The sequence below is a fragment of the Phacochoerus africanus genome, chromosome 11, assembly GCF_016906955.1.
Source record: "Phacochoerus africanus isolate WHEZ1 chromosome 11, ROS_Pafr_v1, whole genome shotgun sequence".
In the NCBI taxonomy this organism is placed as follows: Eukaryota; Metazoa; Chordata; class Mammalia; order Artiodactyla; family Suidae; genus Phacochoerus; species Phacochoerus africanus.
This window is the reverse complement of record NC_062554.1, coordinates 121,926,512-121,995,274: the sequence shown is the minus strand read 5'-3', so window position 1 is coordinate 121,995,274 and position 68,763 is coordinate 121,926,512. Positions and strand designations below refer to the sequence as shown.

General features: G+C 48.5%; 2 protein-coding genes and 1 long non-coding RNA gene across 3 annotated transcripts in view; all 3 read right to left on the bottom strand.

Moving 5' to 3' along the window:
* Positions 1 to 19,820: 19,820 nt before the first annotated feature.
* On the bottom strand, positions 19,821 to 22,407 carry LOC125111842 (uncharacterized). The gene is made up of 4 exons (XR_007130952.1): positions 21,931 to 22,407; positions 20,876 to 21,170; positions 20,475 to 20,594; positions 19,821 to 20,080 (listed from the first exon to the last, which is right to left on the bottom strand). It is a non-coding gene; the product is annotated as an uncharacterized LOC125111842 (long non-coding RNA).
* Positions 22,408 to 36,730: 14,323 nt separating this feature from the next.
* Positions 36,731 to 38,904, bottom strand: IER5 (immediate early response 5). Its single transcript, XM_047752270.1, has one exon. It carries the CDS (start codon positions 38,665 to 38,667, stop codon positions 37,699 to 37,701), a length of 969 nt encoding a protein of 322 aa, XP_047608226.1. The 5' UTR covers positions 38,668 to 38,904; the 3' UTR covers positions 36,731 to 37,698.
* A 26,348-nt stretch (positions 38,905 to 65,252) lies between these two features.
* LOC125110743 (major histocompatibility complex class I-related gene protein) overlaps positions 65,253 to 68,763 on the bottom strand; it is a 15,510-nt gene continuing 11,999 nt past the window's right edge. The window contains 4 exon segments of the mRNA XM_047752269.1: positions 65,253 to 66,224; positions 67,419 to 67,523; positions 68,141 to 68,338; positions 68,341 to 68,415. Coding sequence (XP_047608225.1) covers positions 66,175 to 66,224; positions 67,419 to 67,523; positions 68,141 to 68,338; positions 68,341 to 68,415 — 428 coding nt within the window. The 3' untranslated portion in view covers positions 65,253 to 66,174.

Sequence of the window (68,763 nt, the reverse complement as noted above, 5' to 3'; positions counted from 1 at the left end):
ATAGACTGGCAGCTACAGCTCCAATTCGAACCCCTAGCCTGGGAACTTCTGTATGAGGTAGATGCAGGCGTAAAAATGAAAAAAAAAAAAAAAAAGAAGTCTCCACAGAACAGCCCCAACTTGCCTCCCTGGCCAGATCTCCTTCCAAACAACTCCCCCATCGCCCGCACGCTGCCCAAATCCCAAAATATACCCTGTGCTTCTACATCCGAATTTTCTCCATTTAGAAGACGTACCACCCTTCTAAAGGTCCAAGTCCTGTGCATTCTTTGGGGCCATTTCCAAAGCCTTCTCCACGAAGCCCCTCGTCGCTCTCCTTCCACTGCTGCCCGGCAGGCCCAGCGGTGGGCACTCAGCCTCTGCCATCCCCCCGCCACAGCTTGAACAGTGACTTTGCCCTGTACTAGCTGACTGATGGTAGGAGAGGCCCTTAGGCTCTCTGGGCCAGGCTTTGCCCCTTCACGATTGCTGTGAGGACAGTATAGCATAATTGTGACAGCACATCATAAGCACTCAATAAATAGCAATGGCTACAAAGTCCCCTCTGTTCTCTCTTCAAGGGGCTCAGCTGAGCCAGCGGGAGCCCGCCTGCAGACACACGTGAACAGGCATCTCCCAGCGAGCGCTGCTCCTTTCAGCTGTCCATCAGCTCATCTGCTGAACCTCCTGGCTGGGGCTATTCGAGCGACAGCCTCACCCTCCTCGAGGTACACCAGCCTCTCTGGCAGGGAGCCCTGCCCCCCTGCTCCTCACAGCCCCTCACCGAGCCCATCCGAGTGCAGCAGGGCCAGCTCCATGGCATGCTCCTTCACTTGGGGTACCCCCACCACCCCCAGAGCTGCAGCGTGCTTCCAGAGCCACCAACTGGTGATCATCAAGGGACCTTAAGGGGGAGGGGGGAAAAAAAAAACATTTCACATTGGTTGACGCTAAATGGACCTGTGTGCGCTCAGTGAATCGCACTTAGCTAAGACGCCCTCCCAGTGCCTTGGTCATGATTTAGCTCAGTGCAGATTTCCCGCTTCAAGGAAGGGAGCGGGGATCAGTCCCACTTTGCGGATGGGATGAGAAGACGGATGCTGACAAGGCCTTTTGCAGATGACAGGACAGGTTTCTGGGAGAGCATAGAGGGGAATGCATATCTCAGGGTCCAGGAGGGGCGGCGCTGCTTGGAAGAAGCCAAGCAGCTAGCTGAAGTCTGAGAGGGCTCCGGGAACCGAGTCTGATGGGCGAAGGATCAGGGGAGGGGTGCTTCCAACCCAAGGCCAGCAGAGAAAACAGACTCTTCTGTGTCTCCTTCACGGCTTCATGACGAAGGCAGAACAGGAGCCCCAAGAACACCAGAGAAACAAGGCAGCACACTCACCACTGTTATTTTCTGTGTCTGCTTTATTTATGCCCTGTTGCCTGGAGGCCTGCGTGGAGGAGGAGGGATATTCTGACAGGGGACAGTTCCCTCAAAGCTACTATAAATTCCCAAATGTGAGGTTCTTTAAAATCATTTCACTCAGGGCCCCCCTTGGATGACCCAAGTGCAGCACCTCGAAGCGCCTATCTGTCAACACAACTTTCATCCCCAACCCTAGGGATCAACCACCACACTCCCTTCCCAAAGTCTGCCGTTCGTGGCAGTTCTGACTGGGACCCAAGCCTCCCAGCTGCTGGGCAAGGCTGGGCTGGACCCCAGGCTGCTGTGACCGGAAACCCAGCCTCCTCTCTCAGCCACTCCCTCCCTGCACCTACAGCCCACGGGCTCTCACTTCCTCTTTCCCAGAACAGAAAGACAGCAACAGCGTCATGCATTGGATTTGGAGAGAGTCCGTGTACCTTTTTCTGCTCGTGGCCTCCATTCTTTTCTGCACACTTTCATTCCCGCCTCCTGACCGCTCAACACATCCCTCTACACAGCTTTGTTTCTCCTGCTCACCCCCTTTTAGCTTCCCTGCCAAGATCCCCGAGAGCACCCACTCCTTCTGCAATTTCCCTCCTCCCCCCCACCCCCTTTCAGGCCTCAGTCTCCCCGATCCCCTTCCCTGAGCCCAGCGAGCCCTTCACCTCCACGCTACTCCAGCTCCTCCGTCCCCAGTTCCGAAGAAAGCTGGCCAGAGAAAAGTCGCCTCCTCCCTCCCCCAGACACACAAAAGGGGACAGAGGCACCAGATGGCCTGGTGCTAGCGGATGGGCGCGGGGAGGCCGCTGCCCCGCGGAGGCCCCCGCTGGGCCTTCGAGCTCATCCAAGCTGCTGCCCAGCCCAGCCGCCCAGCTGGCAGAGGAGCAGGGCGCAGGGCCAGCCTCTTCAGCATGGGGCCAGCTCCCCCTGCCAGCTCCTCCTGCCCAAGCTGCCCCCAGGCCAGTCCGGGGAGGGGGGCGGGCTCACCAGCTGAAAAGCAGAGAGTGTCCCCATGTGTCCGAGCCTCAGCATCAGGGGCCAGGCCCCCATGGCCTGTGGGGACACTGGGCTTTCCCAGGAGGGAGCAAGAGTGCCTGGCCGTCTGCTCTTTCTATGGACCAGGCCGTGCCAAGGAGGGGCCGCAGCGATGGGCGGGCCACCGAGAAACGAAGTGTCCTCCATCTGCCCTCCCCAAAAAAAACGGTGTGGTGATGCAGCAAGCGGTGTTAATGGTTACCGTTTATTCAGTGGTTAGCTGAGCTGGGCATTAAGCTAAGTCGTTAACGTAATATCCTAAGTCCTCAGTAGTCCTGAGGGTAAGTATTTGGATTCCCATTTTACAGACAAGGAAACTGAGGTTCAGAGAAATCCAATGACTCATTCCAAGCATCAGAGCCGGAAAGCCAGGCAACACAGTTGCAAGTTTCTTTTCCAGGTAAGAGTAAGTGTTTCCAAGGCAACGTTCCAAAGGTGGGTGCCTACACCCTCTTCTTATTCCACTTGTCGCATGGAGGCCTTCGGGAAAGCCACATGGTGCAGGGTGGACATTCCCATCCTGGATAACCAAGACACGTGTCTGAGGGACTTTTTAAAAATCAAGATCCCTGGGAGTTCCTGTGGTGGCTCAGAGTATTAAGAATCCAATTAGCATCCATGAGGATGCAGGTGCAATCCCTGGCCTCGCTCAGGAGGTTAAGGATCCAGCCTTGCCATGAGCTATGGTGTAGGTCGCAGAGTCGGCTCAGATCCCGCATTGCTGTGGCTGTGGCATAGGCCAGTGGCTGCAGCTCCGACCCATTCCCTAGCCTGGGAACCTCCATATGCCGCGGGTGCAGCCCTGAAAAAGAAAAAAAACAACAAGCAATATCCTCTGGAGGTTCTGACATGCACCCAGCCTCTGCAGGAGACACTTGTACTGGAGCAGGAGCTGGGGATAAGCAGCCTCGATCATTACCAGTCATGTGACTTGGGGAAAAGGCACTTTCATCCCTCCCAGCCTCAGTTTCCTGGTCTAAAAACCATGGAGAGAGTGTTTACTGTCACCAACACCTCCTGAGTGTTGTTTGATGCCTGGCCCGGTGCCACACACACAGTAGGCGAACAGGTGATGTCAGCACCCTTTCACTTCCCTCTAGAAACCTGAGGTTCTAAAGTCCAGACCTCAGAAAACTCAAGAGAAAGGGGTGCGGCCCATGGATATTGCTCATGTTACGCTGACCTTTGATTCGTGCCTTAATAAAGGTCTGTGTCCCCTGCCTCCAGGGCAGCCAGCTCCCACAGGGCTATAGGCCTTCTTGACCACAAGCCAGCATGGGATAGGTGATTTCCAGGGGTGGGACCTCTGTTCTCAGAACGTCCATGGAAAGGGCTCCAAACTGACCCACTCCACCCATGAAAGGTCAAAACCCAACCCTACCGAGAGTTGCTGTCACAGTCGAGCAGCATCCCCGGGCCTTCCTTTCCTCACCCCCCAGAGCACATACATCCAGAGCCCCCCCTTACCAGCTGCCCCTTCAGGACAGTGACAGGCTCGCCCTCAGGTCCAAGTCCGCCTGCCCTGTGTGGCCACCATCAGCCCCTCAGGCCGCGCTCCCCCATGGCCCTGGGCCATCTCCCAGCCCCTGCCCCAAACCCACTTCCCCACTTTGAAAGGCAAAGATCCCCAAGCACTCCCTTCACCCATGACACAGAGTTAACTTTGATTTACCCTGAAGCTGGGCCTGCTCCCAGCAGCCTGGGTGAGAATCCCTTTATCCCTCTTAACAGAGGAGAGGTGGCTTCCTGGAAATGCCGGGAACATGGAGCTGCCTCTCTAGACTAGACTTAACCCCCGACGCAGCATCGCAAGCTACAGGGTGGAGCCCTGTCGCACAGGCGCCACAAGGGCCCGTTTGCCTTCTCCTCCTCCACCTGAGAGATGGGGGGGCAGCTGCCACTCTCCTCGCTGCAAGGAGGAGGGTCATCACACAAGCACCCCCAGCTGGTGGGTGGTGGGCTCTGGATTCACTTCCTGGACATTGGAGTCCCAGTTCAAGCTGCTTCTGCTCCTGTCTTGGCCGCCTACTACCATCTCTCTTGACTCTATTGATTTCTCCCCCTCTTTGCCGCCCGCAGCTGAAGCCAGCATCCCAGGTGACCTGGGTCATGATAACAGCCTCCCACTTGCTTACCACGTTCTCATGCTTGGTCCCTAAACTCTGTTTCCCACAACAGCCGGAGTAGAGTGGTCTTTTTCAGGAAGCAGTCATGTTTCCCCCACCACCACATTGTGAAATAAAATCTACCTCCTCTCTGTGGGGTATGAGGCCATGGGTGACCTCAGCCCTGCCTGCCTCTCCCCGCTCATCCACGCCTCCTGCCCCTCAGTCTCTGTGTTCCGGCCACGCTGGTTCTTCTCCATGTCTGGTGCTTTTTCCAGGCCTGGGGGCTGTGCACTTGCTGTTACCTCTCCTCTCCTCTTGTCACTCAGTATAGTATCCTAGTGTAGTCTCTTCCTAGCACTTTTAACTATTTGAAAGTATATTATTTACTTCATTTCATGGGATGTTTTGGGTTTGTTTTTGTTGGTGGCGTTTTGCTTTGTTTTTGTCTGTCTCTACTGCCCAATCCCTCCTCCACGATGTAAGCTTCGCCACATCCCTGTCACGGTTGCTTCTGCATCCCTCTGGCTAGAACTGCACCTGAACCATTGCAGGTACTGAGCGTGCCTCGGCTGGGTGAGTAGATGAGCTCTATGGAGGCTGCAGTGACAGGCAGGCTGGCAGAGGAGAGGGATCTGGGATGGTCTCTCTCTGCAGCATAGAGAAGCCCAGCAGAGCCTTGTGATCTGCCCCACGAGAAGCACATCTGGAACAGAAAGAAGGCAGACAACTATTTGGCAGAGCAGGGAGAACTCTTTGGCAACTGCGTAAAGAGAGGAGAATCAAAATGTTGGGTTTGTGCCGGTTGATGTGATTTGGGGGGGGGAGCCACTCAAGGGGGTTTCTGCAGTGGCTCAATGTGAGCAAACATGGAAAGTTCTAGAAAAGAGAGGAACTGGAAGAATGGAGAGAACTGAGGGCTGTGAACCAAGATGGAAGAGGCTCCCCACAGCTTGTGCTCACATGTGGGGGCTCACGTGACCTTCGGGGAGGCCCCCTCCAGAAGAGAAGAAAAAAGAAGAAGAAGGGGGGAGGGGAAGGAGGAGAAAGAGGAGGAGGAAGAAGAGGGGGAGGGGAGGAGAGGAAGGGGGGAGGGAGAGAAGGGAGGGGGGAGGGAGGGAGGAGGGAGGAGGAGGAAGATGAGGGGGAGCGAGGGGAAAGGAATAGTGGTAAACAAGGTAGCTCGGTGACCACAGAGTGGGAGTAGCCCGTTTCCAGATGACCTTTGCAGTGAAGATCACATGAGGACATCAGAGGATGCACCCTGACTTGAGAGCGGCCAGTGTAGACAAGGTGAGCAGCCAAGGGCAAGAAGCAGTGCAGCACTGCAGAGCCGTGCTCAAGTTTCCCCTCTTCCAGCTCCTCCAGCCGGAGCCAAGCTCTTCCTGCTCTGAAACTTGTGCTGCATGTACCCATCCTGCTACAGACTGTGTCCCTGGGGATACTTAGTGCCTTGGGATGAATATGGCACATCTCTCAGGAGCCTCAATTTTACCGGAGTATTTGGTAAGAGGCATTGTTTTGATTAAATGTATAGGGATTTTATCTTGTAATAGATACAAGATGTATATGAATTTTTTTTTTTTTTAATGGCTGCACCTGCAGCATATGGAAGTTCCTGGGCCAGGGACCAAATCCAAGCTGTAGCTGCCACCTACACTGCAGCCGTATTCTTATTCCACTGTGCCATGGTGGAAACTCCCTGTATATGAATTTTTAAGGTAAAATGGGGATCTTTCAGAAATGTCACACCTGTAGCCTTTATCAACAGCTCTCCCATTACTCCAAGGGATCACCAGGAAGGGGAGACCTGTGAGTGGTTAGATGCACAGGCTCTGGCACCAGACTGCCTGGGTTGACATCCAGGTTTTGCCTGGATGACCCTGAACAAGTTATTCAACCACTCTGTGCCTAATTTCCCCATCCATAGATTGGGCTGGTAGTGATGGCAACTAGCGCCCAGGTAAGCACTAGGGAAGAATCAGCTATTTCACTGCCCAGGACACTTGATTCCATGCCACCCTGAACTCTTCCCAACAAGAGCACTGGTAACATTGGGAGTGGGACAGTGATCTGGCTCTTGGGCATGACGTATGAAGTACAGGCACCAGCAACTTTCACCCCCAATACCAGCACCCCTGCGGAGAGGTGGGCGTGAAGGCTCTGGGGGGCTCTCACCTCAGGGCTCTGCCCCGTCCCACGTTTCCTTTCCCTGCAAGGAGCTTTATTTGCCATCACTTTCCTACCAGCTCCTGCCTATCCTCAGGGTCGGGGCTGAGACTAAAGTGAGGCGAAGTAGACGCTTAGGGCACAAAATATAAGGAGACTCTCACTCTCAGAGTCTCTTGGCTGCAAGTGCTCTTGGCTCATTTCAGGTGTCACCTCCTCCAAGAAGCCCTCCCTGATCCCCATCCATCCACGTCTTCCTGGATGTCCCTCGCTGCTCTCACCTCCATTCAAACTCCATTGCAACTGCCTGTTGACTGTCTGGCTCCCCAACGGGATATGACTCCAGAAGTTCAGGCACATGGCATCTCCCTTTCTCCTCTGGCAGAGCCTTACATTTGTCGCACACAAGGAAGTCACGTGATGATCATTTTGTGAATAACGGTTGAATCATTCTAGAGGAGACCCTGAAGCCTGGCACAGGTAAAGTCATTGTCTGGGTGGGGTAATGAGACTAGAAAAGAGAGGTGAGGAAGGAAGAGGGGAGAAGAGGAGAGCAGTGGGAACGCTGGGATGGCTTATGGCAGAAATACCCGCCATCTGAGGGACAGACACCCAAGAAAGGGAAAACGCTTCCTTCTCCTACCTGACAATCGTGGACCTCTGGGACTCACCCCATCATTCCTTCATTCACGCAGCAATCCTGCCCTGAGCACCAGGCACTACCCTGCTGGAGCAAAGAGACAGAGGTGGGAGGGCAGGCCCCTCCCTCGGGGCTCCCCAGACCCCACCCCCTCCCCCTCCTCAGCTCTGTGTCTGCTTCTGTCCCTGCTGATTGTGAAGCACTCGGGCCAGGCCCTACATGCCTGATGCTGCCATATGAATCACGGTGACCTCAGCCTTCAGGGCCGCCCGTGACAATCCAACTGGAAGAATGTGTGCTTTCAGGGAGCCACAGTGAGGTGTGATGGCCACACACAGGGAAAACCAAGAGATGAAGTTGTGGGGGCCTCAGGCATCACTGATCCCCATCCCCTCTCCCCTCTCTTGCAGCAGTCCTGATAGACCCCCAAATGCCAAAAGACAACCCCACACTGGAAAACCTGCCTCTCAACAGAAGAGGCCACAGGAGGCAGGGGAGGGAACAGAGCATTTGCCTGGACTTGAACCCCAGGTTTGGCAGGTGACTGCTGAGTGACTGTGGCTGTGCCATCTAGGCTGTCTCTGCACTAGTCCCAGCCCTGCTGATTAGGTGATGTGACATGTGCAAACATCCAGAACTGTCCACAGGAGGCTTCAACAAATGCTGATGCTGTTCCTTTGAATAATGAACTCTATGCTATATTCAGATAGCTTTATAAAATTTCTTTTTTTTTTTCTTTTTAGGGCCGCACCCATGGCATATGGAAGTTCCCAGGCTAGGGGTCAAATTGGAGCTGCAGCTGCTGGTCTATGCCACAGCCAAAGCAATGCAGGGTCTGAGCCAAGTCTGTGACCTACACCACAGCTCACAGCAATTGGGGATCCTTAACCCACTGAGCAAGGCCAGGGATACAACCTGCATCCTCATGATACTACTCAGATTCTTAACCCGCCGAGGGACAACGGGAAATCCCGAAAAGTTCTTTTTGTAAGGGGTATGTTGCAGTGTCTCCCCCACTTAAAGCATGATTTTCTAAGGCAGTTCATTTGTCAGATACCCACTACCGTGGTCAAATACCACATAGTGCCACTTCCAGTCAGCAGAGACCCAAGCTCCATTCTGGGGGCAAATAGCACAAGGAGGGGCCACCATCTCCTCCCGGGGTGCCTGGAAGCGCTAACTGAAAGGGGGGAAGCTCAGGTTAAGTCCAAAGATCTACACACATGGCAGTCGGGGCAGTGAGTGGAGCTGGCTGAGACAAAGGGCCATCCGGGAAGAAAGGTCAGCTTGAGAAAACGTGCGGGCAGGGGAGCACACGGCACATTGCGGGAACTGCAAACAGCTCTGGTGCCTGGGGACCTGGAGAGGAGACACGTCACCACAAGTCCAGTCCAAATGGACTTTTTATTCCAAACAGTGGGTTTGTGTTGATCCTGAAAGCGACTCAGCGGTACTCTCCAGCGGAAGGCTGGATGGGAAAGGGTGGGGAAGGCTCCAGGCAGAGGCTGCCGTGATGACCAGGCTGATGAATTACGAGAGCCTGGATCAGGACAGTGGTCCAGGAAGGGAAAAGAAGTGAAGTCAAGAGCTGCTTAGGAGTTCCCATTGTGGCGCAGCAGAAACGAATCTGACTAGGAACCATGAGGTTGCGGGTTCGATCCCTGGCCTTGCCCAGTGGGTTAAGGATCTGGCGTTGCCGTGAGCTGTGGTGTAGGTTGCAGACTCAGCTTGGATCCTGCATTACTGTGGCTGTGGTGCAGGCCAGCAGCTGCAGCTCCAATTGGACCCCTAGCCTGGGAACCTCCATATGGCGCAGGTATGGCCCTAAAAAGAAAAAAAAAAAAGAGAGAGAGCTGTTTAGGTGGTAAGGGAAACATATAGAAAGTAGGGCTGAGAGAAAGGGAGATATTCAGGACAACTTCCATAGTTCAGGCAGCTAGACCAGTGGCCACTGAACCAAGGAGGAGATAATAGTAAACTTGGTTGGGATAAAATGAGTTGGAAGTTCTTGCAGAACACGGATGTGGTGTCTCATAGGACGTGCAAGCGGCACTGGGCTCACCAAGTCTGATGAGGACTCTTAGGCCTCCAACATTCTATGTTCTCATCTGGAAAATGGGACTGACACCTACTCTCTAGATTTACTGAGAGAATGTTGGGTAAGATAGTCAAAGGAAAGCACCAAGCCCCCTAGCTGGCACACGGTGAGAATTCCATGAATATCTGTTGAACCCAAAGGTGATGTTGACCATCAATATTTCTTTGTTTGAATACTTTTTTTTTTTTTGTCTTTTCAGGGCCACACCCACGGCATATGGAGGTTCCCAGGCGAGGGGTCAAATCGGAGCTACAGCTGCTGGCCTACACCACAGCCACAGTAACGCAGGATCTGAGCGGTGTCTGAGACCTACACCACAGCTCACAGCAACACTGGACCCTTAACCCACTGAGCAAGGCCAGGGATCGAACCCACAACCCCATGGTTCCTAGTTGGATTCATTAACCACTGAGCCATGATGGGAACTCCTGTTTGAATACTTTTAACCACACTTGTTCATCGTGGTCATCTTGGGGAGGTTCTGGCTATGTGGAGAGGACCATGGTCAAGGTTGTCGGGAGACCAGCTGCTGAGAAGGGAGCTCTTGGCATCCACCTCCTCAGCTCCCACGCCAGAGATGAACCTCACCTCTTTCCCCCCTCCCCCTGCCCCTGCCCTGACGGGATTCCAGAGGAGAGGAGGTGATCCCTGACTCAGGCAAACAGACATGCAGAGGCCCTGAGGCACATCTTGCTGTGGGAAGATAAACAGGTTTTAATTACCTCCACCTTAAGACAAAGCTTCAACCTCTGGCTGCTGTAGGAAGCTCATCCCTGGGAAGCAAAAATGACTTCTAGTTGCAGTACGCATGTGACACCTCTCTGGCCAGACCGTGAGCTCCTTGAGGGGAGGTCCCTGTTTCCTCCTGGCACCCAGCACCGTGCCCATCTGAGTACAGGGTCACGGAAGGCTTGCTGAATTTTAATTCCTTTGCGATTCATTTCTGCATCTCAGCCAGGGGGTCCCACCAGGTAAGCAGATTTAGATGCACTCCTCAGAATTCAACAGGCAAATGTCATTGGTACTGGGTCAAGGTTAATGGAGTTGGGGACCAATAGTCCCTGCTGTTTCTTCCTCCTCCTTCTCAACTGTGCACCTGCCCCAGCCTATGATGCTGAGGGTTTTGGGAGTAGATTCCTAAGTCATGCCAGAGACGATGTATTGGGTCCTTTAACAGAGAAAATTCAGTTCACCAGCCCCCAAATTACATCATCGTTAGCAAGAATTCAAGGCAGCTCCAAAAGATTTCTCCTCCCCTGCGGTCTCAAACACTGGTCTCTGGACACCAGAATGGAGCAAAAGACATTTGGGCCTGCTCCCTAACACACTCCAGGGACCTTCCACTAAAAACAAGCCAAATGGCATGAACCCACCTTCCTTCCCTTCATCTTCTCTTCTCCTGGATCACCTCTTAGACCTCTCTGGCCAGTACCAGGCAACCACCCTAGAGCTGCTTCTCATCCCAACTAGTTACAGCAATAATGCATGTGAACTCAGCTCCAGGCCCTAAACAGGAGCTGTGGCATTTAGCAAAAGGGTGGCTCCCAGGCCGCCTCCCCCCCTCCCTTCCCCCCCCCCCGCCCCCATGGTCCCCTCATTCAGTGACCAACTTCTGACCCCACCAGGTAAGCAGTCAGTCATCCAAGGTCTCCACTTGGAGAACAATCGATGTAGATTCCAGAGATTTGGGAGGCCTGGGGAGACTTTCCGAAATGAGCTCCCCGCTTCCAGCACAGACTCCCGGTTGCCTAGCAACTGTAGGAAGAGCTCTGGGAAATCCGGAGCTTCCTCCACAGCCCCCTGCGCCAGGATGAGCTCCGTGTGGCCCACCTGGGAGGGAACGCGCTGCAGCTGATAATTATCAGCAGCAACATTCATAATCCCAGACCTGCTATTACTGTGTTTACCAAAGCGCAATTGCCACAGAAGCTCACACCACTGGCCTTTCCCAGGCCCTCACCCTTCCCGCCCTGTGCTGACTAAGGAAGGGAGTAGAAATAGCCTCTGGCTGTTCCCAGGAGTAGGAGCTACAGTCTCCAAGAGCCCCGGGGCACTCTGACACCGGTTCTGCCACTTATGCTACTCGCCAAAGCTGTGAGTGGCCCCAAAGAGGCAGGAGGGATGGGGGTGAGGCTCGGGACATGTGCACCCTTGGCCTGGGTGGGGACGGGGAGCGTCCAGGGCCAAGAGAACCAGAGGTGATGTTTGGAATGCAAGGGGGCCGGTCCTATTAAGGGGATGCTGGGCTCTCTTTTCCCTTTATGAAGCCAGTGGCCTGCTCCCTGCTCTCCTGTCTGCGTGGCCCCCTCAAGGGCAGGCTAAGGATGAGAAGAGATGTGGAGTTGAGCAGCTTAAGCCTCTCCCCACCCCCTTTCTGGTCTCTGTGTCTCCAGCTTTGTCAACTGTGATGGAGAAGAGTAGAAGAACATTCCATCCAATGTCAGGAAGCCAAAGAGGCAGGAGGGTGGACATCTATAAAGCCAGCCCACTTGCTTCTCTCTTGGGAACTCCCTTGTTTATGAGCTGCTGACCTTGGCTTTATGGGTGAAAAAAACCACCCAGGCTTCCAGCAAATTGTCTGAGCCTTCTACTCTGCCTTCTGTCTGCATCCTCCATACCCTGGGTCCAGAATCCAATGTCACGCTAACAATAACATTCTGATGTGGCCCATCTTTTTTCTTTTGTTTCCTTGAACTGCATGGAGCCCACCTGGAAATCCAGACCATGAAGACCAACTAATCAAAGTCATGGGCTGTAAGACTGTTAAATTTGGACATGACAGTCGCTATAATCTAATGTCCCCATTTTACAGATGAGGAAACTGAGGCCCAGAGAGACAAAGTGACTGATCCACAATCACGTGGCTGGTTAACGGCAAAATTGACACTAGAGCCCAAGCTTCCTGACAACTGGTCTTTCCAACACTCAAAACTTCCCCCTTAAATCTGTTTGTTCAGATCACAGAAACAGAGATTTTAAAAAAAAACAAAAACAAAAACAAAAAACCCTAGCATTGTAGGACTTGATTCTAAACACTCTGAACTTTTTCCAAACAACTTTACAAGGGTCTTTCTTAGTCTATCTTCAGAGCATTGTTTTCAGGTAAATGAAGTAAAAAATATTACCCTCACTGTCTAGGTTGGGAAACTGAGGCTTGAAAGAATGGCCCTAAGTTACAACAAAGATGTGGCTTTGGTGGTAACCAACCCGACTAGTATCCATGAGGACACAGGTTTGATCCCTGGCCCTGCTCAGTGGGTTAAGGATCGGGCATTGCCATGAGCTGCAGTGTAAGTCATCGACGTGGCTCAGATCCCGAATTGCTATGACTGTGGTGTAGGCTGGCAGCTATAGCTCTGATTCAACCCCTAGCCTGGGAACCTCCATATGTCACAGGTGTGGCACTAAAAAGCAAAAAAGAAAAGAACAGCTTCTAAAGTGGGAAGAAGTTCGTGCTTCCTGACTCCATCCAGTGCTCCTTCCACTATGCTCTCTGCCGCCATCAATTATGCATGGCCACCCAACTAACCAAACTTATCAAACGCTACCATCACAGGCACCCCTTCCAGAGACACACAGAACCACCTGGGCATTTCAACTCTGAGCTAACATGCTTCCTCACGTGAGTCACTGGCCCCTGAACACCATCCTCAAGGAGACGCTGCATCCCCTGGCTCCCCTCCCAGCCCCTCTCCCAGCTTCTCCAGGCCTTGGGGAAAGAGATCTTCCACCCCTCTGGTGGTTCCCACTCCCAGTGGGAGAAACACAGGGAGCAGTGCCCACATTCCTGGCTGCCTCTGGGGTTGTTGTCAGTGGGTAGAGGCCTCCAGCACCTTCCATGAGCTATATATAGGGTGTTCACCGGGAAGCCTGGCTTGGAGAGCAGTCAGCTGCTCCCACCTCAGCCTCCCTGCTCCAGATGGGGGTTTCTCTGCTCAGACTATTGCACACAGTGTGATCAGACAGTGATTCTCAAACTTCAGAGGACAACTGAATGTGGGGGGGGGGGGCTGATAAGCTCAGATCGCTGAGCCCCATCCCCAGGGTTTCTGATGCAGTAGGTCCAGGGAGAGCCTGGGAGTCTGCATGTCAAGTTCCCAAGTGACGCCAATGCCACGGGTCCAGAACCCACACTTTGAGAACCCCTGTCATAAAAGCCACAACTCATACCATCTGCGGTCAGCCACTCGGGTCTGGAGTGTGGAGAGGATTGGAGAGCGTGGAGGGGAGGGATGGGGCTGGGAAGGCACAGGACTGAGGACCAGCCACCCACCTTGGGATCCGCCACACACAGGTGGTGTACACAGGGGTGATGATTTAGATGCTCACACCGCCGTTAGTGTAGCAATTTGGGAATCAGAGCCTGGAGGTGAAATGCCCTGGCGATTTACTGACAATTTTCTCCTTGCTGTCTCTCTCTCTCTGTCTCCCTTCCACTCTTGGGTGTGGGGGACCACCGAGTGAGCTGAGCCGAGGCGTCTCTAAGCATACCCAACCATCTGACTGTAAGGTGGGGCACAGTACGGAGCCCAGAGAGCATGACTCACTGGCCAGGAGGGGGTGGGGGCCCAAAAGACAGGGACAGGGAGGAGGCAAGGACAGCACAGCCTCTGCGGCCACTGTCTTCTGCTGGCGATTGGCCCTCTCCCCTCCTGGGCTCCTCCAGAGGGCTCAGCCAGAGCCAGATAGCTGCCAGATTTCCAGAAGAGTGGGAATCTAGTCCCTGGGGAAGTGGAGGGGGTGGCTGTGGGAGAAGAGGCCACCCCTGTGGTAAGGGGGGCATCCAGACTTTCTGCCTGGCCCCAACCTCCCATCCCTCATTGGTCCCCTGGGGTCAGGAGACCTGGGAGGAGAGAGACAGTCCCTCTGCACACCAGTGGGTGTGGCTCTCAGGGCACAGGACTGCCAGGGAGGGTGGGAAGCAGATGCCCTATGGCTCAAAGAGGTAAGGACAAAAGGCCAAGAAAGCTGAGCCAGCACCTCCTGAGTCATTTCCCAAAGAGCTTCCCAGTCGCCAAGGGGCTTGATGTGACCAGGACCTGCCTTAACTGTAGGCTGAGGGGGCAGGTAGTGGATAAGTTAAGGGGCAGCATCCAGGCAGAGTTCCTGCCCCCGAGGAGTTTCCATTGTGGCTCAGCAGTAACGAACCCAACTAGTACCCATGAGGATGCAGGTTCAATCCCTGGCCCTGCTCAGTGGGTTAAGGATCCTGTGTTGCTGTGAGCTGTGGTGTAGGTCGCAGGCGTGGCTTGGATCTGGCACGGCTGTGGCTGTGGCATAGGCCGGCAGCCGTAGATCTGATTTGACCTCCAGCCTGGGAACTTCCATATGTCGTGGGTGCATCCTTAAAAAGACAAAAACAAAAAAATAAAAAATTGTCTTTTATCGGCTATAATAGGGCCAGTAATGAGTTTCCATTGCTTTGGAACTCAACGTATTTGGAGGGAAACATGGGGTGGAGGGCAGAGAGGAAGGCTGAAAAATGCTGGGATTCTTCTCTGCAGTCAAAAGCTGTCATCTGGGAGAGGGTGTAGGTGGACAGGTTGGCAAGTGGGGGACAGGGAAGTCACTATCCTGGCTGATGGCCTCTCACTTGTACCAGAAGAGCATCTCAGATGCACCACCTCTGGCCCTGTGAGCCACACGCTGGGCCCTTCCCTGCCTCCACACCCTGGCCTCTTCCCGCCTTCCACCTGTGGGGCCTGTTGCAAGACTCCCTTAACCCATGTTTACAGAATGCTCCAAAGAATGGCCCCATTGCCAAAGGCCTGAGTCACCCGGCCTCGTCACCCTTTGCTCCTCTGCTCTGGCCTTCCCACCAGAGCAGGGATCCCGCTCAGCAACATTTCTTCACAAGGCCTCACCCCTCAGGAGGCCAAGCAGGCTTCCCAGACCTGCCTTTTAACAAACACAGGCCAGGAGGACAAGAAAGGACGCTTTGCTGTGTGCCTGGTATATGCAGGGGCTAATGCAGACGCTTGCACATAGATGATCCGATATTATAAACCTTGTGGGTAGTTATGACACCCCTTTTTCAGCTTCTGTTTTCAGAGGCAACAGAAGCAGAGAGGTGAAGTGGTTGGACCCAAAGACAAAGCTGGTGAGCAGCAGAGCCACGAGCGGAACCTGGCTGTCTTCACCCGGGCTCCCCCCAAAGCAGAGCCAGACTACATATGAGTAGTATATTTGGGAAGTGACCCAGGGAGGCAAAAACAGGGCAGGAAGGAGTGCCAGTACAGTCACTAGTGACTATGAAGCTGTCCATAAAGGCTGACTGGCTGACCAGTCCTACGGGACCCTCGGAGGACACTTTGAAATGTATTTCAAAGTCATCCATGGGAAGAAAAGGGGAAAGCATGTATCAGCGGGCTGTGGCTCTCCACTGGCCAAGAGTTTTCCCACAGGGATTTACTCCTCTGTATTTCTGGGCTGCATATGCACAAGGCTGAGAACAGTTCCCAGAACTGGCCACAGCAGCAGAGGCTGGAATAAGACCCCAGACCCTGAAGGCTTGAACCGGTGCCTCAGGGCAATGCTCCGGTCCCCCACGAGTCCCACCACACCAGCCAAGACAGGCTGAGTAACTTACACGTGGCCACCAGGGCACTCAGGGGAAGAGCCAAAAGGTGAATCACAGTCCCTAACTCCCATGCATTCATTCAACAAATATTTATTGCAGGCCCACTATGTGCTGGACCCTGGGGCTTAGTAGTGAACAAGGAAGGCAAAATCCTTGCTCTTGTGGAGCTTTAATTCTAGCGAGGGAAGGGAGTCGTAGGCCATGAGCAATTAAACAAATACACAGGGCTAACTATGTGTATAGGCGCTGTGCTGAGTTCTGGGAATCCCCAGAATAAGTTTTCTTGTCAGTCAGGGAAACGGGGGAGCAAAGCCCCACCATCCAATATGGTAACAGCTGTGATTTGCGCAGCACGCCCTCCTCTGGGGCGGGGAGCATCAGGCAAAGCTCTCCAGAAAAGGTGAAACACACAAGCCCTCTGGAAGTCCAGTGGCCTCTGGCATTGGGGAAGGGAAGGGTGTGCTCCGGGGAGAGGGAACAGCATGGGCAGAAACAGAGAGGCGCGGGGGTACACAATGCCCTGGAAACCTGCAAATAGTTCAGTGTGACTTGATGGGGCTATACATGCCGGACAGGGTCAAAAGATGTGGCAGAAAAGGTGGGCAGGGGACGAACTGCAGAGACCGGAGTACCTAATACGGAAGCATTCGGGTTTAATTCAGAAAGTGAAGACAAACCTCGCTTAGGGCTCTCGGTCCAATTAGCTCTCAAACATCTCTGCCAAGAAGGGATATAAAACCAATCAGTCAACGTAGAAATAGGTCCCGGTGACCTTGGTGCCCCCGAGACCACTTAGCTCTCGACATTTGAAGAGGCGCAGGGGGCAGGGGGATCTCTCCTGGTCACTCTGTCCAGTGCGCCAGCCTCAAGGTCAGTTCCTCTGAGGCTGAAGAGTGCATCCTCTACCCCATCGCTTTCAGCTGCCAGCTCAGCTCTGCCCCTCCTCAGCCTTGCCCTCGGCAGGCAGAAATCCCAGGGCTGCCTCCCTGAGGTCTGTGACATTGAGGACTCTGAGCTCAGGCAAGGTGCCTCTGGCCCTCCTTGGGTTTGCATGAAATACTCACCAGGGCTTTCCAGCTGAACCCCACCACTGAAAGCTAAAACCAGAAAAGCAGCCAGCATCTGGCTGCCTCCTTTGAAGAGGCCCATCACATCCATCATCTGGGCAGGAGAAGAGCTTCCTGCAGCCCCCAACAGCATCCCACCATTTCCCCGCAGAGCGCTTGTCAAACTGAGCCCCTGGCTTCCGTTCATCCTTCAAAGCAAAGAGCCGTGCGATGATCTGAACGCAGACAAGAGCAAAACTCCCAGCAGCAGCCTTCCTGTTCTCAGATTCAGAGTAGAATGAAATTCCCTGCCAGCATCCTCCTACTCCAGAGAGGTTCTGAGATGACCCAGGCCACTGTTCCTAGAGTTCAGAGAAGGTCGAAGACCTTTCTTAAGCTTGCAGCCAGGACCTGGGGTCAGCTTCAGAGTCCTTCCACTCACAGGCATGGAGCCAAGACAGCAAAAGTGGCTCCTAACCCTCGCTCTGGTGTTTTGTTTTTGATTTTTTTTTCTCCTTTGACTTGTCCTTACCCTTAGCAAAATTCCCTTGTCCTAGATCCCTTTCCTTCAGGTTCCTGGTCCCTGCTCAGTGGCCCTCCTGGGCCTGCCAGCTCCTTACAGCAGGTGGTGACCCAGGGCGGCATCATTCCCACAGAGGCAGCATTGGCATTTCAGGGAGAACGGGAGATGATGCTTCAAACTAGACCAGTAGCCCAACAGAAGCTACAGGCTAGTAGGAGTTGAGGTTTAGGGGCATGAGACTGTCCCCTTGTCCCCCAGGAGGCCCTTCGAATCACACACCCGAGTCCTCCTGGAGCTGCAAGGCACGACCCCTTGAAGGACATTCTGGGCAGAAGATTCTGAGAGTACCCAGGGCTGGGGTAGGGGGAAGCTATTCAGGACATACAAAGGCAAGCCAGCAAAGCAGAAGCGTCCATCCGCAAGGATGCCAGGGACTCTGATTAAACTGATACTCCCCTGAACAGAGAAGCAAATCAGAAAAGCCCCTCTTCCCCCGCCCCCGCCCACATTCACTGCTGCAGAGCAGGGATTCCCCCCACCCCCACCCCACCCCTCTCCCTGGCTTACAGGTGCCCAGACTCTTCCTGAGGAGTCTGCTGATGGGGAGGGGGTGCGGGGTGCCTAGCACTGGCCAGGGAAGGAGTTCTAGGGGCTTAGCAGGATTCCTTTTGCCAAAGGTGGGAAAAGAAAGATGGGGCCCTGAGCTGGTGCCGGGCTGCCCAAGGGCTGGGGTAGCGACATCTCTCTCAGCAGCCACAGTAAAGCCCCCACCTGCTCCATTCCTAGCCTCCTGGTAAGAGCCAACGAAATAGATCTGTCTTCATCAATCCAGATCCTCTAACTGACACGGCTCATTTTTTAAAAAGACCGAGGGAGATGAAACCTCCTGGTCTCTCCTTGGATCTCAGTGACAGATTTTTCTGATTCACCTCATTACCTCCTCCTACAGGGGCCCATTCATTTCCACCTCATTTTCCTCCCAGTTCTCATTCCTGTCCCCATCCCAGCATATCCCGACGGCGGTGGGGACGGGGGTGGGGGTGGGGTCTCTATCTTCACCCAGCTTTCACCCTGCCAGACATGGCCTCACTCCCTCAGCACATCTCTCTGGATTCATACGGGTTGTCTTTTCTGCCCTCTCTCCTCCAGATCAAAAGCCCTGGAAATCTTTCAATCCGGTGTCTCAGGAAGAAACAAATCCCAGGGCAATGGCCTAAGAGGATGCTGACCCCTGGGCTTTGATTGAAAAGTAAAGGGAGACTCTCACTCTGGCCTGGAACCCTTCTGCCTCAGGTTGCTCTGAGTGGCAGTGGCCTTTGCAAAGATCTTGAACCCCGTTCTTCACATCTCTGGATCTGCCGTAGCATCTAGCCAAAGGACAAAGTACACACTCAACAGCTAATCAGTGAAGAGAATCCCTCTAAAGTTCACGCCATTCATTGCACACTGCCTAGGATCACTAATATATTTGAAAATGGCGGGCTCTTAGAATTAGAAGGGAACCACAGGGGTCATCAGTTCGCCCCTCACCCAGCCCAGGAACATGCACTGTAGGACTTCTGATGGGTGGTCATCTAGCCTAGACTCCCTGACCATATCTATGACCGTAAATACCTAAGGAAGCCCAGCCCTTGTCACAGTTGAGAGCTCTAGTTATGAGAAAATCCTTTCTACTGCTTACCAGAAAAATCCCCACTGCTGCATCCCACACCCCTCCACACATCTGTTTGCAGAACTTGTGTTATCTGCGAGAGTGTAAGTTCCCGGAGGCAGTGCCCAGGGCAGATTGGCTTGCGGATTGTTCTCTAGTTGAAGGTGGTTGCAAATTCTCTCTAGCTCACTGGGTAAGCGAGATCGAAGAAAAAGGAAGCCAAGCCCACACGACTCTGCCCATGCTCCTCCCAACTCCACCGAGCCGGGTCTCCACCCCTTCTTACTTTCCTCCATCAACAAGACAGCAATTTAACACCAAAAGAAACACAAAAACGATCCTCGGGTTGTTGGGCTCCCTTCCTGATCCTCAGCCCCATCCCAGGTCATCGAAATATTGCTGATAACATTTTCCTCCCAGAAGGATATGCTTACAGACAGAGCAAGGATGGGCTTTTCCAGACTGAGAAAAACAAAACCCTACTCCCTCTGTCCTCTGCTCAGTGTTCAGGGTACTGTAACTAATCCAGAAGACGTGAATACAAACAGAGGTTAACTTTAGATTTCAGACAAGCACTTCCAAAGCACATATAAACTGTTTTTAACTCGGAGGCGTTCAAAGAACAAGACACTGCCTTGTTAGAGCCACAAAACTGGCTGGCAGTTTTCTAAGCATTTGGATATTAAGTGAATGCAGATGCAAAGATACACTATGCAAATAATAGACCCATGATCAACCTCTTCGAGTTTACAAGGAAGCTGTCTCTGGTGTTGGACCACAAGCCTAGAATAGACCAAAGCACTTCCTTGACTGTGTTCCTGGGCAGGCAATTTGAGCCTTGGCCTGAAAAAGAGTGAAAGGAATATTAGAGAGCAATATTGATGAATATTTATTCCCCGGAAGACTGAGTTTTAAAGTTAGTGGTGAAAGGGACCAAGAAGAGGTAAAAATAGTGGTTGAGATGAGGTCATGTTAAGTGGCAGATCTTTATAAACTATAAAGCCCCATTCAATGTGAAGCATTACAGACTGTAAGCAGATTTCTGAGGGCAGAAGATCCTCAGAAAACATTAGATACATTTTTCTTACCTGAGGCCTAGTTCCACCCTTGGGTTGTTTATGGGGAAAAAGGCAAAATAAAAGCTGATTTTGTTGGACAGAAAAGAAACGAAAGGAAACGGACACACAAAACATGGACATGCTTAAAAAATCGGCAGCATACATTGAACTCTGCCCACCTCTCGAAAATATGTTCCCCAAAGTTTCCGCTGGTCCCCTTCAGACTCAAGGAGGCAGTTTCAGCAGGCATTCTGGGAGAGGGCAGCAAAAGTTTGCCGCTGGGATGGCCTTGGGCTTGACTTTGCAGAGGTAAAAAAGAAAGGCGTGAAAACAATGCAAAGCCCTCCCACCGGATTCCACCTTCTTCTGTTGGCCACTTCCTTCCTTCCTTCCTTCCCTCCTTTCCCTTCCCTTCCTGCGGGAGCTCCTCTGCCCCACCTTCCTTCCTGGGGAGGAGGACCTGCCCTTTCCTCTTCTAGGGCTGGTGCCAGAAGGATGAACAATGTGCTCTTGAGGGGGGTGGGGGCGTGGACAGGGGCGAGGGGAGTCTAGAGGTGGGGAGAGGCAGATGCTGTGTAACCTGAAGCACAGAGTGGACAAGCAGAGATGACGTTAGCGATGTTTCCTCTGCGGGGGGCATGTCGAGGGTCTTTGGCCAGTTCCCAGAAGTTTCCTTTACTCAAGCTTAACCATCGAAGAAACAGGTAATGGTGGCAGCGGAAGCAGACCTCCTCTTACACGCCCACCACCGCGCCACCGACGGTAGCCAAGTAAAGCGGTGTCTCGGTGGAAGAAAAAAGGGTGATGTGAACGAAATACAAAGGGGACTCGATCCAGGTAGCCATTGGCGACTTCCCCTCTGCTATCCCAGTCTCCTGAGAGAAAAAGGCAGAGATGTTAAGGGGGTTTCGGGAAGTCTTGAAAAGGCTGAGGACAGAAAGTAGGTTGTGTTAGGCAGGGGAGCCAGCGGACAATACAAAAGGTAGGGCAGAGCAGTCGCCCTCACAACAAAAGCATTAAGCTGGCAAAGGAGATGACAGAGTGGGGGAGGGGCAAGGTCTAACGGAGTCGGTTTTGAAGGCAAATCTCTGGAGTGAAGGCCAAGCTTAAGGTGGCAAACACAAAACAGAAGGCGCTCCAGGAGACAGCTGTGAGGGCTGGGACGAGCGAGATGAAGACGAGAGTATGAAATCAAAGGGTCGGTCGAGCGAAGGAGGGCGCCAGGGAAACACGGCCGGGAGGGCCCCGCTTTGTCTGGCGAGGGCGGCGGATGGGGCAGCACGTGCAGCCGGGAGCACCCGGGGCCGCCGGGCTCCCAGCCCAAGAGCGCCCGGGAGGAGGCCTGACGCGCTGGGGGCGGGCCCTCCGATTACCCGGGCCTCTTGCCCACGGGCCCCGCGCTACAAAAGGGGCGCATCGTCAAGTTCCAGGCTGCAGCAGATTGCCGCTGTCCTGCAATACCCTAGCACCCTGGCACCGCGCCACTGGCACCACCCGGGGGTTGGAAATAGCTGCGCGGTTCCCATGGAGACTAGCTGCGACTCCAGCCCCGCCCCGCCCCGCCCCGCCCGCGGCGCAGGTCCGCCGGCGGGTGCCAAGGCTGCCTCCCTCCCACCTGGGCGCCCCTCTGGTAACCTTGGCAACGGCGGCCGCTGCGCGCGGTGGGGAGGTGGGGGCGACTCCCAGCGCTGCCGGGCGGGGCCGGTCTCTAGTCTGCGGCGCGCTCCGCCCCGACCCCAGCGCCGGCCTCAGTCCCAGGCCCCGACCCGCCCCATTGCGGCCCGGCCAGCTCTCGGGCGGGGCCACCAACGGGCCCGGCAGCAGGCGCCAGGGGAGCTGGCGCAGGAAGCTTGCCCTCCCCGTCGCCGGCCCGCCCGGAAAGGCGGGAGCAGGGGAGGAAGCTCCGCGGCGGTGGAGGCTGCAGGAGCGCCGCGCTGGCCGTGTTGTCTCCTCAGAGCCTCCCCCGGCCGCGCCTGACCTCCGGCCCCTCAAAATCCTCCCCAGATCTCCCCACCCTGCCCTTTCTCTGGGGATGGGAGGAGACCTTGGCGGAGAGTCCCGGGCCTGCGCAGTCAGGTGCAAGGGGTGCCTAGAAAATAAAGCCTTCTCCTACCCGAGGGTCGGGGGTGGGGGGGGTTGGGGGGGTAAGAAACCCGGAAGTGTGGGCTGGTGGGGGAATCGCCCTTCGGCGACCGAGTCTTGTGATCTGGAAGCCCCTCCCCAAGTTCACTGCACTCTGAAAAGTCCCTGTTGCTCCTTGATGAGATTGCAGGCCCGACTCCCAGGAAGATTTCCATCGTGCGTGACCCTCGCCCGTTTTGTTTGTTGGCGAGGTGTGCAGGGAGTATTGCAGGTCCCCAAAAGAGTGTCTCCAGCTTCCAGGGTGATGGGGACAGAATTGAAGACTTTGGGAGTTCCCTAGTGGCTCAGTGAATTAAGGATCCGGCGTTGTCATTGCTGTGGCTTGGGTCACTGCTGTGACACAGATCGGATAGATCTCTGGCCTTAAAGAATTGAGAATGGAGGAGTTCTCGTCGTGGCGCAGTGGTTAACGAATCCGACTGGGAACCATGAGGTTGCGGGTTCGGTCCCTGCCCTTGCTCAGTGGGTTAACGATCCGGCGTTGCCGTGAGCTGTGGTGTAGGTTGCAGACGCGGCTCGGATCCCGAGTTGCTGTGGCTCTGGCGTAGGTGGGTGGCTGCAGCTCCGATTCAACCCCTAGCCTGGGAACCTCCATATGCCGCAGGAGCGGCCCAAGAAATAGCAAAAAGACAAAAAAAAAAAAAGAATTGAGAATGGAGACTTTGATCCACCAAATAGGGGAAGGAAGAGGTGGAGGAAGGAATGGGGCAGACCAGACTGTTCCATTTACACCATCCCTCTTCAGAGGCAGCGTCTACCCCCGACTTTGGGAAGGTGAGCTAGGGCAGCGCAGAGCCCCGGGAATTTAGTTCAAAACAGAAAAGGTTTTGAATTAAATTAATGTTTAGTGAAGGAATATGATTAAAACTAGACAGTGCCTTCAGTTGTCCTGGGTGGCCAGGGCATCTCCAGGAAATACACAAAGTATTCAGGTCCTTTGAAATTTGGTCCCAAATCAAAAGACCATAATAAAATAATAACCTGCTTTTGTAAAGGCCTTTCCTCTAAGAATGTTGGCTCATTCCACATTTATTTCCCACTTCAAATTCCATAAAATTGCAGAGCAGAAGAAAGGAGTTATATGGGGCAAATGAGTTTCACTTATCCATGATTAGAGTGGAGGAGCATCAAGAGTTCCCTTCCTAGTTCTTAGAACCCTGTGTTTTTTTTGACGTGGTATGGTGGACTTACCTTGGTATGGTCAAGAGTTTGGGGATGTGCAATCAGAGGGCGTGAGACTTGCTGGGCCATTTAGGCCTAAGTTTCCTCATCTGAGAAATGATTATTGTGAAAATGAGGTAATGTATGAACTATTCCTCATAAGCTGTAGGATTTGCCACACACATGCTTTAGTTCCTGGGACATCTATTAGCTGATACACAAGTCATTATTCATAGACTCTAGCTGCAAAATGCTTTCCTAAGAGTTTATTGGTTATTTCTCCAGATGTCATAGTTTGATACAGACAACCTTTTCCCAGTGTCCTCTGAATGGGAGAAGAAATGGGAGTTGTTTTTTCAGAGCCACTCCTGTATCCTTGGTTCAGTTTCACATTAAAATACCAGATGACTTCCTTTTTTACTTCTTAGCCTATAGGACAGCTTCAACCACTACACACTCCAAGTCTAGGCACCAGAAACCCAAGCCCAGAAGAGCTGCCCCAGTAAGAGACAGGGAGTTATAAAAGAATAAATGTTAACACAGGACCAGAGGAGACAATCTGACAACCCAGAGAATAAGACAGAAGGTGCTTTGGACTCAGGAGGGTGCCAGATCTGCAAGTTGGAGGGCATGGAGGCAGGTCTGAAGGGCTCTATGTGCTGCTGAATATCCTTTAGTATTACTGTAGAGTGAATTGTCCATCTCCCCCCCAAACCACCAGCACATTCATATGTTGAAGCTCTGATTCCCAATGTGACTGCATCTGGAGTACCATCTTTAGGATGTAATTAAAATTGAGTTCATAGGCATTGTGGCTTTATAAGAGGGGAAAGAATCTCTCCACTACCACCACCAGGTGTGCGTACAATGAGAAGGCAGTCATTTGCAAGCCCTCACTAGAACCCAACTATGCTGGCACGCTGATCTCCATGCTCCAACACTATGAGAAAATAAATTCCTGTTGTTTAAGTCACCCCGTCTGTGGCATTTTGTTATGGCAGCCCGAGCAGACTAAGACAAATATGTCTTGCTTGGAGCTGAACACCCTTCCTACCACCTCCACCACCTGGCGTTTGGTTCAGCACTTCCACAGTTGTCTCATTTTTAATTCACTGTGTGAGTTGGAATTGGCAGGACTTATTTTTAAATGAAGAAGCTAAAACTCAGGATGATGTGACTTGCTGAGAGTCAGATAGTGAATGGGCCAAACCAGTGCTTGAGTCTCCCCAGACAACATCTAGTCAACTAAGGCTATGCACTTACCATGTGCTGGCTTCTGATCTAGATTAAGGCAGTAGAAAGATGAATGGGATTTAGAGTTGAGGAGGGCACAGTCTGGTCAGGAAGAGAAATACGTGAATGAATAATTTCAGCAAGGAGAAGTATCTACCAGGATAACAGGCCGAGCAGGTCTGTGGGGAAAGCGTTCCAGGCAGAGGAATCCTCGGAAAAGATGGCTTTTGCAGCGGGGGGGGGGGGGGGGGACCATCAGTACTGCTGAGAGCAGAGCATGGTGGAGGGAAGGAAGGGGTAGAGACACTCCACATGCCTTTGGAGATACATCTCCTTCTCCTCCTGCCCAAAGACTCCCAATTGCCTCCCCAGGGTCCTGGCCAAAGGGGAGAACTGAACTTGAACAGAGAGCAAGGCAGTCCTTAAGGGACCTAATATCTCTAAGCAGAAGCAACAATAAACTCTTCAATGAGGTTCATATTGACAGTCTATAGTAAAATAGCTTTGATCCTTTGAGCTGGGGTCTCCTAAGGGTTAGTTGATTACAGCCCTAATCATTTGCGAATAAGCAATAATGTGCTTTAATGAGGAGACAGTATGAATTGCATACCTATGGCTTTTACTAGCAAGGTGTCAATGTTTATACCCAGCTGCTGGTGTCCAGAGGCAGGAAGCTTTATTAGTACGGGATCATCCCTCACAACAGAAATGCAGCAAAGGACCTTGGCTAATGAAGGGACTAACACCTATCTGTTCCACTTGGGGAGCATTCGTCCAAGTTCTTACTAGTTACAGTCCGATACGAGGATTCACTTATCTTCTGCTTTATGAGTACAAGTTGCATACCTGTGTTTATCACATCTTTAATCCACTCTTTCAGGGATTTATTAAATCACAGCACTCAAATGCCCTCTCTGGGGGAGAGACTGTAGGTGGGGGAAGAAATGAATCCAGAAGGGCTACTTGCACTCCCAGCCCCTCTCCCAGGGAAACCCAGTTCCTCAGGTCTGCTCACCTCCCCAGGGTGCTCATTCTGCACACCAGGCCAACAGCCAATTTAAAGGCTAGTTCTGGGATTTCAACATCACTCTGCCTGGGACCAAATGAAGACTATCACCTCTGCCTCACTGGAGACCTCATTAGAACTTGAACTCTGGTCTTTGTTCCTTCCCAGCGGGTTCAATACAATGGAGAAGGTAAGGGGAGAAGGGGGGTCGGTAAACCCACAACTCCCAGAGCAGCAAGAGTCCGACAGCCTCTGAGAACTAGAAGTGAGTAAACAGGCAATTACCTACAAGACAGCCGGGTAACCAGAGAAGTGGCTGAAATGAATTGATTCTACTCACTGTCTAAGAGACATCTGCCTTCCCTCAGCCCCGCTACCCCACTCCAACTTCTCAAGGCTAATTTCAGCACCCTCTGCCCACTTTCCAAGTGATATTCCATGCTGAACAGAACCAAGATCCCAGGACTGAGAGGCGAAGGGTTCCCTTCTGGCTACATTGTCAATGTCACTGCCCTTTGTCTATATTGTGAAAAGGGGAAAGAATCAGATGGTGCCGCACCCTCCCTACTCCAAGACCTATAGCCTTCCTATCCTTTGGGGGAAGAGAATTTAGGAAGAAAGAGGTGACTCAGAATTTGCTTCTTAGAAATAGCAGTGGGAACCCAGCTGGGCTGCAGGAAGTGTGGGGTCTGAGTGAAAGAAGCCTCAAATTCCTTTCTTTCTTTTGGCTGGGAGCTCCCTCCCGCCTAGCTTCCAGGCTGGTCCCCAGTTATTTATTTACTTATTTTTTTCACCTTCTCTGGTTCAACTGATATCAGTTCAGATCCTGGCACTGAAAGGCCTCTACATAGATAAGATTGAGGTCCAGCACTTATCTTCAAAGAATTTATAATCTGGTGGGGACGGGAGAAGGAAAGAATTTCAGGAAGTTAAAAAACATGTACTCAATGGACTCACAGATACAGAAAGCAGACTTATGGTTACCAAAGGGAAAGGGTGGCTGGGAGGATAAATTAGTTTGGGATTAATACATACGACTAATACACATAAAATAGATAACCTACTGTATAGCACAGGGAATTATACTCATAAAATAGATAACCTACTGTATAGCACAGGGAATTATACTCAACATAATAACCTATCATGAAAAAGAATCTGAAAAAAGGAATATATGTACATATGTATGTGTGTGTATGGGTATATATATGGGTATATATAAGTGTGCGTGCTTGTGTATGTTTATCTGAATCACTTTGCTGTGTACTTGAACCTAACACAACATTGTAAATCAACTACACTTTGATATAAACAAACAAACCCAAATAACAATACAAGGCAATGTACAATACGTGCCTCAGGAGAAGAGCCACCGCAGCTACTATCTCCAGTCATTTCTCACCAGAATCACTGAACAGCCCTCTAACTGGCCCTGCCTCCCCCTGCCTCCAGGCTTTCCTCTTCCACTTCTGGTCCTGTCTCTACACTATAGCTGGGACCGATCTAAATGCAAAACTGATCGGGTCCCACACCTGCCTAAAAGCTCCTTAGCTCCCCCACATCTTTTAAGATGAAACCAAAGCCCCTGACATGGTACCCTAGTCTTTTATAATTCATCAAGCCATTCCTACTCCATGCTCATGCTCCATTAGGAATTTGGATGTTGTGATGTCCAGATACTTACCAGGTCTCTGGCCTCAGGGCCTTTGCACAGGCAGCTCGATCTGCCTGGAATTCTTTTCCTCTTACTCCTTATTTGGCTAACTCCAATTTGCCTTTGGGGACTCAGCCCAGAAATAACGTGATATTCTGAGTTAAGCACCCCTCATCCACATCCCCAGATCACCACGGTATGAAGCCTGAATCACAGTGAGTTAGTTACCAGCCCTCTCCCCGCTAAACATCAAGTTCCTGACTCATCTTGGACCTGGGACAGAGTAGCCTGGCACAGAATAGACAACAAATGACGGCTGGATGAAAGGCTGCACAGCAGGCAGAGGAGGTTGTAGAGAATATGGGAAGTCATTGGAGGCTCTTGAGTCAGAGGCTGATAATATCACAAAAACGATATTGTAAGCTGAGTAATCCATTAGCTACCCAGTAGGTAGTGCTGAGGGGAGGGAGGATGAGGGAAGGGGCAGAACAGAATGAAGTAACAAAAGCTGGAAGTAAAGAATAAGGAAGGTGATTGTGGGTGCTGGAAAGAGGGTGGAAATGGGCTTCATGGCGGAAGTGGTGCTAGAAGCCTGAGCAAGTGGGATGTGTTGGCAAGGTGGCACACTGATGCCAGAGAAGGAACTTGAGTAGGGGAAACAGACCGAAGTCAGGAAGGCACTGCGTGCAGGTAGCAGCCGGAAAAGGGCTGCACAGGAATCTGTGAGAGGAGATGATGAGTTTGTTTTTAGAAATAGCTTCAGCTAATTAGGACAGAAAGCCCACAGACTCAGGGAATTTTGAGCTCTGCGTCGAGCTTGTCTCTTGGTGGTCGCAGCATGAAAAGACTGACAAGCTAGGGCCTTGTCTTTCCAGAAAACCGAGATGAAAGCCCAGGACGGAGGTTGCTTTGTAACTCTCTCCTCCAGCTTCAGCACAAAATGATCCCACCACCAAGGAGAGCTATTCATTCTTCTGTGTTTTTCCCCATGGTCCAGAGGATGTTGCTTGGGGCTAATGGCAGTTTCTCCATCTGGACGGGGCTATATTCTATCAAACGCACGACTGTGTTCAGTTCACTCCCTTTTCCCCCTTCTCATATCCTTCCTGTTTTCTGACTGCATTTTTTTTTAATCTTGTGTTTCTCTTGAAAGCATCCCAAACATCTGTCTCTCCTGTCTTCACCCTTCTCTCCCACCCCACTCTCACCTCCTTAACCTCTCATCAGTTGCCTTAAGACCTAAAACTGCTCGGCTGCCTTCCCTCCTCTGAGCACTGGGGCCTCTTTGTTGGACATGCCTCAACCTGTTCTCAGCCTCAGACAAATCCTCCATAACACTGAGAATGACAGATGAGGTCAGACTTGCTTGGGGGGGAGGGGGGAGAAGGAAAAGGGAATTTATCCAGGAAACCATGCTCATTCATAACTGGCTTTGCAAATGAGGACAGACGTGTGTGTGTGTGTGTGTGTGTGTGTGTGTGTGTGTTTCTGCTGACAAGAACCCCGAATCCTGCTTTCCTCAGAGCACATGCCTGCACTCCGATGTTTTAAACGCCTAATATATAAAGAGAATGAAGCATCAGAACTGTATGTCTTTGGATTAGTAGCTGGCGGCACTAGGGTTTGGGGAAGGGCTCCCTCGTCCTCTGAGGTCCCCTCTTATTTTGTCACCTTGCCAACTGGATCTGCTGGCGTTGAAGCAGCAAGAGTCTTCGCTGGTGGAAGGTTCGGAAGAGAATGTGGGCGGCTGATACTAACAAGGTCCCTGGAGTGATTTATTAGTGTCTTCAGTCTCCTTTTATTTGACAGGAGAAGGAAAAGAAAGTGTTTATTCCTTCTGATAAGAGCCCCTCACTTAGTTTATATATTCAACCCCAATCACCTCCATAGGAACTGTTTCTGAGCCCATTGGTTTGGTGTTAAGACAGGCACAGGCCCTTTCAACTGACCCAGCGTCCTTTCTAGCCACCATCCTGGTATTCTTTTGCCTTTTTTGCCAAATTTCTTGGGGAAGAGGATTCAGCCAGAGCCTCCACATCTTTCTCTGTGCTCCCTTGATAATCGAGCTCTCTTTCCCACCTTCTACCTGAACCTCTCTCAAAATTCACCAATATTTAGTTCAGTGTTCCCATTTTCCAGGACTTCTGTTCCCCATCTCCCTGGGCAGAAGCCTGGCTCCACGCCCGCATCTCCACAAGCTGTGTTCCTGCTGACAGCGCCCTCTTCCTACTCCGGCCCCACTTTCGTGCTTCCCCTTCATTGGGTCTTTAGCTTCTGCCTGCAGAGGTTCTATTTTCGTTCAGCTTTAACGATCGGCTCTGAACTTGGCCTTGCTCCCCTCCAGAGCAGCGTAAGAAAAGACCCAGAGTCCCACGTGGCCAGAGGCCTGGTGTGAGGGAAAGAATGGCCTGAGGGTACTAAGGCTGAGTGACCTCCAGCTGAGAAGTTCACTCTTGACCCTGAGATCAGTGGAAACACCTGCTTTTTAAGCTTGCATGCAGATCACCTGGGGAATCCTGTTAAAATGCAGATAAAGTAGGTCAAGGTTGGGGCCTGAGATATTGCATTTCAGGTAAAACCCCAGATGACCCAAGCTGCTGGTCCGAGGACTGTTCATACTTTGAGGAACAAAGGGCTCGATCACACTTATCTATGGTCATATTTCCTGGGAGTTTTCTGTGTTGACTTGAGGACCAGGATCCCGTGGTTTGCGTCTGTGTATTCCCTATTGATGAGTTCCTCCTGTAAAGACTTAATTGATGGGACCCAGGGCTGAGCTGTTTATATCTTCTGGTTTTGCTTTACAAACACTAATGTATCTTCAAATCACAATTGTGAGGCAAGTGAATACTTTTTTTTTTTTTTTTTACTATAAATAGAAACCTGGAAAGATGAATGACTCTCTAAGCAGTGAGTCACATTTTCAGATTCTGGTCCACAAGTCCTGGCTCAGAGGGATCCCAGTCCAGGGTGAATTCCAGCACTGCCTCTGCTCGGGTTCTCTCTCACCCGACCCCCCACTCAGCCTCTGGACCATGTTTCCTCTTTCCTGACTGATAAACAGGAGATGCTCCGCTCTCACAGAGAAGCTCAGGAGCCTTAAGGAGCAGCAAAGCTCTGCGTGTGAGGAGGCCAGACACCTCCTGCTGAGGTGACTAAAAGGATGGGAAGCAGACAGCTGGGCCAGCCCACACACCCGAATCGCCCCCACACGGCATCTTTACAGCCGCTCTCAGCAGTGTGGACTAGGAGCGCCTTTTTAATTTTTATTTATTTTTTTAATTTGTCTTTTTTTTTTTTTGTCTTTTTAGGGCCACACCCGCAGCACATGGAGGTTCCCAGGCTAGGGGTCTAATCGGACCTACAGCTGCTGGCCTATGCCACAGCCACAGCCACACCAGATCCCAGCCACATCTGCGACCTATACCACAGCTCACAGCAAGGCTGGATCCCTAACCCACTGAGCGAAGCCAGGGATCGAACCTGCAACCTCATGGTTCCTAGTCAGATTCGTTTCTGCTGTGCCACGCTGGGGAACTCCAGGAGCACCTTTTAAAAGATATTTTGAAGAGGGAGTGGAGTTCAAGGAGAAAAACCACAGAAATCATAGAGTAATCACGACCTCGGCATAGCATCCCCTGTACTCTAAGTTCAGCTGCTGACATTGAAACTTTGCTTTCAGGGATTTCTCCCATGGCCATAAAAATAAAAGCAACTCCAGTCTCTAAAGTAGGTCACGCAGTTAGAGAGAGAGAGAGAGGGAGAGGGAACGCTCGTGCTGATAAATGCAGATGTCCTAGTACTTTCACCCTTTTCCAAACCAAAAATAAAACTTGGAAATTGTCTAAAGAAAAAGGGAGGTTGTGATGCAGCCTGAGAAAAGCCAGGGGAAAGAAAGCGGGTGGGGCTCACTCAGCCCACAGCTGACCTTGAGCTGGAGAACTTGACTCAGCGGCCATCCCCACCAAGACCACTGCAGGCCATCCCCACCCTGCAGTGTCTTTTCACAGTCCCCCCTCACTCCCTGCCCATCACCTCTGCTGCAGGATTCCAGCGGGTTATAACCACACCCACCCCCGACTGCCACCTCTGGTAACTCACTGTAAAAAGTTTCTACAAATCAATAAAAGCCCAGAGAGGGGAGGCAAGGCAAAGGGCACATTGGGATTTCTCCATCAGATCAGCCCTGTGGCTTCATTATCTGTTCTAGAAAGCGGCACAGGCAGTTTCAACAAAGGGGAGGGGAAGCTTTGTAGCCTACGTTTGGGCTCCCCTGGCTTGGCCTCTCCTTGGCCACAGCCAAGGTGGTTTTCCGTGGCTGCTCCTGTTCCAGGATGGTTACTCCCACACCCAGCCTCTGCTACTGTGATGGAGGTTGGAGGTCTGCTGAGGCACAGGGTTTGGAAGGCCAGGGATCGCAGCTGTGGCTTGATCACTGGGGTGCAGAGTCTCAGGAGACTGCAAGTCTCAAGGTCAAGACACCTGGAGTTCCTGCCGAGGCACAATGGAAACGAATCCGACTAGGAACCATGAGGTTGTGGGTTCCATTCCTAGCCTCGCTCAGTGGGTTAAGGATCTGGCGTTGCTGTGAGCTATGGTGTAGGTCGCAAATGCAGCTCATATTCTGCGTTGCTGTGGTGTAGACCAGCAGCTATAGCTCTGATTGGACCCCTAGCCTGGGAACCTCCATATATCATGGGTTTGGCCCCCAAAAAAAAGAAAAAAAAAAAAGAAAGAAAGATATCCAAACTCTACTCCTTCTTAGCTGGTGGGAGCATCCCCAATCACACCTCTTCCCTGTAGCTCAGACTCTTTCCAGGCAGACAATAAAAGTTAGTGCCTTCCAAAGAGGATGGAGGGAAGGGGAACTTAGACCCAGGCAGACAGAGACAGAAGGACAAAACAACTACAGCGTTGAAGAAAGTATTTGTGCCACAAAGGGCAGGATGATGCTGTGACTGGCTTGAAAGGAAAAACCAAACACTTGTGGAGCAATTTGGAGAAAAACTCCACGGCTGGTATCCTGGATTCAGGAAAGGTATCAAGTGTGGGGAGTAGCCTGAGGAAATCCTGCCTTTGGAGACAACTTCAGGGCTGTGAGCAGAGGGAACCTGATGGCTAAGTTTTCCCTTAGAGAAAGCAAGTTTCCAACAGCTGCTTTGTCCCAAGGCTTGAGAGGTCCAATGAATTGAAGAATAAGCGGATGGGAACACGTGGCTTTGGTACATCCCCGAGTTCCAGAAAAAAACACAGAGGAGCCATGCCTTGGCATCTAGGGGAATGACTGGGCTGGGACAGCCTGGCAGAAGCCCAGTCGTGAAAGCCCAGCGAGAAAGCAGAGGGCTGGGATCAGGTCTCTTTTGGTGCCTACTGTGCAGAAAAGGGGAAGCTGAGTCTCTCCCTCATCCTGGAAGCTAGGGATGTGGCTTATCACACAGACAATAGAGATGTCTTGTGACCAGGTCCCAGAAAACTTGATGCTATAAAATGAGTCCAATCTACCCACAAATATCAACAGGCCTAGTTTATGCCAGCGCCCTAAGAGAATCGCCCGCTGAAGGTGCTCGGAAGCGATGACAGAAACCAGCCCTTCTTCCTGCAGCTCTCCAGAGCTGACAACCAAGAAGTGAGCAGCTTCCAGCGGTGGAGGCCGCTGCTGGTCAGCAGAGGGGGGAGACAGAGAGGCCCTTTCCCGAGTCCTGTCCCTAGAGGCTCCTCCCTCCCTGCTTGTAGGATTCCAGGAGGTCTGAGACAAACCCCAGGACACAGTCCAGCAAAGACGCTTTGGGCTCTATTCCTCTGGGAGACAGCGATTGCCAGAGAGATAGTTTATTGTCAAAACCCTCACTCCCACTGGGGCCGGGGAGTGGTGGCAGGCATTGGAGCAGCAAAGAGGACTTCGACTAGGTGTGTGTCCTCTCACACTTTGTGTTCTCATATATTCTCTTCCCTGGCAGGCCCTGGAGAAGTGTTACTGAAAAACTCCCAGGGCTGTGAGTGAAATTCACAATGATTCCCAACATCGCCTCTACTTCTACTGTATTTTTCCTCCCAAGGCTTTCCAGTGGCAGCATTTTAAATCTGAACAATGGTTCAAAGGCTGAGAGACAAACTGCTCATTACTGGAAAGAGTGCCAGGAGTCCTGGGAAGCAGAGCTCACTCCCCACCAGAGTTCCCCACCTAATCGTAATGGCTTCTTTCATAGTCATGGGAAGGTTGGATCAGCGTTTCTTTTCATTCTTGTCTTCTTTCGGTAACTGCTGGGATCAAAGCAGGGCTAGGAGAATAAAAAATTCACAAATAGGACAAGAATAAAATATTTAAGGCAAAAGATTAGAAGTTCTTTGGTTATTCAGTGAACTGAACTAACTCTACTTTAAAAAAAAGAAGTATAAGGAAATAAATGTCCATCAAACTCCATGTCACAGTAGGTAGCAGCCTTTTGACCCCATCTCACAGGCTCTAAGCTGAGTTGTCAGGCCTAGCGAGTTGAAGACGCTCGGACTAATCCAGTGATAAGATGGAGTTTTGTCATTATGAATTCTGAGCCTGATATTTCCTATTGGCTTGATTCGGAGACACATTCTACCAAAGCTGTTCGGTGGCCCATTCCCTTCCACTTCTCCTCCCCAAATCCAATCAGTGGTAAATGGTAGGAATGCAAGTTATTGTTACTCCACTAGGTGCCTTAGGGCAAAGCCAGTTACTTCGGAGGGGCAGTTCAAGCTGTCCAGCTTTCCATCATTCGTTCTTCTCCCCAGTGATAATTCATGGTTTCTGAGAAGGAAGACAGGCTTAAAAAGACAGTTGAGACGTCTTGTACTAAAACTTACCACCTTTATTCACTATCTGTGTGATCTTCTTGGAGTACTTGTCAAAAAGCACTTTCAATATCTGGTTTTCATATGACGGTCAAAAAATTTTTCTTTCTGGACCAGACCTCAGGTTAATTTGATCAAAATCTTAGTCCCTCCTAGAGTGGTCAAAGAAATGGTTAGGTACCAAAACTATGGTTCGTTTCTAGTCACACTGAATCTGATTTAGTTGTGTGTTGATAACCCCATCCTGGCACTGGGCAGTCTCTTTTCCAGGACCTATCAATTAACACAGCTTAAGAAACCTTCTATGCCCAAGCAATTCAGGCTAAAAATAACTCTGTGGGCTATTTTTTTCTCTAGGCATCCACAGAAAACATTTGTATGTCAACAAGGTCTTGCTCCTTGAGTGTTTTCACTCCTGCTTACTCCTCCCTGAAAGCAGAGCTGTTTGATACAATCAGGAAAGTCACAGGGTTGGTGTGAGACATACAGAACAGCAAAACTGTTCTGACTAAGCTCTATGGACTGCCACGTGCCCAGAGAAAAGCAAGAATAAAAGAACCCAAAATTTTCGCATAGGACAATTTTAAAATAGACTCTGCTTCCCTTTCTTACAAATATATATAATTCTTTGACTCTAATGGATCTGATATATACACAGAACTTCTACATTAGCAACTAAAATTGAGTGCTTACCATGTATGAGGTACTTTAGGGGCATCAACATTAATTATCACCTTATGAGGTGGGTACAGTTATCTCAATTTCATATCTGAAAAAACTGAGGCACAAAGAGATGAAGTAAACTATCCAGGGTCCCTCAGCTAATAAGTGGTAGATGCAAGAAGTGTGGCTTCAGAGTCCAGCTCTCACCATGACATACTGCCCCTGTGACAAAACAAACAAAAAACCAAACAAAAAAAAGATCTTTTCTGATTTCCTACAAAGCTATAGTTCCCTAACGATCAAATATGTCCATGTACCCTCTCTAAATGAAGCAGACTCATGGTCCCATGGTTCATCCCAATGTGAAAACAAAGATCGATGGGAATTTTCACCTCATCCAAAATAACTCTCTTAAACACACCAAATGTTACCCTCTTTCAAACATAAAAATGTACTGAGATAGCTGTTCGGGCATAATAATTACTTTCTAGCAACAGGAAATGTTTGCAAAATGAAGGTCCTGGACACCTTCAGTTTAAGCAGTCAGCACTCAATGGATCTCTGGAGGCTGTAACAGAATTTAAGTAGATAATCTCTGAAAGAAAAACTAGTCAATTTTAACAAGACCCTGATTACAGAATGTTTAATTCTATACATAGTATTTATGGCGATGAAGCATAAAGTAGAAAGCTCCTTAGGCTTAATGGATCACTAACAGATTTATAAAAATATCAAAACACTGGCCTACTCAGCTATGACAAAAGTTCACGTAATCAGGACTTATCCATATGCCTCTCCTTTTGCTCAAAAGCCACAATACTTTCTTAAAATGTTCTCAATCTTTCCTCAATTTCTCCCCTCTTAAACTCCCAATGTATTCATAAGCTGTTTAGACCAATTCCATCCTTTAAAGTACTAGCAACCATATTTTATGACACCATTCTCTAGTTGATTTCCTTCTGATATAAATTCAAATATTGTATATTTCACCTTAGACAAAAAAAACTCTTAAATGTAGCAACTGTAGTAAAAAAAAAAAAAATCAATGGATGACTTGGCTGTCATCACCTAAGTGTTTACCATGACCCAAACACTGATGTCACCATTTGGTGACAAAAGTGAACCAGATTTTGATAAGTTGAAATTGCCTAGCCCTCCTTCCTTACCCAGTTTGACACAAGCAATTTCCATTTACGAATGCATTTACTTTCTACAGATGTAATTAAAAAAAATTTTCAAGCATTGACAATTCCATCCTGACATCCACTGGAATGCAGAGAGTAGACATGACCAGCTGGGCAAGTCAGTCTCCTCAGCTTCCCTCACGTCAGGTTTTTTTCAGTAGCAAAAGATGACCCATGTTGTATAACAGGAAACGAAGAGTATTAATGAGAAACATTTTTGTGGATGGGAAGGGCTTCACAGGTTGGCACTTAGGTTAATTTAATATTAGACACTGTCAGATTGGGCTGTAAAAAATCAAATCCCCTGACTTTAGAAAAGGCAGGTGCAGTGGCAGGTTTCAAGAAACTGGCAGCCCACTGACATTAGTGTCTAACAGGAGTCCTTTGATGTAGGGGAGAAATCTTAAACGTGTTGCTTCTGATACTTAAGAAGTCAACAAACAAGGTCCCCAGTCTGTCCACGACTGGTATTAAGAACCACACCTTCAATTTTCCAGCCAGAGCACAATTCCCCTCCGCCCACATCCCTCCCAAACCAGACAGGTGATTCCAGACAAGGAGACAGTGAAGTTGCTTCAAAATATTTAATACGTGTTAGACACGTAAAGTTACATTTTTATACAAAAATCAATACAACGAAGGAGAAAATACTGTACAAAAACCTTGTCAGCTCCCCCAACCTTTATACAACAAAGACTGGAGTCACTATCTACAAAACCATAACGTCTTTCCACTTAGGGCTTCTGTCTGTAAACTTTGTTTCCTTAAACACTTTTTAAAAGCACTGTGTAGTAGTTCTGATCTAGAGATTTTACAAAATAAATCTTTTCTCTATAAGCTCCATATTTCCAAGCTTGATCTCTTCTGTGAAGTGCATCAGGCTTTTTTCCCCCCTGTGGGGAAAACAAGGGCCGCTAACATTCCCCTTTTCCAGAGTAATCACAGGGTATAAACGCTTCTTCAGAGAGCAAGGTGGGGAGGGAGAGAAATAATACACGTTTCTACTCCAGACGAAATCCCTCCAAGTCGTAGGAAATCCTGTGAGGAAACGCCACTCCTGGCCCCGGTGCGGTGCTAGCTTTCATGTGAAGGGTGTGTGTAAAGTCCCTTCCTCCCCCGAGAACGAACGGGGAACTCCCCGGGGCCCGGCCTTTTGAGCCGCTTCCTTCTCCGCGCTGCGGGCAGAGGAAAGTCCCTGTCTGCCCCCAGTCCCCTACGCCCCGGGGAAGGCGTGTGGCATTCGGGGGGGACAAAGTAGTCTCAATTCAACAAGACAAAGTGACATACACAGACACAAAAGTCCACGATCGTCCTCTTCCAATAAGCCCCGTACTCCCGAGTCTCAAAAGCAGACCCGGGAGGCACGGCCCAGCCGGCCGCCAAGCTCAAGGGCAGTCTGTGCCGCCCGGCGGCACCCGATCTCCCCCTCGCGCTCGGCGCCGACGGTCTCGGGGGCGTCCTCGCAGCCGGGAGGGGCCCAGCCCTCTCGTCGCGACGCCCGCTGCTCAACCTCCTTCCCGGACGGAGACCCCGGGGGCTCAGAAGGCTACGATGGCAGTGCTCCAAGGGTTAATGTCTCTCAGCACCGGCTTATCGCAGCAGATCTGCCCCGGCTCGGCGGTTTCCGGACCGCTCTCCTCTCCCTCCGCTTCCTCCCGGCCGCCCCCGGGGCTTTTCCGTAAGAGTCCTGAGAAGCTGGAACCGAAGATGCTAATGAGGTTGGCCACGTTACCGGTCTCCATCTCCTCTTCCTCCTCCGCGGCCGCCCCGCCCGCCTGTTCCTCTAAGTTCCGGCGGGGTTTCTTGAGCGGGGTCGAGCCGGGCACCGGGCAGCCCGCCGGGCCGCCACCCACCCCCGCCGCGCCGCGCTTCCTGGGGCAGAGGGGGGGAGGCGCGGGAGGCTCGTCCCCGGCCGGACGCGGCGCGCGGCAGCCGTCCACGCGGGGGTAAGCGCTCGGCGTGTCCTCGTCCCCCGGGGGACAGCCGCAGGGGTGGCGTGCTGCCCGGGGCCCCGCGGGGAAGACGTCCGAGGCTCCAGCGGGGCCCCCGGCCCCTACGACCGCTGTGTCTCGCGGTCCCTCCACGCGGCGCCAGGCAGCTTCCGCCGCCTCCGCCTCTCGGCCCTGAAGAGTGTCCCCGGCGCCCGGCTCCGTGGCAGCGGGCTCCGCGTCATCCGCCCGTGGCACTTCTGGGATGGCAGGGCGCTCCGGCTGCGGCTCAGGCTCTGGCCAGGCGGCTCGGGCAGCCGGCGGGGGCGGCTCCCCCCAGCCCGCGGGTGGCCCGGCTGCCGGCTCCCCTGGCTGCTGCGGCGGCGCCGGGACCCCGGGGTGGCCGGTCAGGTAGAGGCCGGGGCACGGGTCGCTCAGGTAGACTTGGCGGGCACTGCGGAGCACCAGCGAGACCAGCAGGTTCTTGTGCAGCTTGATGCCGCCGCGCTGGACCCGCGAGTTGTAGATCTTGCCCAGGGAGATGCTGACGATGCGGTGAGCCTCCAGCTTGAACTCCATCCTGCCTCCCCTTTCCCAGGGCTGGCGCGGGGGTGAGGGGGGTGAACCCTAGCCCACGTTCCGAAGCTGAGACGGAAACGAGAGGCGTCAACAAGTTCGTCGCCTCGGGGGCTGACCCTCGATTTCTTCTGACTCCGAAGAGAAACGACTCTGGCAACACACTCTCTCTTGCTCCCGCGCCCTCCCCACTACAGACCAACAGCCAGTTTCGGGTCCGGTCGCTAACTGAGGGCCTCCCGGCCGCCAGGCGCCTTATAAAGGCGCCTCAATAGCCAATCGCGAAGGGCCGCCAACCGTTCCGGGGCCGGTCGGCGCGCCCTCGTGCGCCGCGCGCGGCCAATCGGAGACCGAGGAGGGGCGCGGGGGCCATTCGAACGTTAGTCCCGCGGAGTAGGGTCTTAAAGGGGGCGACGCGCGCCACTCGCCGACCGCCTAGTCCAGGCCAGTTCTCTGAGCGTGGTTGACGGAGAGCAGGGGGTGTTCTTGGTTCGTAAAGATGCTGGCTTGTGTGCTGCTCGCCAGAACCAAGGCGAACTAACCTTTCAGACTTTCATCTGAGTATGGCGGTGGACTTTGCTCTGCTTCCCTAATCAGCCGAATCCTTCCCTGATCAGCCCTCCTCCCTCTCCCGCCACTGTTTCCTAGGCGGCACACACCTGTAAGCTACCCGGCAGAAATGCGATGACGGCAAAACGCGGCAAAGGATACCCTTATACTAATAGCGTTACTACAAGATATTAATTTTGGGTAAGTCCCCTGCCTCCAAGAGGCACAAGCATTCTTGAGCACTTGTCAATTTAGGCTCTGAAGACAGAAAAGGGGGGTTCTAAAAGTTCCAGGAGTTCCAGTCGTGTCTCAGCAGTAACGAACCGAACTAGTATCCATGAAGAGGAAGTTCGATCCCTGGCCACGGTCAGTGGGTTAGGATCCAGCGTTGTCATGAGCTGTGGTGTAGATTGCAGACGCGGCTGGGATCTGGAGTCGCTATGGCCGTGGGGTAGGCCGGCAGCTGTAGCTCCAATTCAACCCCTAGCCTGGAAACTTCCATATGCCGCAGGTGCGGCCCTCAAAAGCAAAGATAAATTAAATAAATAAGAAAATAAAAGTCCCCACATTTCTGACTTCTTATCAAGGCTTTGTGTCTAGGAACAAAGTTTTTGGTTCTCCACTAAAGCTAGCCTACCACTTTGTTCTTTAGATTCTAGAACCAACGCAGTTGTTACATCAGTTGCAATGAAAAATAGTACAAGTTCTCCACAATGATTTTTCCTGAACAGGAGGACTGACAAAGTCCACCCTTGGAAAAATCTAACAAGTTCTAAAAATACAAATAGAGAAGTCCTGTGTTCCCAACATGATGTCATTATTTTATTTTGTGTCAAGGTAAAACCATAGGGGAAGAGTGTTCTGGAATTTTCTGGTCAGTCAACAACTTACACCACAGGATTGTCCAGGGTCCTAGACTGGGTTCCTGGAGAGTCAGTTAAAGTTAGTCCCACCAAAACTCCACCACAGACCTGACCTGCCTGAGGACTCTGGGTAAATAACCTCAGGATCCTTTAGTTTCTCCAGTTCTGAAAAGGAGAAATTACATACACAATCTGCTCTATTATGCAGTGTCTTCTGATAAAAGACAACTCGCAGCCACAATCTGAATCATAAAACTAAACAGATTAGAGTTTTCTTGGAGTCCATGTGGAACATTGGCCTGATCTTGCACTAGGGCTTGGCCAAGTGGAGTGTTTAGTTAGAAATACTAGTGAAAGGGGGTCTTGATTATAGCCAATTGACAATCTAGAAGCCTCCAAATGATGTGATCCCTCAGGTAATTATCTATTCCCACAACTTAATGAAATGATGACACTAGTCCCTGAGACCCAGAGTTGCTCCTCTCTAGCAAAGAGAGAAAGAAGGAGATAAAATAATAACATAAATAATTACAAAAAGCAAGTTGCATGTTTTGAGTAATAGCATGAGAGGAGTTCCTGTCATGGCTCAGTAGTTAACGAATCTAAACTAACTAGGAACCATGAGGTTGCAGGTTCGATTCCTGGCCTCGCTCAGTGGGTTAAGGATCTGGCATCACCGTGAGCTGTGGGGTAGGTCACAGACGTGGCTCAGGTCCCATGTTGCTGTGGCTCTGGTGTAGGCCGGCGGCTACAGCTCCAATTAGACCCCTAGGCTGGGGACCTCCATGTGCCACAGCTGCGGCCCTAGAAAAGACCAAAAAAAAGAAAAAAAAAAGCATGAGAAATTTTTTCTTCTATTTTCTTTCTTTGAGAGCTAGTTGTCACTATAAAACACTAACAGCGCAGGCTCTGAAGACAAGCTTCCCGAATTGGAATGCCAGCTCTACTTTTTACTTGCTATGTGACCTTTGGAAAATTACTTCACTTCCCTGTGCCTTGGTCTTTTTAAATTTTAAAATAGAGATGATAATAATAGTGCTTACTGCACTCTCAGCATATGGAGGTTCCCAGGCTAGGGGTCCAGTCGGAGCTACAGCTGCCGGCCTATGCCACAGCCCCAGCAACGCAGGATCTGAGCCACGTCTGTGACCCACACCATAGCTCTTAGCAACGCCAGAGCCTTAACCCACTGAGTGAAGCCAGGGATTGAACCCAAAACCTCATGGTTCCTAGTCGGATTCATTTCTGCTGTGCCAGGATGGGAACTCTACCTCTTAGAGCTTTTGTGAGGATAAAGTAAGGTAACACGTGCAAAGCCTGATGTATATTAAACTATCAATGTATGTTAGTTATAGGAACACGACACACCTCATGTAATCTTGGGGTGGAAGAAGAGTCTGGAGAAGGAAGGAACATAGATGGGAGAAAGAAATTGTATTTGAGGAGGTCATTGAAAAAACCCCATGCAGGGTCCACAAGTTCCAAGCAGCAAGAGCAACAGAGCCCGCGGTAGGCAACACCTCATTGGTAGAGGTGCCAGCACCCATAGTAAGTGGGAGAGGCTGGAAACAGAGGCTGGGGCTACATAAGAGTGGGTCTAAAAAAAAAAAAGAAAGAAAGAAAAAAAAAAAGAGTGGGTCTATGGATGCCTGAATGAGGAGGAGATAGGACCTCCTACAAGGAGCTACTAGAAGTTGTTGAGTAAGGAAATCACAGAATGGATTCTTGTTTCCATGACTAATTGAAGGCTAAGTATTATTATTGGATGATTGCAGAGCTTATATTGTCTTAATTTTTGTTCGTTTGTTTGTTTTTGGCTGTGCCAACAGCATGCAGAAGTTCCCGGGCCAGGGATCGAACCTACGCTACAGCAGAGACCTCAGCCATGGCAGTGACAATGCCGAATCCTTAACTACTAGGCCACCAGGGAACTCCTGTGTTACCTTAAATGGAGTCTAGTCTGTATGAAAACAGTGCAGACGTGCTATGGATTATGCACACAATAGCTCAGTGAGAGGTAACAATGGGTGAGAAGTGAATGAGTGAAGTAATTTAACGGCACCGTATCTACCTTTCAATGTTAGGACATTTGGAATTTCTTTTGGTTGAAATTACTTTACAGAAGTGATCCTGAATTCTTGAGGAGCAAAGCCCTGTGAACATACAGTATTAGCACTTGTATGTGAGTAATGCTCTTGCTCTTCTGGGAACCGACAAATCCGCTTTTCAACTTTTTCTCTCTCACTCTTCTGGCGTATTTTACATCTTTTTTTTTCTTGGCGGCTTGAGGACTATAGAATTTCTTTATCTCCAAATAGCATTCGACTAAGGGTGGGTACCAAAACCTGCTTGTCTTTTCTTCTCCTCCCCATTTCCTTTCTGAAACTATTACAGCCCCACCCTCTGTCTTGTCCTGAATTTTGTATGTTGGCTCAGAGAAACTTAGGTTGTTTTTATGGTCATCTTTGTCATGCTTCATCTGCTTTAATACTCCAAATTCCCTCAATAAGTGGAACACTTCAAACTCACTAGAATGAGCATAGTAACCCTCTCAAGCCACATAATGAGAAAACACCACCACATAAAACCCTGGACCTGCCCTGTTCAATACTGCAGGCCCTAGGCCAAGGTGGCGAATGCACCTGAGGAATTGAATTTTAATTTTGATTTCACTCAAATGCAACAACTGGTATTCCAGTCGTGGCTCAGATGGGTAAGAACCTGACTGGGTCAATTCCTGGCCTCGATCAGTGGGTTAAGCATCTAGCATTGCCACAAGCTGTAGGGTGGGTCACAGATGGGGCTCGGATCCCCCGTGGCTGTGGTGTAGGCCGGCAGCTGCAGCTCCAATTCAACCCCAAGCTTGGGAACCTCCATATGCCAACGGTACAGCTGTAAAAAGAAAAAAAAAATCTTAACAACTGGAACAGGATAAAATCCTTTTCCTGAAACCCAGCTGTACTATGTAGTATTTGTGAAGTTTGAAAATTTAGCATCCGAATTGATTCTATAATTGTAAAATATATAGATTTTGAAGACAGTATCAATGAGAGAATGTAAAATATCTCATTAATGTTTTTAAGAATGGTTATGTGTTGAAATAATACAATTTTGGGTATATTGGGTTAAATAAAATATATATATTTTTTGCTATATAAAGTTAACCTGTTTCTTTTCACCTGTGTGGCTCAAATTGCATTTTTGTTGGACCACACTGCCCTGGGGGTCATAAAGAGACAGGGGGGTGTGGACATATAGATATGCATGAGCATATTGTGAGCAATTAACAAATGTCCTTGATTAGTGAAGAGGGAGAGCAGAGGAAAGATAAAGTGAAAAGGAAGTGAAAAGCATGAAACACTTAGATGGCTTTAGTTGAGGAGAAAATCAAAGAAAAATGTAAAAAAACAGAGCTAACTGGCCAGAAGAAAGTTCTTTCTAGAACTGAGAAGTGGCCACAAAGATAGAGAAGCTCAATTCTACTTATCCGAATGTGATAACAGAAATTAGCACTTTTTTTTTTTTGTGGTCTTTTTGCCTTTTCTAGGGCTGCTTCCCGAGGCATATGGAGGTTCCCAGGCTAGGGGTCTAATCGGAGCTCTAGCCGCTGGCCTACACCAGAGCCACAGCAACACGGGATCTGAGCCACATCTGCAACCCACACCACAGCTCACAGCAACACCGGATCCTTAACCCACTGAGCAAGGCCAGGGATCAAACCCACAACCTCATGGTTCCTAGTCAGATTCATTAACCACTGAGCCACAGGGACTCCTAGCACAATATTATTTTTAAATTCAAATTACAAACATGCAGGAATTCCCTGGTGGCCTAGAGGTTAAGGATTCAGCATTGTCACTGCTGTGGCTCAGATTCCATCCCAGGCCTGGTACCTCCAGGGCAGCCAAACAACAACAACCCCCCCACCCCACCCCAAACGAACAAACAGAAACAAAAACCAAACATGCACACTTCAGTTTCAGAGAGAAGTATTCACTTGGACAGCATTATCCTTGTGTGCTCCTAGGGCGCACTGATTCTTTTCTGTTCTGAAGTCCACTGGGAGTTGTAGGACCATTTGTTTTCAGTGTGCCCTTTTCCTGCACAAAAACCTTCAGTGGTTCCCCATGACCTTTATGGCAAAAATCCAATCCTCTGGCCTAATCTCCACAATACACTGTCAAAGACAAACAGCATGGAATGGAACGGGGAAAGGAGCCTGGCATCTCACCAGCTGTGTGTGGGCAGATTTGCAGGTGGTCCTTCCTTATCTTGTAGAATGGGGCAGTTGGATGAAATCACTGGTCCTCAAACGATGGCTGCACATTAGAAGCACCTGGGGAGCCTTTAAATATCAAGTCCCCCAGGCCTCACTCCAGATGCCTTAAATCAGAATCTCCGGAGTGAGACCCAGGCAGCGGAATTGTTTAAAGCTCTGTAGGTGATTACAATGTACAGCCAAGTTTGAAAACCAGGGGCCTAGCTGATTGCTCTAGGATCATTTCAGTTCTAAAATTCTATGATTATATGAATCTAAACAAATCTTTCTACCCTTCTATTACCCTGAGCAGCACAGATGCCCCACTCTTCCCCACCTGGACAGGTGTAGTCAAAAGTGTATGTCTCACCTCCTGCTTCCTCAACAGAAGACCCTCTCCCCTCTGGCTCAAATGCTGCACCCCCCCCCCCCCAGGAAGGCTTCCATGCCCACGGGTGTCTACAGTGTGTTCTCTAGGGCATGCCCACTCTCTCGTAACCTGTTGTTTGTTACTTAAAGCCACAATACCACTTGTTATCTTAGTCCCTTTTATTTGTTCTATATTTTATTTACTCTCATTTATTTAACTTTGATGTGGTATGTATTTCTTATTTCCAGTGACATGATGAAGTGCTGAGAGATGCTACATTACACTGTTTTTTTGCATCCTGCCTCTGCTACACACAGAACCCCAAATACTGCCACGTGCATATCGAAGGGCACTATTTGATAAACAGATTAATGGGTTCCCCAAATCTTAGGCTAAAATTTCAAACACAACTAACTAGAGGGGACACAAGAATACCTGACAAATTATTCAAGTGGCAATGTTCACCAAACTATCATGGCAAATACATTTTATCTTACCCTAGGAGTTCCCATTGTGGTGCAGTGGAAATGAATCCAACTAGGAACCATGAGGTTTGGGGTTCGATCCCTGGCCTCCCTCAGTGGGTAAAGGATCCGGCGTTGCCATGAGCTGTGATGTAGGTTGCAGACGAGGCTCGATCTGGCGTTGCTGTGGCTGTGGCGTAGGCCGGCAGCTATAGCTCATTTGGACCCCTAGCCTGGGAATCCCCCTATGCCTCGGGTGCGGCCCTAAAAAGCAGAAACAAACAAACAAATTTTATCCTACCCTAGTTCATAATTATCCGTGACCCTAAGCTCTACCATTTCCCTATAAAAGCTATTTTTATGTAAAATAGGTTTTTTTAAATAGTTTGCTTTTTCTGCCATGCTATTTACAAATGTGTGATACTGAGACAATAGTTGTTTGCCTACTCTGTTCTAATTAAACATTACTGGTTAGTGATATATGGAAAACCCTACTGGGTATCAGCATCTCATTTAGGGGCAATTTATCTCTTTCAGCCAATCAGAAAGTCTTGCCTCATCTTCCCAGTCCCTTCTAATAGCTGTAGCCAATAGAACAAATTCTAATTCATCAGTCAAGTCCATTTTAGATCAACACAGCTGATCTATATTCCAACATGACTGTTCATTCAGTTCAAAAACCCCAGATCACTAACCCATCTTGTGCTCATTTTGACTAAGCAAATTCCGAGTAAGTATTTATGCAGACACATCCTCCAGTGTAAAAGGAAGTTTCAGATCTGTTGTCTAACCAGGAGCTGGTGTGTGGATTAGCAGATTTATGTTTATAAGGCAGTCTGAGCTCTCTTGAGGAAAAATGACTGTAACATATCCATCCCTGCACCGTTATCTCTTACAAAGTTCTCTAACTCCTTTCTTACTAAAAGACAATTCCTTTTGGCATTTCCTGAAAATACCAAAAAGATCATCGTGGGGGAAAAAAAAAGTGTTCTTTAAAAGTCATATTGGTCTAGATTTCTTTCATATGAGAATTGGCTGGGGAAGAAAAACTAGTTTTAAAATGTTATGTGGCATTGCCCTTTAAAGATTTTGGTTCCCAGCCTTTTCTCCCCTTTCCTTGTAGGCTGATGCAATGCTTAGGAAGTTTCAGAGTCGCGTGGGGGCCCCTGAGGTCAGAGTCCCCAGGAACCTTTTCACAGCATGGGTCATTTTCTGTTTGATTTTGGATTTGTCCACAGTGTGATAAAGCGAATGTGTGTCACCATGGATGTTCTGATTAGTGTGCCTGGGTGGAATTGTTTTCAAGTGTGTCAGGGCGTGTGGGCAGGGGAGGGGGCATTTGTTTAGTCAGTTTGGCCACAACTGTGGTTTGAATAAATGCTGTCGTCCCAAAGGATGGCAGAACCTCTGATGTCTCTTCTGTTATGATCAGATTTTTGTTTTGGTTTTTTTTGGGGGGGTGGTTGCTTGCTTATTTTTAGGCTTATAAATGATTCTTAAACTAATTTGACTGGTTCTTGTGTTCATATGTTTCATGTGTTTCCAATTGGATAGAAGAAATGGTTTTTTGGTTTGTGTTTTTAAAAAAACATTAGCTTGTGTGCTCGTGCTTGAGGAGGAAAAGGAGATGGTCACTCCCCTCCCCTCTCTCAGATGGGAGAGTAAAACAGAGTGAAGGAAAAGGTTTGGCTTTGCTCTTTTTCTTTGCCTTCCATGAGATCTAACTAGACTGGAAAGGTTTGACAAACAATTAACAATCCTCCCCACTCAGCTGCTGTTTCCCAAAATAGCATCTCCTTGGCTGCCAGGGTATATGGGGGCCTTCAGGGGAGGAAGACACAAAGGTGCCCTCTTTCTGAAGCCTGCATCTCTCTGAGATCTTGAAGGCAGAGGGGGAAGCCCAGGGGATTAAATTAGCAGGCAGCCCAGGCTCCACCTGGAAGGGAAATAGATAATAGGCTTTAAAGACAGGAAACAGCTTGTGCTCCAAAATAATAATTTTCAAAAGCGACACATGATGGATGCTGGGAAGATTTTCTCCCCCCGCCCCAAGTTCATCATTTCGAAGCAGACTCTCCGTTTAAGATGCGACTCGGTGAATGAGTCAGGTCTTCTGGTATTCCTGTAATTCCGCTCCACCTCGCTCCCATATTGGGAAAGACCGTTCCAGCCAGCTTTTTTCTAAACCTGACTCCCAGTTACAGAAATTGCTCAACACCAGGTCTGGAGAGATCTGATTAGGGCTGCTGTTGCTTTTTTTTTTTTCTTTTTCTTTTTTTCTTTTTTCTTCCTTCTTCTTTCTCTGCCTTGTCTTTATTTCTCCTTTCCCTTTTCTGCTCGCTCAGCCTGCCATTTTTACCTCTTCCTCTTGCTTTTCTCTGAAAGACTGCCTCTCACCCTCCCACATGTCAATTTGCTCTGCCAGCCCCGGCTCTCTGGGGTCCTGAAATGTCTCCTGTCATGAGTGGGGGTGTGGATGGGAAGGGAAAGCACGCGATGCACTGAACAAAGGGAACAGACGAGCAACCTGCCTTTGAGAAGGTCAGGAGCCTGAAGGTAAAGGAGGAAGGCAGAGAAACAGAAGGACAAAAGATGCCCCCAAAAGGTTGAAAGATCACACATATCAAATTGAATTCTAGGTTTTGATGTTTTTGAATTTCCTTGAAAATACACCCAAAGGTAATTAAAGCAGCCATCAGAAACAAAAACCTTTCTGTGAATTAACTCACAATCAATGTCAGCTGCTAGAAACTACAGGGCTTGGTTCCTTTTGCGTTCAGGACATGCTTCCACTCTCACGGGCATGTTCTGGTTCATGGTCTGATCATACACCTATGTCCCTCTAGACTGGGACTTCCCTGCGTACATCCTCAGTGCCTAGCACAGCACTTGGTCTGAAGGAGGCCACGGGATGCTGGCAGTGTTGGAGTGAGCAGATGGATGGATGGATGGATGGATGAATACGTAGTAGAGAAAGACTCTTGGGATTCTCATAACATCTCTTTTTCTCCTGAGAGTCTGGAGGAGGAATAACAATTGGCAAACTTTCTTCTAACAGATAAGCAAAATAGAGAAGTAATATGATTAACTCTGATGCTCTAACAAGGGTTGTTCCTCATGTATCCTCTCCAGCACCTAGTGGTGTACATGACAAGCGCAGGGTGACCCTCAGCACACATTTTTTCAATTAATGATTTCGAGAGAAGAAAAACAGGTATCATTCCTTGAGGAAAGGGCTTCCAGGAAAGGGAATGGCAGAACAGTACGTGGCTCCACAAATGTAAAGTGATTTTTTAAAAAATTTTTTAACCATTAAAGTATAGTTGATTTACAGTATTGTGCCTATTTCTGCTGTACAGCAAAGTGACTCAGTCATGTGCGTGTGTCTAATGTTATACGCACACACATACTCTTTTTTTTTTTTTTTTTTTTGCTTTTGAGGGATGTACCTGCGGTATATGGAAGTTATCAGGCTAGGGGTCCAATCGGAGCTACAGCCGCAGGCCTACACCACAGCCACAGCAACACAGGATCTGAGCCATGTCTGCGACCTACACCACAGCTCACGGCAACTCCAGATCCTTAACCCACTGAGCGTGGCCAGGGATCGAACCCAGATCCTCATGGATTCTAGTCGGGTTTGTTAACCGCTGAGCCATGAAGGGAACTCCACACATTCTATTTTATATTCTTTTCCATCATGGTCTATTCCAGGAGATTGGATATAGTTCCCTGTGCTCTGCAGAAGGCCCTCGTTTATCCTAAATGTAAAGTGTTTTATGACAGTACCTTTCCCAAACCTTGAGGAACGTCTTAAGCACAAGAAAAGTATCTCATGAAGAGAAAGGATATTTTGGCCACCAGGGAAGGGCTTTTAGAGTAAAGAGAGGAATGGAGTATGTGGTGTAATATTTCCTAAGGACCCTCTCCCAAAGGCATCTGTGGCTGACTTAAATGTTAGATGTTAGAGATGCTCAGATTCTTTTTACTTTGGCAAGGACTCTGCATGATAGAATGATGTTAATTAGAGAGCAAGGTTGGTGCCAGAATAACAGGCAAAATAGAATCCCCGCAGCCCAGCGAGCAGGGCTTCTGCCCTGACTCAAATTGGGGTTGGGGGAAGGCTGTGCGAATCCATGAAGGACCAGGATGATGCTAAACAAATTCGTGATTATGCAGATATGTAACCAATATTTGGTGTAACAACAAGAGAGTTCAGTCTGGGATTTGTCACTCAGTTAGCTTTAAGCCATTCATTTTCCAACTCCTCCCCCGCTCCCCAAGCCCCGCAAAAAATAAGAAGCATAGGAGAACTGAGATTTACAAAAACCAGGAGCTTTACCAAGCTCTGAACACAGAATATGCCTGGGAGGTATTAGAAAGGCCAGTTAATTGGTTGGCTCCTGGATGTGTTAATCCTGAGCAAAGCTGTGTTACTACCTCATTAGCACATTAATTCTACTGACTATTCTCTGCAGTCCTGCATCACTTAATATCCTGGGCATTTCTGGACATGGTTTTACAAAATCAAGTTGTGTTGACTAGAATTGCAAACTAAGACTTTTGGCTGGAAAAAAGCTCGTTTAGGAACTTTTTCTGTTGTTGTCTTTTTAGGGCCACACCCACGGCATATGGAGGTGCCCAGGCTAGGGGTCAAATCGGAGCTGTAGCCTATGCCACAGCCACAGCAACACTGGATCTGAGCCGCATCTGCAACCTACACTGCAGCTCAGGGCAAGCTGGATCCTTAACCCACTGAGAGAGGCCAGGGATCAAACCTATGTCCTCATGGATATTAGATTGGTTTCTGCTGAGGCACGACAGGACCAGAAACATTTTTAGATTAAGAAAATATAGGAGTTCCCCTCATGGCACAGTGGTTAACGAATCCGACTAGGAACCATGAGGTTGAGGGTTTGGTCCCTGCCCTTGCTCAGTGGGTTAACGATCCAGCATTGCCGTGAGCTGTGGTGTAGGTCACAGACGCGGCTCGGATCCTGCGTTGCTGTGGCTCAGGCATAGGCCGGCAGCTACAGCTCCGATTCAACCCCTAGCCTGGGAACCTCCATATGCCACTGGAGTGGCCCAAGAAATGGCAAAAAGCCAAAAAAAAAAAAGGAAGAAAGAAAGAAAATAGAAGGATGTGAGTCTGTGCCTGAAGTACCAAGCCTGGTTCTTCTCTGCTCAAAAAAACCTGTAGTTGTTCTGAGTATCATCATGGATCCTGTCCTGTCCTTTAAGCACACAGCGAGAGGTGAGCGGCTTTGCAACCCCACCAGCTGTGGGTCTCTGGGACACCCCCTCCCTCCCAGCCCCCTCTCCATACACACACATCACCATTCCCCCAAGAAGAAGAGTGGGCAGTTTCTTAATATGATGCTTACTCCAAATTCTATTCCACTCCTTCAGTTGGAGTTCATTGCTGCATGGGTTTTTCACAAAAGTTACTTTTTTTGCATATGTTTTCTAGAATTTTCCATGTCCATGGCTTTCTTTCCACTAGATTATAAAATGGTCCAAGGTAGGGACCTTTTTCAACCTCTGTGTCACCAGTAGAAACCAGTGTACCATCTTATATCTAATAGCTACCCCGTGAACATTCATTGCTTTGAATTTTTGAGAGACAGCTGGGGATAGTGGAGAGAATACTAGTGAGGAATCAGATTCTCACAGGGTTCTGCCACTAGCCAGTCAGGTGACCCTGAGCAAGCTGTGGGACTTCACAGTCCACGGGATCCTAATCCGTGAAATGATGAGGTTCATTTAAGGTCCCCTCCAGCTCCAAAATACATTCCAAGGGGAATGAAAAAGACGTCGAATAGCCCAATTTTATTTAGTGCAGCAAAGGACTATTTGAAGGAAAAAGCAGCTGAGATGTTTCCTAAATGTTTCCAGGGTTTATTGAAATCCCTGCAGTTCATATTCTAACCCATAAAATATAAGAGGACAGAAAGAGCTATCACAATATTCTAGTCAACTCTTTTTAAAAAATTACTTGATGTCATTCATCTAATGAAGATTCACTGTCTACTGTGTGCTGGGCCCCATCCTGGGCCCCGGGAACACCTGGCTGAGTAGGACCCCATCCAGTGGTGCCTTCCCGCAGCTCACCTCCTTGTGGGGGAGACAGACAGGGGAGAATACAATAGAAATCTATCATGATCAGGCCTGCAACAGGAATATGTGCAAGGACAAAGGCAAGGTTATATAGGGCGAAAGTAGTTCTTCTGTGACGCAGGGCAAGGGGGTGAGGGGGGCGCTGGGGACCGAGGTTCATGATGTCAGAGAATGGCTTGAGCTTCTTTTCCTTCTCCTAGTTGCAGAAATGGATAATGGAAATATGGGAGTAAGTAGGGGAGCCTCAGCCACCCTCCAACCCTTAATGGAGCAGCATCTGCCCCCAGAGGGCACTGCGTGGGTCTGTGTTATTCACAGAAGTATCTCTAGCACCCAGGACAGTAGCCGGCAAGTGGTAGTGTTCAGAAAATAGTTTTGGAACGAATAAAAAGAATGCATTAAAACCCATCCTCTGTCACCTTATCCCTTCCTACCTTTTCCACCAGCTCAGAATAGTACACGGTGGCATCAAGGAAGGAGATCTCAACAAAGTATATTCAGTGATGTTAATTCATGTCTTAGTGCAGAAAGGACAAGTGAAAATTGACCAAGAAATAGACTGGACAGTTGGGACTTACCCCTTGACCTCCCCAGCAGTAGAATGACCAGAATGGCAGCGACATATGTAAGTCTTTCTGCAGAGTGTTGAAGCATAATGGGAAAGTGATAGGGAGACAGCTAGCAGACCTTTTGTTCTTAAGTACTCAGACTGTGAGTTCCCATTGTGGCTCAGTGGTAACAAACCTGACTAGTATTCATGAGGATATGGTTTTGATCCCTGGCCTCAGTCAGTGGCTTAAGGATCTGGTGTTGCCATGAGCTGTGGTGTAGGTCGCAGATGAGGCTTGGATCTGGTGTTGCCGTGGCTGGAGGCTGGCAGCTGCAGAGCTCTGATTCGACTGCTAGCCTGGGAACTTCCGTATACCTCATATTCAGCCCTAAAAAGCAAAAAAAAAAAAAAAAAAAAAAAAGGAACTCTGTGTGAAGATGAAAGGTCTGAAGTAGAGAAATCCAGAAACTTGGGGAGGTTTCTGAAAGTTGAGAGAGGTTTGTTAAAAGGCAAGAAATCTTCATCCAGAAGAGGGCCACAGGAACAGGAGGAAAGGGAGTCAACCAAAGTTGAGTTCCCGTCGTATTTATTTATTTATTTTTAATAGTTATTTCCCCAGTACAATTTTTTTTTCTACTGTACAGCATGGTGACCCAGTTACATATACATGTAAATATTCTATTTTTGCACATTATCATGTTCTATCTAAGTGATTAGACATATCAGGATCTTATTGCTAATCGAGTTCCCATCATATTTAATCCCCTCAACAACTTTTGGGAAGATGTGGAGCTTATAGGTAAGGAAACTGGGGTTTGGAGATGGTTTTACGTTTTGCATTTATTTTTATGTTTTTAATTTTTGGCCACACCCCAGGCATGCAGAAGTTCCCCAGCCAGGGATCGAACCCAAGCCACAGCTGCGGGAATGCCAGATTCCTAAACCACTGCACCACCAGGGGACTTCCTGGAGATGGTTTTTTAAACCATCTTAAGACATGCTACCACATGAATAAACCTTGAGGACATTATGCTAAGTGAAATAAGCCAGCCACAAAGACTTGCACTGTAGGATTCTATTTATATGAGGTACCTGAAGTGGTCAGACTCATAGATGAAAATAGAATGGTGGTGGCAGGAGCTGGGAAGAGGGGGGATAGGCTGTTACTGTTTAATGGGTGCAGACTTTGAGTTTTACAAGTTGAAAGAGTTTCGGAGATTGGCTGTAAATAGTGTGAATGTACTTAACAGTATGAAACTGTACACTTAAAATGATTAAGATTGTGAATTTTATGTTATGTGTATTTTACCACACATTAAAAAAAATAGTTTAAGATCACATAGCTTTAAATGGAGGAGGTGGAATTCAAACTGTTGTCTGGCTGGCAGTGAAATCTCTGCTCTTTTCTAAAAACACCAGCACCACTCTTATGAAGTGGAAGCTGCAGTAAAGAGGGGAATCAGTGGTGGAGAAAGGTCTCAGGAGAGTCAGTAAACGATGGGGTCAGAGCTTAAGGGGGGGCAGTATACATAGGATGGATCAACAACAGGGTCCTACTGCAGCCCAGGGTACTATACTCAATATCCTGTGATAATCTATAATGGAAAATAATATGAAAAAGCATATGTGTGTGTGTGTGGGGGGTGTACAACTGAATCATTTTGCTGTGTAGCAGATGTTAACACAACACTGTCAATCAACTATACTTCAATAAAATTTTCTTAAAAAAGATGGAGTTCCTGTCATGGCGCAGTGGAAATGAATCCGACCAGGAACCAGGAGGTTGTGGGTTCGGTCCCTGGCCTTGCTCAGTGGGTTAAGGTTAAGGATCCGGCGTTGCCGTGAGCTGTGGTGTAGGTTTCAGACAAGGCTCGGATCCCACGTTGCTGTGGTTGTGGTGTAGGCCAGTGGCTACAGCTCCGATTTGACCCCTAGCCTGGGAACCTCCATGTGCTGTGGATGCAGCCCTAAAAAGCTAAATAGATAGATAGATAGATAGATAGATAGATAGATAGATAGATAGATAGATAGCCAGCTAGTTGGAGGTGGGGGCCTGCTCAGAACAAAAGTCCCGAGACTGGGGAAGGAGGGAAATGGGGGATGGTGTGCAGGTCCATCTGTGGCTGGGGAGCTAAGATTCTTCTGAGAAATCCCACTTTCTTTGTGAAGTTGGAGGCAAATGGGATGGGATCAAGCAGAGCGCTTGGGGCAGTGAGGAGAGTTTGAAATAGCCGTTGTGGACAAAACTGACCAGGCTTACATCTTTAAATACAGGCCAAGCGGAGTTGAGATTCTGGCTGTAATGTCTAACCACACCATGTGGAATTGCCCCTAAGGAACTATGCAGTTAACTGAAGTTCATTCATTAGATTGACTGGTACAGTCACAAGGGAAATCATTAGTCATGCCCCTTAGGTCATTAAGAGCCCCCAGAAAATGGGCGATTTACCTGTAGACTCAAGGTACGGCTGTGACGAGTAGAAAAAGAGCTGCTGCAAGGGAACCAGCTTGACGACCCAAGAATCTGAATGGCTGAAGTGAAATCAGTCTTCAGGGTAGTCCTCCTGCTGTGCAGAAAGAGGGTTAACATTCAGATCGTCTTGAGCTGCTCACCAGCAAGTGATGAGGCTTTTCAGTCACATAAGTAGATGGCGCTTACCTTAAGTGGGGGCATCTTTCATTTGTAAAAAACAGCAGCAAGATCCAGGCCCCAGATACCTTGCCCTTTTTCTTCTATGGGGTTTTAAAACAGTGGAATACTCCCAATATTCCCCAAACAGATTATTTTAATAGTATAACATGAAATTACCAAATTCTAATTAAGATTGGATTTTCAGATGATTCCATTGTTAATGGGTCCCCTTGGGTTTCTTAATTTACAATCTACTGATTGCAAACAAAATGGGATTTTTCTAATAAGTTTTGAGATAGCTATGATAACAGGCACAGATGACTTTAACAAACTACAGTGATTAGTCGATTCTATTATTTGGCCAATCTCTATATAAAACTATTTTCATGTGAGCCAGATAATTACAAGTACTGTAAAATAAATGAGTTGCTGCATTGTCCCTCAGTTTTTTTCTTTGTTGGCTGCACTTGCAGCATATGGTAGTCCTGGACCAGAGATGGAATCTGAGCCCCATCTGCACTGCATCTGCAACCTACATCACAACTGCGGCAATGCTGGATCCTTAACCCACTGTATGGGACCAGGGATAGAACTAGCAGTGCCACAGAGACAAGCCAGATCATTAGCCCATTACATCACAGTGGAAAGTCCACGTCCTCCCATTTAAAAAAAAAATATTTTACTTTGAAATAATTATAGATTCACAGGAAAGTGCAAAGATAGTACAGAAAGGTCCCAGGTACCCTTTACTAAGTCTCTTCATGGTTACAGCTTATGTAATTATGATGCAATATCAAAACCAAAAAATGGATACTGATACACTCTGCATGTATAATTCTGTATCATTTTATCATGTGTAGATTTGTGTGACCACCACTGCCCTCAAGATGCATGGCTATTACCTTTCACATGCCGCCCCTTTGTAGTCACACCCGACCTCTTTCCCCCAACCAACCCTAAGCCTGGCAACCACTAATCTGTTTTCCATCTCTATAATTTTGTCATTTTGAGAATGTTACAGACATGGAATTATATAGTATGTGACCTTTTGAGAGTGGCTTTTTTCATCCAATGTAATGCCCTGAGGTTCATCCAAATTGTTGCATATGTAAATAGTTCATTCTCTTTTATTGCTGAGTAGTTTTCCATAGTGTGGATGTACAATTATTTAACCATTCATCCATGGAGGGATGTTTTGGTTGTTTCCAGTTTCTGGCTGTTACGCATAAAGCTGCTATGAGCAATGTGTACCCATTTTTATGTGGACATAGGTTTTCATTTCTCTGGAGTATGTTGTCAGGAGGGTAATTGCTAGATAAGTATGTATTTAGGTGTTTTTTTTTTTTTTTAGAAGTGGCTAAACTATCTTCCAGGATGCTTTTTACCATTCTGTGTTCCTACAAACAATGGATGAGTGATCCAGTTTCTCCACATCCTTGTCAACATTTGGTGTTGTCACTACTTTTTATTTTAGCTGTTTTTATAAGTGTGTAGTGATACCTAGCTGTTTTCTTTTTTTTTTGTCTTTTGTCTTTGTTGTTGTTGTTGTTGTTGTTGTTGCTATTTCTTGGGCCGCTCCCGCGGCATATGGAGGTTCCCAGGCTAGGGGTTGAATCGGAGCTGTAGCCACCGGCCTACACCAGAGCCACAGCAACTCGGGATCCGAGCCGCGTCTGTGACCTACACCACAGCTCACGGCAATGCTGGATCGTTAACCCACTGAGCAAGGGCAGGGACCGAACCCGCAACCTCATGGTTCCTAGTCGGATTCGTTAACCACTGCGCCACGACGGGAACTCCGATATCTAGCTGTTTTCTTAATTCGCATTTCCCTAATGATTAGTGACATTAGGTTATAGAGATATCAAGCCTGTAATGGGTTTTAGAGTTTCTTTGGCAAATCACTTTATGCTCTCCAAGCCTCAATTTCCTCATCTGTAAAGTGAGAGAATATATAGCCCCTAAATGACCTCCCAGTTCAAAAATCCTAGGTACCACTGGGTCTACCTTAAGAGACTGTGTTTGCGAAGCAGGAGCTTTTAATTTTCCTTTTGTGCATCAGCTATTTCCATCTGCCAAGAGTTGTCTAGAATGAATCTTATCCATGGGTTTCACTGACATTTCCATGAAATGTATGACAACTCCCTATGTGCTTCATTTGGCCCTATTTAGCATTTAAGTCACATCATCAAAGGCTGAGCCAAAAGATTCAGACGTTCACAAGTTTGTAAGGGACTTTGTTAATTATCTGATTCTGTGTAAAGTTGTTTTTATTCCTTTGTTCTCAAGGTTCACTATAGAATATACTTTTGTATAGATGATACTTTATAATTTTCATCAAGCATTGATTGAGTGCCTACTGTGTGCAGATAGGGTGGTGTACTGGCAAGAGCCCAGCTGTAGATGGAGAAGGACTTGGGTTTGAATGATGCCACTGCCGCTTGTGAACTGGGACTCGTCAAGAAACGTAACTTCTCTGAACTTCAGAGACACGGACCTGCTCTTGATATTATGAGGAAAAGAGGTCATCGTATACAGTGCCCAGTTCATATTAACACGCCACGAATGGTAGACATGATGACATGGAAGATAGATGGTAGTCCCTGGGGAAACCTAGAGGCAGGGACGCAGCACGTGGCATGACCTGCACAGGGTGCTTTCACACACACACACACACACACACACACACACACATCTCAGTTAACACATTAAACACTGGAGATGGGTACTTACACATCTGTGTTTATAAAACTGAGGCTGAGAAGCTAAAAAACTTAATATCTCCCTGATACTGCTTTTCCAACCAGGGCCTGATAAAATGGCTCCCGGGGAAGAAGGGCTGCCGCCGTCAACAAGGTGGCGACAGGGAATGGACTATCAACATTCGCAAGCGCATCCATGGAGCGGGTTTGAAGAAGTGCGCCCCTTGGGCAATCAAGGAAATCCGGATATTTGCCATGAAGGTGATGGAAACTCCAGAGTGCACGTTGACATGGGGCCCAATGAAACCTTCTGGGCCAAAGGAGCAAGGGATGCCCCAGACCGGATTCTTGTGCTGTGGTTGTCCAGAAAACATAATGAAGATGAAGATTTACCACACAAGTTTTATACATTGGTTAGCTATGTACCTGTCATCACTTTCAAAAATCTGCAGTTAATGTGGATGAGGACAGCTGACTGTTAAATAAAGTTACAGAACTGCCTTCACAAAAAAAAAAAAAAAAGAAAGAAATATCGCTCTGGTGCCAAGCAAAGGAGATAGAATTCAAACTATCCTTACAGAGTCTAGCCAGAGGGATAAGCTGTGGGGAAACAGCTGTGCAGCATAGAGGAGCCAGTGTCCACTGCGGGCCAGAGCCACAGGGCACTGAGGAGTTGAGAGAGGGAGTTAATTTTGGGGATTGGCCAGTTGGAGAAGGCAAAAGGAAGCGAGAAGATTAGAACTTACTCTGTCTTCCTGGACATCTCTGAGTTCCTAGATGTCACCATCACAACGGCCTGTTGGCCCTGGAAGCCCAGCCCAGCTTCTGCGGGGAGGGAGATGACACTGGACCCTTCATGTCGTCTCCTCTCTCCCTCCTTCCCTTCATTAATGCAGTATTTATATGCAGGCTCTCCTGTTTCCATCAGGCTCTAACATTTTATCGACATGAGTTTCAGCATTATCTCAAAACATCACTGTCAGAGATGTATTTCTTCCATCAACATGAAGCCCAGGGTCTACTTTATAGAAATATATTCCAGATTACCTTCCCTAGACGCATTCTCTGTCATGTGAGCTTGACTTGCTTATAAGCACATTTCTGCCCTTGCTGATTTTCAAAACATCATTGGACTATTGCTATATAGTCTGCCTCATAGCAGGTACTACAGCAACTCATTTAGTCAATACATGCATGTATTGAGTACCTACTGTGTGCCAGGTACAAGAATCTCGGGCCTCATGGAACAAACATTCTATGAATGGCCAATTAACTAATGAAAGACATAAGACTTTAACTTGAATATCACTATCGTGGCAAATATTAGTAAGAAAGTGGAGTAAGTAAACTCTAGCTTTAGTGAAAGTACAGTGTATACAGTTCAACACAGAGCAATGACTAATGCATCATGGCAGAGGACAATCCTTGAAAATATCATCCTTGGGCCTATAAACACGTCGTTGTGTAGACTAATCTCAGGTCTATGAGGGTGAGCAAGTTTACAGCTCTTTGAAATTTGATCTCAGTTTCAGTTGCAAAGGCCTAAATTGGGTTAGAGCAGCTTGCCTTTCGTAGTCCTCAACCTTCCTTGATCCTCAGGGATCAATGACTAATTCAGTTTTTTAAAAGTAGGGTGGCAGGCATCCCAAGAACTCAGCCTCTGGGGGTTACATCTGGTTTGGCAACTTCCTGTGGTGTGCAATGCCCAGCCCCATGTATCTGTAGCCGTTATGTGAGTAATAATGCAGAGTATATGCTCTGGATCTTTTAAGGTACATCAAGGGGCTGTATTTCAGCAGCTGATAGGACTCCAAGAGTTTTACCTTTTACTACTCCAGCCTTTCAGATTTTCCCGGAATCGTCACCTCTTAGAGTCTGTGCCTTCTCTGTGTGTTCCCAGAATTCTCTATTTAGGCTACTGTCATGTTGGTTTAAAAAAAAAAAAAAAGAGAGAGAGCTTTGAGTCAGTTCAGCTCACCAATTCACCTTAGAATCCACACTGATACTTCCAAAAGGGAAAAAAGCAAAGACTGCTTTAGCTTGGGGGTGAATGTATCAATTCTCCCTTGGTTTCACTGCCTTTTCCATTCAGGTGGCTTCCCATTTCGTTCTGGAGCTTCCTGGTCCCGGAATTTATTTTCCATTAAAGAAGCTCTTTTCTCAGAAGCTGTTTTTTTCCTGCTCTCCGGCCCCTGTTTTGCTCCTTCAGAGGTCTGGCTGCTGCTACTGCCTCAGCCCCAGCCCCAGCTTGCCAGGGCTCCAGGCCAAGCCAGCCTTCCAGCTGCTACTCAGCCGCTCGGTTCCAACTGTCTAGCCCCAACCGACTCAGAACCTTCTGGTCCCAAACATTCTTTCACACCCAGCCCCCACCAAGGAACAAATGCAGAAGCTCCAGCCGGGTCCAGCTAACACTGAATGGGAGGAAGGGGGCGAGGAGAATGCAGGCGTGATCAATTTTCCTTAGAATGAGTAGTTTTCCTACACCTCATAGGTCATGGGTAAGAACTGATGGTGTTTGTATTTCAAAGACTTTCATTAACTAAATACCCAAGTGACCATAGAAAGGAATATTGAGATTATATAACAGTTCTACTGGCCTTAAGAATAAAAAGATATACATTAAGTGTCACCTATCTGGGCACCTAAGAGACTGAGGACTCCTCCTTCTCAGCACCTCTTCTCTAAGCCTTCTAGAAAACAGTGCCTCATGTAAGAACCTCTCACATCTATTCCTGTCCCTAATATGGTTGGGTGGGGGGGAGAGTGGTTTGAATGTTTGGGATCCCTAATCTCACAGACAGGGCAATAACAAGATAAAGTATTAAATAAAGGATGTTAATGCTGAGGAAACCTATGAAGATTTCAGATGACTCCTTGGAGTGTCCATCGGGCCTCTCGAATGTCATCTGATCCCGAGTGGGCTATTTCCCCTCGATGACTTCACCTGTAAGATGACACTGTTCCTTTGCACCAGTACATGAGGCCTCGCTAATTAAAATACTGTACTGGTTCATTCAAGAAGTATTTTCTGAGTTCCTACTACATACAAGGCATCACAGACTGTCTAATATGACATAAAAAGATAAAAATAGATCACCATAAATAAACTCCATGATAGGATTATGTAAAACCTTTCAGATAATTTTAGCTGTTTGGATACACAAACAGGGCTTTTAATTCTACTGTTTTGAATAACTTGACCCATATTTTTCTACCTTCACCCCCTCCATTCGTCTTAGTCTACAGCCAGTTTCCCTCTGTTGTCTAATGGTAGGGACAGAGCTGCTCTGTAAGGTTGTGCTCTGTACAGGGACACCCCACAAGGGGCCACATAGGGTAGAAATCCACTCTGTGTTCTGCTGGCTAAGCCATGTGACCTGGCCTCGGTCAGTGTCCATCCAGAGGAAGGGAGCAATTTTCTAATTTACACAAATGTCCTGTATAGGTTAGTTGTGGCTCTCCTCAGTCAGTTCCTGAGCCGGAAGTAGAATAAGTGGGCAGAGTTTAGTGTTGTAATCAAACAAGATTTATAAGAAAGATACATTTAATGGCATGTATGATGTTTATCTAGCTACATGGTAAGTCACTCATATAAGTGGCTGTATTTTGCGTTCTTTTTCACTCAGCCAAGCCAGTGATGGGGAAAGAAGAGGGAAGAAGGAAGAGGCCACAGTGCAAGCTTATTGAGTTCCCCTGGAGCCAGTTTGGGTTTCTTCCTCAGCAAGGGGCTCCTGATGGTCTACGTGCTTCCAGCTATCTTATGTCCAGGGGTCTGAAGTCTTATTTAACCTACTAAAAGGCACCAGCCTCCCTCCTCTGGCAGCAGTCATCAGAAGCCTCAGGCTCTAGAGGAGAAGCTCTTAGGCAAGTAGATCAATGAGCAGCTGCTTTCACCATCAGGGATGAAAGTTGGAGGCCAGGAACATCTTTCTTTGTCCTGCAGGGAGTGGGAGATGAGTCTTATAAGTGGAAGAAAACCGAGTGGTGTGATTTAAAGAAAGGATTCCGGTCCCCCAATTTCCCCCAGAACCATCCACTATTCTGCCAGATTCACTTGACTTAACTCTTCTCACAGAGCGTTAAGGTGGACTGACTGACTGGTCAGCCTGACCATGGGGAGAATTTGTTTCATTAGTTTGATTGACTAAGTGCTTAGCTGGTGCAAAAGGGGCTTTTTGCTGGGTGGAGGGGAGCCTGCAGAGGTTTGGTAGGGGTGTGCTATGGGCTGAATTGTGTGCACCCAAAATGTGTGTTTAAGTCCTAGCCCCACGTACCTAAGGATGTGACCTTATTTGGAAACAGAGTAGTTGCAGATGTAGTTAAAGATGAGGTCCTACTGGAGTAGCATGGACCCCAAACCAGTATAAGTGGTGTCCTTCTAAGAAGGGAAATTGGGACACAGAGACACCCAGGGAGAACAGCAGGTGAAGCCTGGATACAGCCCCAAGCTAAGGAACTACCAGAAGCTAGGAGAGAACCCTGGAACAGACATTTCCCTAGTGTCTTCAGAGGAAGCACAGCTCTGCCATCATCTTGATTTTGGACTTGTCTCCAGAACAGTGAGATGAAAACTTTTTGTTGTTCTAGAAGCCTCCCAGTTTGCAGTACATTGTTACAGCAGCCCTAGACAGACACTGATACAAGGTGGAATGGGGACAGGATGGGGGACATGGCAGTTGTGACAGGTTCTCTCTTTCCCCAAATGGCCACAACAATACCTCCCACCCACATGTTCTTCTTACAACGTGACTTTGACAAACTTACTATTGAGTGTTAGGATCCCTGTACCCTCCCCTGAAACGTGAGCAGGACTTCGTGACTTCTTTGACTAATTAGAGTATGGTGAAGGTGACATTATGTGACTTCCAAGCATAGGACAGAGAAATGCTGCGTGCTTCTGCCTTGATCTCCTGGGATACGTGCTCTGAGGGAAGCTAGCTGCCTGGTAAGCAGTCTTCTGCCCTGAGGCCACCACGCAGTGAGGAAGCCCATTCTAACGCACACTGAGAGACCACATGGAGATCCCCTAAGTCTACACAGAGAGAGAGAGAGAGAGAGAGAGAGAGAGAGAGAGAGAGAGAGAGAGATGCTTGACCCCACCTCCCATTGTTCCAGTCCTGCACTGTTTCAGTTCCAGCCGCTCTTTGGCTATAACCCCAAACCAGAACTAGGTTAGGTTAGCCAAGATCTACCCAAATCCCCAACCCATGGAAACTATGAAAGATAATAAATTGATTGTTGTTATTTTAAGCCACTAGGATTTGGGATTTGTTACACAGCCTTCAGAGTGTGAGGCAACCAGAAGACAGAAGGACTTTGGAGAAAGGGGACCCAGAACGAAAGGAAGATGCAGAGATGTTACAGCAAGATAACAGGTTAAAAGGTGACCAACCTCCAAAGAAAGGGAGGCAGTGAAGGCATTTCAGGAAGGGCAGTGGGGACTCTTCCTCTGAGAAGGGTGGTAAATCAGGCATGGGCTGGGAGAGCACCCCACTTCTCTCTGATGCTGCTGCCCACTGCTTGAGGCTTTGGGCAAATGCTTGCTCCCTGAAGAACATTCTGTGAACTAACAGTGTGTGAAAGAACAGCTAACCCTGGAAAGGGGGGGCTAAAGAGCAAGAATGTGTCCCCTGTGCACCAATTTGGGGGCCACCAGGCACCACTCTGTGATCACTTGTCACATAGATTCTGTTGTTGGAAGCGGTGCTGACCAGCTGAGACGAACACCTGACCCACTCGGCCATGGTGTTTCTCACAGTAAATGAATGCATTGACGCTCCAGTTTATGCACCCATGGGGACACGCAACCTGCATATGTTAGGACAAAAACCCCAGGCATGGGTGATCAAAATAAGGCGTGACCACTCAGAGGGCCCCTGCCAGAAAATGATCAACAGCCCTCCTAAGTGGACAACTATTCCTGTGGCCATAACTGTGAAACAACCTTCTCTCAGGCCAAAAGTAGAGAGAAGAGGAAACACTAAGTCAGTGGCTCCTCAGAAAGGAGGGAACAGCCTGGAAGAACTTGAAAATAGTGGGGAGGCAGAGAAGGCCAGCCCTCTGACAGGACAGCGCACAGCAGACAAGCCCCCAGGAAAACCTTACTGGACTTTCACCCTGCTCTTCAAATTCTTTCCTTCCCTCCTTGTGAACACTGCTATTTAAATATACTACATCTTGGTCTGTATGTGCTTAAAAAGAAAGGGGATAATAAATAGAGTTTAAAAAAAAGAGACGACAATGAAGAAGAGAGTTGAACTGATTTCTCTCACCTGACATTCTTAACCCAAATATTAAGACAATCCAAAGCCAAAATAATGATTGTGATGATAGCATGGTTCTTGGTTTTTATTGTTTAGATTGTTATCAAATACTTCATAGATTCCAATGACTGAGCCCCTGTAATCAACAAACATGAGTCAATGGAACAGTAAGTCTAAACGTCTTAGGAAATAATGTAATCTTGAGCCACTCGTAACATGAAGGTTGCAAAATTTTAGGTATTATTGAAAAATCTTCCCTTTATTATTATATTCGTATAACTCTCTTTTTATTATAAAATCCCCAAGGAGAAAACAAAAATCCTGCAAAAACTCCTCTCCATCATGTGTATTTTTTTTTTTTTTAATTGTCTTTTAGGGCTTCCCTCGCGACACCTGGAGGTTTACAGGCTAGGGGTCCAGTCGGAGCTGTAGCCACCAGCCTACACCGCAGCAACACCAGATCCAAGCCGTGTCTGCGACCTACACCACAGCTCCCAGCAACACCGGGTAATTAACCCACTGAGCGAGGCCAGGGATCAAACCCACAACCTCATAGTTCCTAGTCGGATTTGTTTCTGCCGCGCCACGACAGGAACTCCTCGTGTGGACATTTTTATTATGTGTTAAGTGTAGGCCCTGGGAACCCAAAAAGGTTTTGACTATTCACAACTTTGATGAGAGGATCAGGTAGATGGAGAGACATTTTCAGCGATACCTCACCTGAGTTACTGTCCATCCAAAAATATATTGTCTCGATTCTTCTAACCCTAAGAAGAAACCATTCCCAAAATAAAGCTGCTGTCTTTACAGTGCAGCACTGCCTCAAAGACGGTATGGAAATTGCATGGCAGCCCTAAAAGCAAAATAAATCAACTGTGCTCTCTGGCAACTCAGCTGGTACTGGGTAAGAGATGTACAATGGGAGCTTCATCCATGGAAGGAGGTGGGGACATGGAGCAAGGAATAGCCCTGGCATGCTGAGTGTGCCTGTACCCATGGCTATGATGATTAAGGCCAGAGGGTAAATGTCAGAGACCAGGGAGAGCAAAGTTCAAGCCTGATATACATGTTCAAAGTCAGTTGTCAAAGTTGGGGCCACTGAAGTAAGTATCAGAGCTGATATGTGTGGTCAAACAGGGTCATTGAAGTGGGACAGATGAGTGCGTAACTGATGGTCAACCCCAGGACCAGCAGCTACACAGGGCAGGACAAGAGGTAAATGATGGCGGGGATTTTAGAGGGTTGGGAAGAATAAGGAGGAACAAGGGGGTGTTAATTCTCACAGTGGGGCTTTTATTTATTCGCAGGGCAGATATATGGAGAAAAAGCACATGGATAAAGGTGATTGGGGTCCATCTACAATAAGCCAGTAAAGGAAGGACAGAAATTAGACTTGAACCCTCTTCTTAGACATAAACATACTATCATTTGTACATTAAAAGACTGCAGTTGGTGGAGTTCTCATCATGGTACAGTGGGTTTAAGAATCTGACTGCAGGGAGTTCACGTCGTGGCGCAGTGGTTAACGAATCCGACTAGGAACCATGAGGTTGCGGGTTTGGTCCCTGCCCTTGCTCAGTGGGTTAAGGATCCGGCGTTGCCGTGAGCTGTGGTGTAGGTTGCAGACGCAGCTCGGATCCCGCGTTGCTGTGGCTCTGGCATAGGCGGGTGGCTACAGCTCCGATTAGACCCCTAGCCTGGGAACCTCCATATGCCATGGGAGCGGCCCAAGAAATAGCAAAAAGACAAAAAAAAAAAAAGAATCTGACTGCAGCAGGTTGGGTCTCTGTGGAGTTGTGGGTTTGATCCCCAGCCTGGCACAGTGGGTTAAAGGATCCAGCATTGCCTCAACTGTGGCGTAGGTCACAGCTGTGGCTCGGATTCATTCCCTGGACTGCGAACTTAACATATGCTGTGAGTGCAGCCTTTAAAAAAAAAAAAGATTGCAATTGAAAAAAATTGTTTTAAATAAAAGACTTCAATTGGGTTCAAGTCTGTGTAGTTCAGTTCCACTGAAGGTAATTGCCTGATCATTATTGTTCTCACTTTTCCGCTAAAGACAGGAAGAATGAGAGCACCTCCACAGATATGCCCAGGTATATTTCCAAGATGCCAAGCTACCAGGCAGAGCTGCCATAAGAACAGGGCACTTTGGCTTTCTCTTGGGCCAGGAGAGGTATAAATCCCACTACTCACAGGCCATTGCAGAAACTCTCTGGCTGCTCTCCTGGGATGGTCCAGCCTGTCTATAGGTCACAGTCATGGTACCCACAAGCTCTTCTATAGTAAACACTCTCATGAAAGAGGACAAAGGCCATTTTATGATGTAATGAGGGGCCCTTCACTGGTGGAATTCAGGTGGAGGCTGGGTGCTCGAGTCAGAGGTACTGGAGAAGACATTTCCAGCCCTGGATTGAAGGTTTCTCCTAGCCCTGAGATTCTCTAATCCACCTGAAAACCACTGATGACAAATGGGATGTAAGGAAGTGCTGGGTCATGAGACGAGCCATGGCTAGAGGAAACGTGATAAAGGAGCCCATCAGAAGATCTTGATAGCTCACAGTCCTTTTGGAGCTAAGGAACAGAATTTCATGGTTCCTCTCTGCCCTGAACACTCAATCCTATAATGTCCGGTATGTCCATGTCTGTGATGCGTGTGGTCCAGGGCTTTGCGTGCTGGATTTGAGTCCACAAGGAACAGAGGAGGCCATGCTTCCTAGAGGAAAGACAACTGGAAAACAGCTATCTCCCATCGTGAGCTGGTGTAGGAAGGTAGATGATTCCATTTTGCTCTAAAAGGAAAAGAGTTTTTAGTCCGATATGTGCGTTTTTCCGTATAGCTCAAAAATAAATGGTGCAATGTTCAGCAAAATCTGAGAAGCTGGCATTGACATTTTTTAGCTTGCTTTGTCAAGATACTCTTAGTCCTTGACAAACTTTAAATTCACAAATGCCACAAGATAAAAAGCTCACAATGTGTATCATTCTTGAGAGAGGTGTGAGGTAAAAATAGAAAATAATCTTCTTTTTTTTTTTTTTTGCTTCAGCAGATATCGCTTATTGGATTAGAATTATACTTTATTATAAAGAAAACATAATGACCATCATCTCAGAGATAGTTTTCTAGCAGAGGGTTGGTTTAACTTCGATGGAAGAGCATGCTTTGTATGGTATCGCCTGAAGTGGGGTTTAAGTCTGAAGCAAAGCCAAACTCCTAGCCCACATGGGGTTCAAACCCATAATCTAGGTCTCATAAATATTATGCTGTGATCAGTTTGAGCACCTAGTGAAGCCAGAGGTGGGAACAACCTTATAAGCTCTCTAACAGGGATCGTGTCTGTCTTTTCCATTGCTGTACCCCAGATCCAACACAGAACTCTGAACATAGTGGGCATTTAATACATGTTTATTGAATAAGGTTTTCCCCCAAGGTGCCAAGAGCCTGTATCTCTCCCATTTCCCCTTCCCATTTTTTCTTACCTTGAGTTCCCTCTTCCAAAGGTATCTACTTTTCCACATTTCATATGTTGAAAGATGAATTCAGAAGAAAAAGGATTGCCACAAGACTGGGGCAGAATAATGTTTGTCAAAATGGGAAAACTTACTGGAGTCTTGAAACCAAGGGCAAAATTTCCCTCAAAAGTCAATTCTAATGAATAATAGTGATATTGTTTGGAAAAAAGACAAATCAATATCATTCTGTCTTCTCTGGCCCAACTTCTAGGAGGACAGTCCCCCTGGACAGGAATTGTACTACTTTGTTGATATCAGCCATCACCAATGAAACAGACCACTCTCATTGCAAGCATCATCCATGGTGTGTGTTTCCTACAAGGCGAGAGAGGTGTTCCAAGTCCTGTGATGGCAAAATGAAGCCCAACCCATTTCTAAATGGAGCTTGGAGAGGCAGATGCAGCAAATAAAACTCTGTGGAGCTGTGGAGAGACAGTCTGTTCCCCCCTAGGATCCTTCCACATGCCTCTTACCTCGGGGCCTCCTTCTCCAGGCCAGAATGCCAACTCCAGCCAGGGCAATGGCTGGGACAATGAATCCAGCACCGGCTTTCAGCACCAGAAGCATAGTTTCCGATTCTGAAAGCAAGCAAATGGGGAAAATCCACAAGTCCTTCTCCCATTCTGTCTTAACTTTCCGGGACTTTTGTCCCTGTCATCATCAGGAAGCCAACACTATTTTTCTTACTGTCACTTCTTATATCACAGCTGCAAGCTGTGCTATATTGGTCACAGATGTGGCTCGATTCAGCATTGCTGTGGCTATGGTGTAGGCTGGCAGCTGCAGCTCCAATTGGACCCCTAGCCCAGGAACTTCCATATGCTACAGGTGTGGCCATAAAAAACAAAAAACAAAAAACAAAAAAAACCTATCTCTTACATAGTCACTGTGGCATTTTCTAGAGGCTTACTTGGTATGACATCATCACCCTGATGGCAAATGAAAAATGTGCTTGTATTGTCTAGTGTCTAAAATTTTTAAAAATTTATAATATAGTAAGTAGAAATAGATATAAACTACATAAACAAAACTCTTTGGGGTCCTCAATAATTTTTTTAAGAGTAGAAAGCAGTCTTGAGACCAAATTAGAGAACCTCTGATGAAGCAGACCCATTCTGAAGCAAGCAGTGATCCATGCTTCCTGCTCACCCCCTTTCCTCAGTCTCACTCCCAGACAGCCACAGCCCGTCCTTACCCCAGGCACCCTGAAGAACCGTGTGGACCCCGCAGTGCTCCACGTGACACGAGTACACGTCGATGCTCTGAGAATCCAGCTTAACTGACACCCATGTCTGATAGGTCCCATCCCCACTGGGAAGAATGTCTCCATAATCCATTTCTTGGACCATTTCTTCCCCGTTTTTCATCCATGTCATGGAAATTTCTGGGGGTAAAATCCATGAGCTCTGCAGTAAAGAGTTGTGATGCCTGGAACAGTTTCTTTCTGATAGACTCTAACCAGTGAGGGTTCTAGGAAGAAGAAGTTCAAGTTTAATTGAGATATTTTATGTACTAAGCATACAATATTAGAACTTGACAACTGCATTTCCCAATTAATTTTCTTCATTGCAGGAAACATCTAAAACCAAGAATGACCCAGAACCTAGGCTTACCACCTAAAAATTCTTTGTGCTTAAGCCAGTTTGAGTAGGTTTCTTAATTCAGATTAAGGTGGCTATTCAGCAGGTGAGTGGGAGTGTTGGAACTTAAACGCCAGTCACCTACCTCCAAAGCTCATGCGCTTAGAAGAGAGTCAGTATTCATATTCATATCTGTGGCCCAGATGTGTCACGGGGCTGCCACAATTCTAGAAAGTCC

Coding starts and splice junctions, on each gene's coding strand:
- IER5 (XM_047752270.1), bottom strand. CDS start 38,667: ATGGAGTTCAAGCTGGAGGCTCACCGCATCGTCAGCATCTCCCTGGGC.